The sequence below is a fragment of the Dipteris shenzhenensis genome, chromosome 11, assembly GCF_047967505.1.
Source record: "Dipteris shenzhenensis isolate YYH24624 ecotype China chromosome 11, Dip_SZ_1.0, whole genome shotgun sequence".
Lineage (NCBI taxonomy): Eukaryota > Viridiplantae > Streptophyta > Polypodiopsida > Gleicheniales > Dipteridaceae > Dipteris > Dipteris shenzhenensis.
The window spans coordinates 1509235-1581323 of record NC_141606.1 but is presented as its reverse complement, the minus strand read 5'-3'; the positions used below and the strand labels follow the sequence as shown (position 1 = coordinate 1581323).

Below are 72089 nucleotides of genomic sequence, written 5' to 3'. Positions count from 1 at the left end.
TATACATAATTGTATGAACATGCTGAAATGTGTACATATCATATTGATACACATAATTTTATAAACATGTTGAAATTCTTGAAAAAATGTGTCTTCTTATGCATGCTTTGAAGTGAATCGATCTTTAAAAAAGTACATAGTGTACATAAGGTCATAGAAATGGTAAATAAAAATATACATGAAATTACTATGGCAATGTCATAATGCAGTATCTCATTTACATTTGAATTGTGCATTTCCAAGAAAGAAGATACATGATATTACTAATATTCAAAAGTTTTCATTGTTTCTTTTGTTTGATAAATACATGTCAAGTAAATACATTGACATGTGGGAGATCACAAAAGTACCAAAAACTTATATGAGATCTGTGATATTTTCAATTTTAAATGTCTCTTATCTCATTTATATTTTATTTCCATCTCCATGTATATGCACATGGCTTATATTTCCATATGTTCATCATAGAACATTTTATGTTATGTTTAACGTGGGCATAATATCATTTGTTCCCTCAACCTTAGTCAAAGCTTTATGAAGTTACCATGTACCATGAGTTGTGTAGTGAGACAATGATCCTCTTTGTGTCTCTCTCTCTCTCTCTCTCTCTCTCTCTCTCTCTCTCTATATATATATATATATATATCCATCCATCCATCTATCTTATACTCTCTCTCTCTCTCTCTCTCTCTCTCTCTCTCTCTCTCTCTCCATATATATATATATAAAATCTTATATATAACCCTAAACCCCTTGCAATGGAAACAATTTTTATAGTCTTGGGCTTTTTAGAGCACATCATACCCATACTATGATCAAGGAAAAAAAATAGTGCATAATTGAGTAAAGGAGCCATTGCTCGCCTAAACTACAAGAAGTACTTAAAAACTACAACTTCTTGCCTAAAACTACAACCACTTGCCTAGCTTTGCTTGCCAAAATTGTAGCACCTCGCCTAAATTTTTCACTCATTGAGTATTAAGAGAAATTTTTTTAATCCCCATTAAGATTATGTACATTAATTCATGATATTTGCTAGTGCATGTGTAGTCCAATGAATTTCTTATTGTAATTGCACATGGAGTAGTTCTGAATTTCTTGGTCTGACTAGATCATAGGTTTCCATGGTTGTTTTAGGTTCTTCTTCTTCTTTACATAATTTGCCTTCATCGATATCTTTTAACTTTTCTCTTGATTTGTTAATATTTAAAATAAATAATAATTATACATAATATTTTTTAATTTGCATATTGCATTTTTATAAATCAAATTTTGCTGAAGTTGCATGAACAATCCACATGGTTGGAAATACATTGAATAGTCTATCAAGCAAATAGTACATTCTATATACATTTTGGAAACTCAAAGTAACTACGTCAAAATTGTATGTACCAAATCTAAAATTATGAATATGACCAATGCTGGCAACTTAAGTTACATTTAGTATAAATTTTAACATTTGCAACACAACCCTACTTTCTACATTGTCATGTCACCTCTTAATGCCAAGCTTTCTTGTGCACTTTCTACTAATGAATTTGGGATTAATTTTAATGACCTTTAACAAATTCAGATGTTGTCTTGGCCTCGAACTTCGGACTATTATTGATCTTGGATTCCAACATTTTGGATCACAAGGGTTGCTTCTTTATTGTTTTGTCCAATAATCCTTGTATCTTTGTATAATGGAAACATTATCTTTGACTATTGGAGCCCAATATTTGACTGTACCTTCATATACTTTAATGAAGCATTGTCTTGATAACATTAAAAAGTGAGAAACATAACCAAATTGGATATATCTTCTCATGTGGGTGCACTAGCACAAATTGGTATTTATGTACATCCATGTGAGGCTTTAAAGAAACTTTTGGTTTTCCTTTGGCTGGTCCACAATATTGTTCATCATCATCATCTTCCACCTTTGCACCATGCAAAACTTCCCCATCATCATTGATCCGAATTTGTTTTTGGCCAAAAACCATCCATTAATTGTGTGTTGTTGCTAAATACCATTTGCAATTTACTCCCAATATGCAATAACAGGAGAAATGAAGTCTTTGAAGAATGGTTTGACATTTTCCTTTCTATATATGTTTTTTAAAAGCCAACATACCATTTTAAACAAAAAATGATCATATTTTGATCCTTGAGAGTCTCAAATGTGGCACTACAAGTGGATCTCCTTTTGGTAGCATAGGCTAACCATCAAGATCTTGCTTCCATAGTCATATTCCTTCTTGTGGTTTTTGTGTCTTGATTGTGGGATCCATCATTTTTTTCATGATAGAAATGCCTTCTCTAATAAAAAACCAAAATTGTAGAGGCTCTTTATGACCAACCAATGCATCTATCCCATCACATATGTACCCTTCCATAAAACTTTTGAAGATCTATTTCTCTTACATAAAGCATGGAACTAGACAAAAGCATGAGCTCTCAGTGAAGGCATCCATTAGTTGTCAAAAGGAGAATGCACAATTTAATCGAAGCCTTTCAAAAATACTATTAAAAGTTGCATCAACATCCTCATTTATGTGGCAAACCATTAGGAATCCTAGGTGCACAATCTCAAATATGCACCTTGCTATGAGAAGGAAGAGAAATGAAAAAATATATGAGTTTTTATTTTCAAACCCACAATTTTCAAGTTGCAAGAACAAAACTCTTAGTTAGGCACTAAATCTACCATTTTGTAGTTGACTAGGGTATTGCACACTCATAGTTAGATTATCAGTTCGTAGTAGTGAAGAGAGTTATCAAACCTTCATAGAAATATTTACAACATAAACCATTACAGAAGAACCCCTCTATATGTGTTTGTTGTTATATTATTGCTTTAAGTTTAAGAGAGTTCTTTAACATTCATGTGTATACTAGTGTTTCAACCATCTTTTTTTTTGTTCTTTTGTAACATTTGATGAATACAATATGCATCCCTTGATAGAAAGCTACCAAGAATGGCTTGTTGTGGCACCCCTCTAAAATTGAAATCTCCTTGGACATCCTCACCTAAAAGCTCAAAATGCCTCAAGCATATTGCAAGTGACACTCCTATGTAATTTGAATTAGAAGGTCGATACTCCTTTGAAAAATGACCATATCCACTCTTTTTATGTCCATGGATTAGCATCACTATCAAGGTAAAAGCATGCAATGGTGTATGTAATATTGGCAAAAGTAATACAACACTTTAGTACTCATTCATTTCTAGTGTTACGGAATTGTATTTTTGATATTCTCTTGCTATGGAAATTATTTATATTAGTCAAGTGTGACTATGGCAAAGTATTCCATAGGAGCATGCCATACGTAGCGGAGGTCGTACTGGATGCTTTGTGGGGTTTAGTTGGGGATGCCTAACTATTTACGTTTAGATGGTTAGTATTATGGGTGATTCCATGTTAATGTTAATGTCATTAGTGTTACTGGTGTCATTGCAATTGGTTGCAAGGTGTGTATTTTGATGTCTATATATCAAGCGTACAATTGTGTTGGGATTAATTGGTGTGATGATTCATCAATTGATTGTAACAACTAATACAATTGGTGGCTTGAGTACAGATGATGAGTTGAATAAAAAGGAACAAAGTTGAAGGTGATTTAGATTGATCGAAGTATCGAATGGTTGCCAAAGGCCATAAGCCATATTGTAAAGAGATGACTATTAAGCAGTGGGCTAATTTATTTTATCAATTATGGACGAGGACATATCAAGACTTGTGATATTTTGAGCTTGTGGAGCTATGTTGAGCAATCCCTCTAATTTTGGATAAGGGATTCTTTTAGATGTACTATTATTGGCTCTTTTCTTTTAGATGTACTATTATTGGCTCTTTGCTTTTTGGAATTACAATTATAAATACTCTAGATGGGAAGTAAAAGTTGGGATAGATTGGACCCCATGCAGTGTCATTCTCTCTTTCTCTTCTCTCTCCCACTTGTTTCCTTATTCTTGGTTTCTATGGTTTTGGTAAATCATGAATTTGTGAGCATGTTTGATTTTTAATTTTTGTAACAGTGGTATCAGAGCCTGGCTATACTCTAGCATGACTGCGGGAGACAAGCGACATGATTTTCTCCAATCTGATGAGATGTTCATTCTTAGAATATTCTTTCTAATCGTTTTGACGTTTTAATTTTGTATGCAAAAGTTATCAAAGATGATTTGGAAATCGACTCTACAATTATGATTAACAAAAATGGCCCACGTAGGCTTGCTAAAAGGGTGTACGATGGTTCTTTTGAGTGGTTGGATCACTATATTCTTACTTGAGGTAAGAAATTTATGGTTGTTTCTTTTCACTGCCTACTGTCAACAAATTGGTAGAAGCAGTCATTGGATAAGAAGACGAACAACCACCACGATTAGAGATGACTTAATCTTAGGGCATGAGGACAGAAAAGCTTCATATTCTTATAGAGTGAATGATATTTCAAGTAATAGTAGCATCATGTGATTTCAAGAATGGAAGTAGTATGAAAATCACAACGGGGATGTTGCTCTGCTAAGTGAAAAACCATGGCAATTTAATTTGGATGAAAGCAATAGGACTAAATCAAGAATTTAAAGCTACAGATGAAATAAGGACAAATAGATGCACTATATGCATGTTATTGCTTTGACAACAATCGACAATTTCTCTTATCAGCTCGAGCATACAAGTGTTTTGACGAGATGACCAAGGCATCTCTAGATATTTCTTTTATCCTTCTTTCTTTTTACTTGATTGTTTTTCTTAAGTTGCATATGATGATGTCACTATGAAAGAGAGGCTCTACAAGTTCTCTCTTTTGAACCACAAAGTTATATGACCGTTGGGGCTCAACCAAGCAAACAAAGATTTGGAAGGACAAAGGATATACGTATCTATTCCAATACTTTTATTCTCTCATATTTTCATTTTTCTTACTCTCATAGAAGTACTCATATAGAGAATAGAAAGAATGGTAGTGCGACGAAAGGGAATAATTGAATCTGAAGAAGAGTGGTAGATCATATTAAAATATCATGAAAAAGAGAATAAAATATGATAGCCTATGTAGGATCTAGGATAATCTAGGTGAGCTAAGAGTATTTTATGATTAAATAAGCATGATTATGTACATTGACAAGGATGAGAAGACGCATATCATGTGGTACATATGAAATAAGCAATACAATTACTTAGAGATCTTGTATCCTCATACCTTGCATGAGTAGATATGTCCCAATCCCAAATTAATTATTAATAACAAAATTATTATTGTGTGATACATATGGTATGCTTTGATAAAGTGTTTTGCTAATGTGAACTGAATTGGAGAAAGTTAAAGCAAAGAAAAAGCATATGACATTTTTGCTAAGCAAGAGGGAAGGCATGATTGTTTGCTGGTGGCAAGCTTTTTAGTTTCTTTACGAAATGCTTTTATAGATAATGAAAAACAGTTGGTATGTTAGATAATATCTTCTATGTATTTTCTAGCAACAGTAGCTGAAGAAAATACATATTGGATCATTACTAGCTACTAACCTAAATTAGAAACTTTGATGTGTGATTAGACAATGATGTACATATACCCTTCTGTTGATCATAGAATGGTATATGTCACTTATTGCTACTTACATCATAAGAAAAAGAATTATGCTTTGTATTTGTTATTATTTTTCAATATCATATCGATATGGTACGGTATAGATATTGAGGACTACGACAAATATAATGCTTGAATCTATAACAAAATAAAATAAGAAATGAATGGATGTGGTATAGAGTGTAAGAATAAAAATAATCTTTCACAAGTTTTGAATTGGCTAAATTCAGTATCTCTTAGTTAATGAGAGCTGAGAGCTTAAGATCTCTTGAAGAATTTTTTTGACCATGATGATACTTGATGAATATCCAAGAGAGTACTTTTCACCTCTACTCATTGACTCAGAAATTCAAATACACAATTGAGGTTAATTTTGCAATCCAAGCAAGAGGGATGTTATAGAATTGTATTTCCAATATTCTCTTACTATGGAGATTATTTTATTTTAGTAAAGTGTGACTATGGTAGACATAAATATAGGCATAAATAGGAATAGAATCATGCAATACATAGGCATAAATATGCATGACATAAACATAAGCATAAATAGAGACATAAATAGGCACGATAATGAACATCGAACATAATTATATGCATAAATAGCCATAGAATTGAATGTAATACATAGGCATAAATAGGCATGACATAAACATAGTTCATAAACATAGATTACTACTATATGGATCCTTACAATACCGGAATGTTCAAATATAAAATATATGTGCTCACCGTATGGAACCTTACAATATTTGAATGTTCAAGATATACAAAAATCAAGAAAGCTAAATACATAGGAAGGGATTAACCCAAAATAGAATGAACTACTTTTATATGGAACTTGAATGAAAAAAATACCTCTATTCAAAATTATCTAAGAGCAAGGAAAAGGGAATTCAATCATTCCAAATGTACCCGCAATCTTGTTGGGAAAATGTTTCCATTATCTCACACATGGCTAGGCAACAAAGGAAATAGAGATAGGTAGATGGGTAGTCTATGGGAATTAGGGATGGAATGATGCGGGAGGCAAAAACACAAAAGGGAGAATCCTTGTTTCATTAAGGGCAGCCACTTTGCAAAATACAACATACTACGAATCACATACTTCCTAAAGTAGACTCTAGCTCTCAAAAGAACTCTATGGTTGTGTTTACGGTCTCTGTAAAACAGCAGAGCGGGATGCACCGATGATAATATTGAACCAAATATGGTTTCCACAAGTTATTTGATGGGAATGAGATGCAATTATACTGAGCATGCTATAGGAACGAGATGCAACTTATAGTAGATACTGTTGCGTACGGGATTGAAATGATAGGCTAGAACTTGGAGATGATGGGCTGGAGCCGAGCTGGAACCTGGAGATGATGGGCTAGAGCCTAGAGATGTAGAAGGCCAAACAAGGCAAGTACAAGGTTGAAGGCAGGGTGACAAGGCTCCGTGGAGACTCGTGAGCTATAACAAGGCTGTGTGGTGAAAAGGCTACATGGTGATAAGGCTGCATGGAGACTCGGTAAGGCAAGTACAAGGTAGGATGATTCGTGGGCGAGCATGAGTTACGAGCTGGATAAGGCTTGTGATATGTGCCATTTGAGAAGCAGGGGGGATTTTTTTTCCCCAAATACATTTTTGTGGCCCCCCTCCCCTTAACCTCCCTTTAACTTTCACCCTCTTAACTCACACTAAACTAATAGATTGTCGTTGCATACTTTATAGTTAAAATAGATTTTGACACTGAATAGAAGTCTTTGCATATGTTAGAGTTAAAATAGGTTTTGACCTTGAATTGGCTCTGATATTACTACATTGACATTGGTTACATAATCATAATCTCTTACACATGCAAAACACTGACAATAAGCTTCATTCATGACCTCAGGGGTGAAGGTTCTACTCTCCTCATTGGCCAAGGGTGCACTTGGATGTACTTCAGACCTATGATATGATTTTGAAAGGCATCTATTATTTTGAGAGGCTAGAACCAAGTCTCTTCGTTTTGACTCATGTGCTCATCCAGCTCGGATCTACAACAGTAGCTTTTGGGGGTCCCTCTTTCTACCACATGCCCAATGATAGGGTAGAATGACGCATCTTGTTGTGATGTGTAACAAGCTCCTTCTTCATCAAAGATTACATCCTAATAGTGATGATATTGCATGCTACAAGATTTCAAATCATAGCAACTAGGAGACTAATGTGATGAGTGCCAAGAGATTAATGTGATGAATTGCAACTAAATGCTTGATTTTATAGTGGCATGGCATTCATTTAATCTTATATTGTATTTCATTCTTCAAGAATTAATTCAATATAGGATATTTCTTATATGTAAGGTAGTGGGATAGCTTATGCATGTTGCTTCAAAAGGAACTAAGAAATTTTAGTCGTATAGCTCATGTTTTTTAGTTTACATATATCAAAGATTAAATTACGTAAGTGGTATTGATAATCCCATATGTAATGGTTTACTATCAAATTATTCAATTTGATTTACAATTATTGAGCAATTATTGAGACCTTTGCATGAGTTGCAATGCCTCTCCAATGCCCACATGATCAAAACTTTTGCAATGTAAATATTTTCTTTTAATAATATTTTTCCTTTTTCACCAAAAAAAAAACTATGATGGGGTAGATTTTAATGAGACCTTTGCATGAGTTGCAATGTCTACATGATCAAACCATGGATGACAAGATATAGTTGCATTTTTGTGAAATCATATGATATGGTCCATATAAGGATGATGGATTGTTGCAAGATGACCATATTACATAATAATAATTGCTTATCTAAACTCTATAGGTCGCAGATGTGAAGGATATGCATTCACATAGGCACATAGAAGGATAGGAATTCATTAAATAGGCAAAAAGCATATGCTAGCATTCACATATAGCATAAACATACATCATAATGCATATAGAAACGTAGAAGCATAGACATAGGCATACATATGTAGAGGCATATAGAAACATAGAAGCATAGATATAGGAATTCACACATGCATACATAAACATAGGCATATAGATTAAAGGATTTACATGAGATTTACATAAAGCAACCTCTTGCTTGCTAGGTTAACCATAGAAATAGCCTACTAGGTCTCTCTATCTAAATCAACTTTCCATGTAATTTTAATAATAACATCCAATTGGCTATCTATCCAAGAGTATTCTGATATAAGTAGAAATAGCTTATTCGCGATGCATGTAGGAATTCTCATCCAGACTGTGATTCAATTCCTAAAGCCGCAGAGCTTGAGGTCTCTGATTCTTCACTATAATGATAAATTTAACCTTTGTGTTTTCCTATGCAAACCCTTGCTCCTCTCTTCACCCCGATTAGTGAGCAAAGACTTTATAGGCATCTCTAAAAAAATTAAATCTTTTCTCCATCCTTGACCCAATGGACCTGATAGCTTCTTTGATTCTCTTCATGAAGTTTTTAGCCGATGGGGTGGCATGGAGGGCCCCACCTTCCAAACTACCAATGACTTCATGATGATCTTCTTGTGGGTCTGGTTGATATTTTTGGTCAACGAGGAATTTCTTATAGTTGGTGTCAATAAGATCTTGATCACCATGCAAGACAATCTGTAGAGTGTCTGGAACTTGAGAGACGACAGCTGTGCTGAAGCCAACACCAATATCTACTTATCATGATGGAGAGGGGTTCAACATCTCATTCACAATTAATTGAATCTACTTTATATATATGTTGGCAAAGTATATTTATCTGATGCTCGAGAGAATTTATTTTGAGTAATGATTTTATCATTCGGATTAATGAGGGATTAACATGAGATAGCTGATTTTTACTCTAAAACATTTCATTTGACATTACACTTTGTGCATTTCATGATGGAAAAGGAATTATTTATACTGTATTGGCAAAAAATTTTCGTTGAAAACCTTAGACAATTGAGACTTTCATCTGAACATCAGTTCCACATTGTGCATTTACTTTTAATTGACGCTTTTATTTGAAACATTAATTTGAAGTTGCATATCATATTTTTTTAATTTACATATTTGACAATTCACATTAAAATTATTGTATGTTGCACTTACAAATAGATATATTATTATATGTTGCAATTAGAAATAGATAAAACTTCATTGCACAATCATTACAAATTTTTGGATATATAGAAGAAATATGAGAGCTTTAAAATTAGAAAAATTATAATTAGCCTACAATGTATCTTACTAAAATTACAATTATACAAGCTTGTTATATATGTAAGAAAATAGTACGCAGCAGAAGATAACAACAAAATGCAAGTACACGATGGAAAGCTGGAGAGAATACAAAAAATTCTGATATACCAAACTGCTGATACAACTGATGGTTGGCTGTCCACCCGTGCGCTCTACAGACAGAGCTTCGATGGTGATCTAGACAGATGCTGGACGGAGGACTATGAGCGTGAAGAACTGGTGATTTGATGATAGGGGGTGGCCACTTATATAGTGTGAGTGGTTGACGGTCGGCCTTGTAATAGGCAGTCGGCCTAATAGACAGTTGGCCTGAAAGACCAACCGACCCTTCAGAAAACATGCCGTCGGGCAGATGAAGGATCGCGCATAGGTCATACCGTCGGGCCTCGGGCTACCAGCAGCCCCCGGACCCTGCCGTTGGGGGCTTTGCCCCCAGACCCCCACCGGGGGCCTGCGCCCCTCGGACCCCCTGCTATCGGGGGGGCTATCGCCCCCCTGAACCCCCCCTTTGTGCAGAAGGGTATCTACTCTTGGCTCCTAAGCCGTCTCATAACCATCTGGTCTACTCTAAGACCCCTTCCAGTGTCTAAACTGGGGATCCCTCCCAATATCCGATACCCATCATGGCTTCTCCTCATATGGGGGCCTTACAACATTGGGTACACAGAATATTGGTGGGTTACATGAGAGGTGGACATTTGAGCTAACTCTAACACCCCCCCTCAATGTTCACCCGAAGATGAACTACGTGTTCGGACCAATGCCGAGTCGATGTAGATGCCGCAACAATAAATCACTCCCAAGAGCCTTTGTGAAGATGTCTGCGCAATTGTCCTCTGTGGGACAATACTCCAGCTCTATGACTCCATCCTCGATGAGCTCTCGTACGTAGTGATACTGGATCTCTATGTGCTTTGTACGAGCATGGAACACAGGATTCTTTGCGATGGCCATGCAACTCTGATTGTCGCATTTTAGAACCGTCGCATCTTCGATTGGAACTCCTATGTCTTGCAGGATCCTCCTTAGCCAAACTGCTTCACAAGCAGCAATGCATGCTGCCTTGTACTCAGCTTCCGTCGAAGATAGTGCCACTGTTGGTTGCTTCTTGCTAATCCAAGAGAACACTCCTGAACCAAGTGAGAAACAATATCCAGAAACTGACTTTCTAGAATCACAATCTCCCGCCCAATCTGAGTCACAGTAACCCGCCAAGGTCATCCCTGCTCTGTAGGTAATGCCATACTCCAGTGTACCTTTCACGTACTTTAGCACACGCATCCCTGCTTTCCAATGGTTCTCTCGAGGGTGATTTGAGAACCTACTAAGTACACCAACTGCAAAGCTGATATCAGGTCTAGTGTTGCACAGAAAAATGAGACTCCCCACAAGTTTCCTATACTCCTTGATGTCGACAAGTGGTGATGCATCCTCCACTGAGAGCTTACCATTCACCTCCATGGGAGAGACCACGTCCTTACACTCGGTCATACCGAATGCCTTCAAGATCTCGCGAGCATATCTCTGCTGAGAGATGAAAATCCTGCCAGGTTTTTGCCAAACCTCAATGCCGAGGCAAAAGTGCATGAGCCCCAAATCTGTCATCTCAAACTCGGAACTCAACGACTCCCTCAACTGTTGCAGCATCTTCTCATGATCTCCTGTGATGATCAAGTCATCCACGTAAAGGACTATTACCACATACTTGCCATCCTGCTTACAAACATACAGGTTAGCATCAGAAGCACTTTTTGAGAAACCAAAAGATATGAGAAAGCTATCAATCCGTTGGTACCATGCCCTTGGGGCCTGTTTCAGCCCGTACAATGCCTTCTTTAGTCTGCAAACCTTGTTCTCTGAATTGGGCACCTCAAATCCTGGTGGCTAGAACACATATACCTCCTCCTTGAGATGTCCATTCAAGAACGCAGATTTCACGTCCATTTGAAACACCGGCCACTACTTATGAGCAGCCAAGGCAAGTACCACCAAATAGTTGTCATCCTTGCTGTAGGAGCAAAGGAATCCTCAAAATCAAAGCCTTCAACTTGAGAGTATCCTTGTGCAACAAGCCTAGCCTTGTACTTTTCCAAAGATCCATCAGATTTGTACTTGGCCTTCCATACCCATTTGGTACCAATGATCTTCCTTTTTTCTGGACGATCAACCAAGTCCCAAGTCTAATTCTTCATGATGCTGTCATACTCCTCTTGCATGGCAGCTTTCCAATTTGGATCCGCCATTGCCTCATCCAAATTCATAGGCTCTTGAACTTTCATAATCTCAGCCATCAAGGCCATATTGACTATGTGTTCAAAAGCCCTTTTCTGCTCCTCTATCCTCTTTGATCGTCGAAGTCCATCTGCAAATGACTCTGCCAAGTCTGGAACCGGATTCTTCTCATCAAAGAGCTGCCTTGCCCACTTTGGAAGTGGCTTACCTTGTGGAGCCAAGGCATGTTGTGGTGTTGGTGGAGTCTGTTCCTCGAAGTACTCCTCCTCATTCTGCAACTCTGCTTTAGATACGGGCACAAGGTGAGTTACTTTTACGGCTGATGATAAAGTGGAAGGGCATACCTCCTCCTCCACTGTATGTGGCTGTTCCCAAAACACCACATCACGACTGACCACGATCTTCTTTGCCTCTGGATCATATAGCCGGTACGCCTTTGACTCCTGGCTATAGCCCATGAAGATACACTTTCTGCTCTTTGGATCTAATTTCTTTCTGGTGCTATCTGGAACATGAACAAAGCACTCACATCCAAATGTTCTGAAATGAGAAGCGGAAGGCTTTTTACCTGAGTAAGCCTCCAAAGGTGTTTTGCCCGTCAAGGCCTTTGTGAAGCTTCGATTGAGGATGTAGACTGCTGTATTGACTGCCTCAGCCCAAAAAGACTTAGGCAATCCTTTACCTAGTGCCATGCATCGTGCCATCTCCATGGCAGTACGATTGCGACGCTCTACAACACCATTTTGTTGCGGAGTATGTGCAGTCGTGAGTTGGCGCTTAATGCCATTCTCGTGCAAGTATGTGTCGAACTCTTTTGACAGGAACTCTCCTCCTCGATCCGTGCGAAGCTTCTTTACCTTCAGCCCGCTTTCGTTTTCCACCATCTTTTGCCACTGTTTGAATTTTCCAAGAGCTTCAGCCTTATCTCGTAAAAAATACACCCACATGTATCTACTGTAGTCGTCGACGATAAGCATATAGTAGTTACATCCCCCCAAAGCTTGAGTCGGAGCTTTCCCACTGAGATCAGCATGAACCAATTCTAGAGGAGCCTTTGCCCGATAGCCGCTCTCATGTGGAAAAGCCTTCCTTTGTTGCTTGCCCATCATACAAGCTTCACAAGGTTCCTGCACCTTTGAGAGTGCAGGCAAGTGTGCAACCATCCCTGTTTTCTGCATTTCCAAAAGAATAGGATAACTAAGATGACCAAATCTTTCATGCCATACCTTACTGATGCCCACTCCTGAAGAGACTGTTAGTGCCGTCAGCTCGTAGAGATTGTTCTTCCTTACTGCCTTGCCGACCACCTTGCCCGCTGCATTAAGGATTTCTGCTCCGGTCCTCTTGAAACGCACCTCCAAGTTGCGATCAGTTATCGCAGCAACCGAAAGCAAGTTCTTCTTTAGCTGAGGAACTAGAAATACATCAGAAAGCTCTTTAGTTTCACCCTCTTGAATGGAAAGAGAGATAGTACCTGTACCTTCCACAGGGCATTTTGCATTATTACCGACCGTCACGTTCATGGGCTCTTGTAGAGGCTTGAAAGAGCTATACCAATCCTTCTTTCTGGTCATGTGACGGGACGCTCCACTATCAAGGAGCCACGAATCATTCGTTGTTGAAACTTCTGTTGAGGAGCATATTTCTTCAATTGCAACCCATAGCTCCAACTCAGTTTCAACTGTGTTGGCAGATTCCTTGCCTTTCGAAGAAGACTGTGTAGTGCCATTCTTTTCGTCCTGCTGCTTCTTTCTGCAATCCTTGATCATGTGACCGCTTTTGCTGCAGTAGTGGCACTTACCTGAAAACTTCTTCTTCTTACCATTCTTCTTCTCTCCACCCTTCCCTTTGGATGTGGTTGAGAATGCTGCATCACTTCCGCCATCGCGGGTCTTCATTCGCATCTCCTCCTCTAGAAGCATCGCACTGAACTCTTCAAAAGTGAGGGGTGGATTTCTTACCTGCGTGTTGAGTGTCGTAACCAACGCATCGTACTTTTGTGGAAGGATCTGAATGCACCTTCTGGCCAACTCTTCGCTGGTCTTTGTAATCCCAACCGCCGCCATCTAATCACGTAGATTCTTGATCCGTGTGATGAATGTCTCAGCTGATTCTCCATCAGAGCACCTCTCTGCAGCAAGCATATTCTCCAGATTTTGAATTCTGGTCTGATTCCACATTTCATACTGACCTTTCAGTATGTTCCAAGCCTCACTTGCCTTGTCTGTATGCTGAATCAGAGTCAAAATAGAATCACTTGAACTGGTAACAAGAGCGCAGAGTGCATCTGCGTTCCTTCGTTTCCATGCCCGAAGAAGATCTGCATTCGGTGGCGTTATGACGTTGGGGTTGTTTGGATTCAGTGATCCAACCGGTTCTGGATCCAATCCTAGAATAGTATCCAGAAGCTCATATGAATCCAAGATCGCGCTGATCTTGAATTTCCACAAAGTATAATTCGTCCCATCGAGCTCTGATACCATGTTAGAATCCAAGAGCATGTGCCTAGCGTGCCCCCCGCCAAGACTGCTAGCACCTCACGGAAGTGCACAACCTTCATGGCCACTACGGAGGCTCTGGCATGTGTGTATGGCAGGTCCCCACCCCTGCCATAAGGCACCCTTGCCTAGCCAGGCCTCCAACCTCCACAAAAGGCAAGCTTGGGGGAATTGAAGATAGGAGGGGCAACTTGGACTATTTATGTCCCTTCATCTTCCACACACCTTTGTATGTGGGATAATTCAACCCTTTCTCCTTCTTCTTATCCCCTTTGTCCATGAGAGATTTGCACCTCCAACACCCCCCTCCAATCAATCATGGAGAGAGGTGGCCGGGGATCAGACCCGGGCTCTGATACCATGTAAGAAAATAGTACGCAGCAGAAGATAACAACAAAACGCAAGTACACGATGGAAAGCTGGAGAGAATACAAAAAATTCTGATATACCAAACTGCTGATACAACTGATGGTTGGCTGTCCACCCGTGCGCTCTACAGACAGAGCTTCGATGGTGATCTAGACAGATGCTGGACGGAGGACTATGAGCGTGAAGAACTGGTGATTTGATGATAGGGGGTGGCCACTTATATAGTGTGAGTGGTTGACGGTCGGCCTTGTAATAGGCAGATAGACAGTCGGCCTGAAAGACCAACCGACCCTTCAGAAAACATGCCGTCGGGCAGATGAAGGATCGCGCATAGGTCATACCGTCGGGCCTGGGGCTACCGGCAGCCCCCGGACCCTACTACTGGGGGCTTTGCCCCCAGACCCCCACCGGGGGCCTGCGCCCCTCGGACCCCCTGCTATCGGGGGGGCTATCGCCCCCCCGAACCCCCCCTTTGTGCAGACGGGTATCTACTCTTGGCTCCTAAGCCGTCTCATAACCATCTGGTCTACTCTAAGACCCCTTCCAATGTCTAAACTGGGGATCCCTCCCAATATCCGATACCCATCATGGCTTCTCCTCATATGGGGGCCTTACAACATTGGGTACACAGAATATTGGTGGGTTACATGAGAGGTGGACATTTGAGCTAACTCTAACAATATATATGCCCATTTTAAATATAAAAACTTTTTCCTACATGGATAATACAATAGTTTTGCTTGCATAAACAGCTCATTTTTATGTACTAGGTAATTCAAATCACAACATGAAAAAGATACACATTCTTGCTAATTACCTATATAGGAAACTTTGATTCTCCATATAAAAACTCACATTTCTTAGAAAAGACCTCATTTCCAATATTCTATGGTTTCCTCTAACTCATTACGTTAATTGGTTTCCTCTATCTCATTTGTATCTTTCCCTAGACCTACTTATTCTTGTGATATCATGGTAGATTTTCATCCTTGTATTGTAGAGTTTCCTAATATCTTTATTTTGTTTGCAATGTCTAAATTCTCTCTCTCTCTCTCTCTCTCTACATATATATATATATATATATAATATATATATAAATATAGATATATTATCTATCTATCTACACACACTCACACACACATATATATATAGAAGTAGAAATAAAACATGTTACAAAGTAGAAATAAAATAGGAGACCCATGATTGGCTCTCACCTATCAAGCTTTTACTCTCCTTTAACTCTGAAAGCACTCGACAATAAGCTCCTAATTAGCATGTGAATGCTCCAATCTTAAACAATTGATCAAGGCACTACCAGCGCAATTGTGTACTAATCCATAAGCTAGAGCCTTCAAGACCTATGAAAAAAACAAAAAAAACAAATGCAACATGTACACATTCACACACACACACACACAAATATACGCTCTTTACAACGTCATAATGTTTGACTACCCTTCTAAGAATGGACCATTAAAATAGTTTGGGTGTTAAATATCTAATCAAACCTTCAAATGCTCCAAACCAAATAATTATGGCTCATGATAACATTGTAATGTTGGACCAGCATTCAAGAATGGACCATTACATTAAATTAAATTAATTTGGGGGTTAAGTATCAAATCAATCCTTCAAATGCTTTAATGCAAAGAATTATGGTCCTTGTTACATGTTAAAAACCCAAACTTCACTCATCTACAAAGTCATGGAAGAAGGGTTGAAACCTCTTCATTATGGTAACGGATTACATATACTATATAGTCTAATATTCCTCTATATGCTTTGAAATCAAAAGGCATTATTTGTGGCCTTATGCATCAACCCAAGCATCACAACTAGTGATACATACGGTTTTCATCAGGGTGATATATAGGATGGGTACCTTTGAAATGATGGTAGTTTGAGGGTAGTATTTAGTATGGTCACTACGGACTAATAGTGACTTTGATGGTAGTCACTAGTATGGTCATGATTTTATTATTAATGTTTATGAGACTTAATAAGAAAATTTTTATGGGGTTAACCATATGCATAATACGCAACTTTTCATGAAATTTTGCATGTATAAATGAAAAGACATGATGACCAAACAGACTGGTCGGTCTATAGCACGAAATAACTATATAAGCCACCCTTGTAAGCCATAGATGCTCACTATGTAGCTTCTTCTTGAGCTAGTGCATGAGATATACAACTCGCTTCTCTACCCTAAGCCACATCCAGTTGTAGAAATATTGCTTCCCTCCCATGCATAGAAATAGTCATTGGAATGAGTTTGTAGAAGAATTGGCACCAACACGTGTGCACATTACTAACGTGCTTCACGAAGTAGCAAATACATTGTCAAACTCTTGTTTCTTATAAGATTGACAGAGTGTCAATCTCTCGTGGAAAATTTCATATAGCTACTCATCATAGCTCTTTGGAGATGCTGCTCACAATCTGAGGTCACAACCGAGTATTACCGAGGCATGCTTATATGACCACCATAGCTCATGTGGCTTAGGCAAGAGATGACGGCAAAACCTGTGACCAAACTTCTGAGCCATAGTACATCTCAGATTGATCGCTTATCACTAGGATTGAGTGCATTTGTTCTGTTGATAAGATCACTGGCCATACATAGGTAAGACAACTATTGTTTCATAATAAAGCTTTTTTTCTCCTACACATTGCCTATACTCTCCACCTTTTACCTTCGATCACCTCCATGGTAATAGTCATTAGCAGTTGCATTTCTTAGAGATCCCATGATATGACTATGGATACATAAGTAGCAGCCACTCTGCAAGCTTGGAGGGACATATCTACGTATGATTAGCGTGAATTGCCCATTGAATTTCAATACAAATCCTCGAGAACTTCTTTCCAGTTTTATCCACAAGTAGTGGCCACTTTGCAAGCTTGGAGGTAAGGTAACTACAACACATCACGTGTATGTTATATAAACTAACAGCTCAATTTAGTGTGTTCCTATGAGAATTTGGATAGCCTCTATAGATGTCTACACTCGTAAATTGGTGTAGGTCAGTTGATGCTCTCTAATCAGATACCTTAACCATATTTTGTCCATTACGTGGGCATAGCTAATATTCTTTACGTATCCCTTGGTAGAGATCTAATCGCAGATTCAACATAGCATGACTGCCAATCGTGGGTAGAAACAATTGGAGACTATATGTGAGGATCACTCTATATAGGCAGGTCTTTAAGAGCTAAGCAAAGGCCAATCGGCTCTCGGACTATATTCAAGTATATTGGGCCATGGATCTATGTGTGTGATAAGAAATGGGAATGACTGGCAACAAATACATTAGTAAAAAGAAGCATTTTATGGCTTCTACATAAGGATATAACCCTATATTATGATGATCATAGTCTTTATATATTGACTAATTTACCATTTTTTCTTTGATAAGGGTACCTTAGTAATTATGATGGAATTTTCTCATGACCCCTTGCTGGGGAATTTGTATAATGCTAGTTCTCAAAAGAGTAATAACATGGAGCATTTGGATATCTATGACTCAAGCATTGGGGTGCCACATGATGCATCGCCATCCAAGGTCAATAAGATTTGCTAGTGTAAATATCTTATGATGTTGTGACATCGATAACAAGTGGAGTTGTGCTTTGAAGCCTGCAGCTCCACAATCTAAGGTTCTTATTCTAACTCGTCCTTATTGTGGATGGATGTAGGTGAGTGGAGCTCCTTCAATATCATTCGGTATTTATAATTTATCAAATTATCAATCCCTCTATATAAAGATTATCTTGTCATGTACTGTCTTGATTGATAAGTCTAAGATGGATAACGTTTGTCTTGAAAATGCACACACATATGCACACACACACACACTCACTTTTGCCTCCCAAGAAGGGACTAGATCCCAACTAAGATCCCATGGGTGAAACAACTCACCCACGTGTGTAGGATCGAATGCAAAATGGCATACCCACAAGTAATGAAGTGGTTTGGTGAGAGAGTTAGGGGCTTTTGCAAACCCTGTGTTTAACCCCTTTGAATAGAAAAAATTACACCAACTAACCCTTGGGACTCGAAAAGCATATCAGGCTTATATATGTATAAGAAATGAGCACACTATGTCTCCGGTGGTTAAGGAGAAGAAATAATGGGAAGGAGGAAATGGGAATTATTGTAGGGGAAGAGCCATTCACACCAAACTTTCCACTACCTTGATCACACCTCCCCATGAACATTATAAATACTAGAGGCCCCCAAGACAGGTGGTATGAAGGGTACATTCGAGAGTGTAGTATATGCTGCGGGTAAGGGCAAAGCCCTTAGTGAGGTTATTTTTCTGATTCGAGGTCATTTCGGGGCCCGTTTTGGAGAAGGAAGTTCTCCACAGGCACTCAGAAAAAGGCCCTGTTTTTGCTGTGCGATCACTGTTCTGCGGGTCGGTGAAAAGTTGCCGTAGAAATTGCATCATGTGCCTTTGTGCAGAGATATTGGGAGTTGTAGATTCATGCTTGTTGCCTGTTGATGCAAAATCGTCACTAGGAAGTGACTATGTGGTGAAATACCACTTTCGTCAGTTTTGCAGTTCTGCCCGTGTGAGGCAAAAGCTGTGTTTTTTGCAGTGACAGAATATTTTGCAGTGTTCTGCAATGGCATCTGATTCCCTTTCATAGATTGTCACTAAAAAGCTTGACAAGAACAACTTCCAGGCATGGAAGTTTAGAATGACGAATTTCTTAATGGGAAAAGGCTATTGGGAGTTCATTACAGGAAATGAAGAAGAACCTGTTCTTCCTAATGTTCCCAGTCAACAGGAAATGCAGGCATTCAAAGGATGGCATGAGAGAGCTAGGAAAGTTATGTACTGGCTGTCTATCAGTATTTCGGACTCCATGATTGTGCATATTCAGGATGCAAATACGCCAAAGGAGGCATGGGATACTTTGGCAAAAATGTATAGCACAAATACGCAAGCCAGGAAAATGCAACTCAAACAGGAGTTGCACAATGTGCAGAGAGAAAATTTGAGCATAAATGACTACCACATGAAAGTGAAGAAAATTGCAGATGCACTTGCTTCCATTGGGTCGCCAGTGGATGATGACGATTTGGTCTCTGTGACCTTGAATGGTCTAGGAAAGGATTATGCACAGTTCCGGACATCCATTGCTGTCCGTGAAAAATTTCCTGATTTTGAGGAGTTGATTGCTCTTCTAATTTTCGAAGAGCAGAGAAATGGTGGTGCATCTTCTTCAGCAGGAACTTCAAAAGAAACTGTCTTCTACTCAAATGCTGGCAGAGGTAGAGGCAGAGGTAGAGGAGGCCGATCTGCAGGCCGTGGTAGAAATCAGAATATGTAGCAAATGCAAGAAAACCAGTCCTATGCAGGAGGACGTGGTAACTCTAGAGGCGTGGTAACTCTAGAGGCAGGGGGAGCCAAAGAGGCCGTGGTGGATGGCAGAGAAGCCAAAATGCAAACAGCAATGTTGAATGCTACTATTGTGGCAAAATGGGTCATCGGCTAAGGACTGCTACAAAAAGCAGAATGACATTATGAATGGAAAATTGCAGCAAGGCAATTATGCATCTTCTAGCAGGCAGGGTGATGATAGAAATGAGCATCTATTTATGGTGCAGCATATGACCAATTCTGTGATAAGTGCAGAAGAAAGAAATGATGTGTGGTATGTTGACTCAGGTGCGTCAAACCACATGACAGGTCATGCAGAATGGATGCAAGATGCAAGAAAAATGGAAAAACCAGGATTTGTGGAGACTGGTGATGATACTGCACATCCTATTGTGCAGATTGGAAAAATTCCTTTGTCTATGCAGGATGGGAAAAAGAAATACTTGTCTGATGTATTTCATGTCCCGAACATCACCAAGAACCTGGTTTCTGTTGGTCATATGGTTGAGCAGGGCTTGCAGGTCAGATTTAATCCTCATGGATGCTTTGTTGAGGATATGAAAAATAATGGTCGCTTGATAGCAAAAGGAAAGAAGAAGGGCAGGATGTTTACGTTGGATGCAGACATGCCTGAATTGAGTGCAGCAATGTTTGCACATGGGACCGGTGTAGTTGCAGATATTGATATCTGGCACAAACACATTGGTCATGTTAATATATAGCGACTTAAATCAATGCAAGCCCAAAATATTGTTGCAGGATTGCCTAAATTCAAGGTTGCAGAAATGCACAAGGTTTGTGAAGCCTGTCAATTTGGGAAACAGGCAAGGAAACCTTTTCCTAGGCATGTTCCAGAGAGTAAAAAACCATTGGAATTAATCCACTCTGATGTGTGGACTACAAAAGCTGCATCTATTGGAGGCTGTCACTATTTTGTCACATTTATTGATGACTTCAGCAAAAAACTATGGGTGTATTTTATGAAAAAGAAAAGTGAAGTGTTTGGGCACTTCAAAGCTTTCAAAGCTATGGTTGAAAAAGAAACAGACCTGCAAATAAAATGCCTAAGGTCAGATGGAGGGGGAGAGTACCTCTCAAATGAGTTTGCAAGGTTCTTGCAGGAGCATGGTATAAAGCAGCAATATTCATGCAGTCATACCCCACAACAAAATGGAATTGCAGAAAGAGAAAACAGGCATATTGGAGAGGTATCTCGGGCTATGCTAAATGAAAAAGATCTACCAGATTATTATTGGGCTGAAGCAGTTGCTACAGCAGTCTATATAATGAACAGGACTCCCACTGCAGCAATACATGGCATGACGCCAAAGGAGATGTATACTGGTAGGAAACCAGATATTTCTCATTTGAAGATTTTTGGTTGCATTGCCTATGTCCATGTGCCAGATGAGTTGAGGTCCAAGTTGGATCCAAAAGCTGAGAAGTGCGTCTTTATTGGTTATTCTCTGCAGCAGAAAGGGTATAGATGCTATAACCCTTCTACACGTAAGTTCACAGTGAGCAGAGATGTTGTTTTTGATGAGATGAGTAGCTGGTATAAACCAGTAAATGTGATGATTGATGTAGATGCACAAAATGGTAATGCTGCACAGAATGCACAGCAGCAATCACAAAATATCAGTGGACCTGGAGTGTCCTCTACCAGTGGTTCACATACTTCGCCATGGGCAGGCAGATTGAGATCAGGAGAATCCCCTCAAAGCAATGCAGAGAGTGGTACGTAGGTATCATGAAAAGGAAAAGAGAAGGTAGATCAGCCCATGTTTGATGTGAATGCAGGTCACTCTTGTGTGGATAGTGAATCCAGTGGCTCTAAACAGAGCATTGATGATGAGTTGGGTATTCCTTCTGTTGTTACACCTCGATTAAGGAAGACCAGGGATGTTTTGAGAGCACCTGGAAGTGAGCCTATTTTGCGCAGGTCTACCAGGGTCAGGTATCCTCTGTGGATAGGCTGAAATATGATGGATTTACAGCCATTCACTATGCCTATATGGTCAAAGTGATACAAGAACCAGAACCCACTTCTTTTGAGCAAGCCATGGGAAATGAAAAATGGGAGAAAGCCATGGATGAAGAAATGGATGCCTTGGATGCTGATGCTACATGGGAATTGGTGCCTTTGCCTAAAGGCAAGAATGCAATTAGCTGTAAATGGGTTTATAAGATCAAGCACAATGCAGATGGTTCTGTGAATAGATACAAGGCAAGATTAGTTGTCAAGGGGTATGCACAGACATATGGCATTGATTATGAAGAAACTTTCAACCCGGTTGCAAGGATGGCAACCGTAAGAGTAGCCATTGCTATCGCTGCATCAAAGGGATGGTCTTTACATCAGATGGATGTAAAGAATGCCTTCTTGCATGGTGATTTGCAAGAAGAGGTCTTTATGGAGCAGCCATGTTCATGCATGCTATTCATCCTGAGTTTGTTTGCAGGTTGAAGAAAGCCTTGTATGGCTTGAAGCAAGAACCTAGAGCATGGTCTGACAAGATAGGACAGTATCTTGTCACTATTGGCTTTCAGATTTCCAAGGCAGATTTCTCACTCTATATGAGAAAAACAGAGAAAGGGATTATGCTGCTGGTCATTTATGTTGATGATTTGATCATCACAGGTGATAGTGATGAAGATATCCTTCATGTGAAAATGCTATTGAGGCAGAAGTTTGAGATGAAGGATTTGGGAGAGCTGCGTTATTTCTTGGGCATTGAGGTGATTAGATCACCAAGTGGGATACAACTCTTGCAGAGGCAGTATGGATTGGACATGCTGTCCAAATATGGGATGACAGGCTGTAAGCCTATTTCAGTTCCTTTGGAGCAGAATGTGAAGCTGAGCGCAGATGCAGATGAGCTTCTGAAAGACCCTACTATGTACAGACGCATAGTAGGAAGTTTGATTTACATGACTATTACCAGGCCAGATTTGAGCTATGCTGTTGGGTTGGTAAGTCAGTTTATGCAGGCTCCAAGGAAACCGCATTTGGATGCGGCTAGACGCATACTCAGGTATGTGAAGTCCACATTGCAGTATGGACTATTTTATGAGGCTGGGGTTCAGATACAGTTGCATGGATACACTGATGCTGATTGGGCTAGTAGTATTTCTGATAGACGATCTACCAGTGGGTATGTGTTCTCTTTTGGGAGTGCTGCAGTCACTTGGAGCAGCAAGAAACAGCCTACAGTTGCCTTGTCGAGCACAGAGGCTGAGTACATGGGTGCAGCAATGGCTGCATGTGAGGTAGCTTGGTTGCATAAGCTACTCTATGATATGCATCAGTCTACAGATGGGCCACTTGTCATTTATTGTGACAACATGAGTAGCATACACTTGGCAAAGAACCCAGTCTTTCATGCTAGAACAAAGCACATTGAGGTGCATTATCACTATGTGCGGGAGAAGGTTTTACTAGGTCTTATTGATCTAGTTTATGTCAGCACAGAGGATCAGGTAGCTGACATATTCACGAAAGCATTGGGTGCAGAGAAGCTGCGCAAGTTCAGAGACCTGCTTGGTGTGCAAGAATTGGGATTGAGCTCGAGGGGGAGTGTTGAGATATCGAGCTCCACTCACGATATGCCAGGGTGACCATTGTGTATTTATGTCACCGACTTGTTAGCTGGAGATGCGGTTGGTACACCGCCCACGAATAATAGCTGGATGACAGCTATCCTTATCTACTCTAGTTTGTGGCTCAGTTAGTATGCCACCTTAGTTAGTTGAGTTTGATTTGAGACCCACATATAGGGTTCTTCTATTTCTTTGTACTAGAGTTCTTTTGGCTTTCACAACTAAGAAGAGGAAAACTGTTTTCAGCCTCCACCTTTGTGTGTATTCCCCCATTTGTGCATGTGAGAAAGCCGCAAGTGAGACTTCTTCCCTCTCTCCCACTATCTTCACATAACTTGCCCGCGCTCATACATAATTACCTATTTCCACTAACAGGGATGTAGAAACTGTGTTCACATGACTCCCCTCACCCACTACGTGTGAAAGCTCTCGTGCTAAAGTCAGAACATGTAGAGATGGATGAGCCTCAACTATACCCATGCATATGGGAAATAGCGAATGGCCAGTATGTTAATAATGGCTATTAGTGCGTGAGAAGACCTGAGCTAATGAATGTAAGTGGATACTTTAGGACATACAACGCTTTCTCCACCAGGAGTAGAGAAGATGGTCTGGCCGATGTTAGGATAGCTCAATGAATGCAAGAGCAGACTGTAATAGTACACGATCGATGGTTTGAAAGTTGTAGGACTAAGAAAAACCACTGGTGCAGTCATAGAGAATGAACACTACAAATAATGTGTCCTTTTGTAGCTGAACTTCCTTTTTCTAATACTGCGAATGCATGGAGAGCGGAATCACTTGCGGGGAGGGAGCACTCGAGGGCTAGGTCCTATCCATATAGAGGGATCTAGAGCCCTGAGGTGGAAGAGATGCGATGTCGGTTGCACACCATAGCCCGAGCTACATACAACCCCTCCACACACATGAGATGGCCTAGGAGCTCACAGAAAACTCTCATAGGGCCGCCTCGATATCACTTATTAAAATGAAAGCCATTGAAAGTGAGCACTGACAAGGAAACTATGTGCTGATGGCTCTATAACTACATTCCCTCGTAGTCTCTTTAAATCTCCCTTATATATGTGCCCACACACTGGGCAATGAAAGCTCCTCACCCTTCAGAGGATATCTGCATGATGTAATACTTTGCTAAAATCTAACCCATAAATCGTGGATATGCTTATATATGGATTTATCATATATGGCTTTATATATGATTTGACAAAGGACCTTGCCATATATGGCTTTATCATACACATAATGGTTTTGGTAGAACTCAAGAAATTTTTTAGAGTTCAGATGTATATCCTAGGTCACATGGTTTCCCCACAACACACTTGTAGTCTTCTATGATGGAAGCGACATAAATTGGAATACAAGAGATTTTGGAGTGTTTCATGAAAGATGGATAGGATTATTGAATTTTGAAGGGTTGATTTGGAGTGAATAAATAGCTTTGATTCTTTTATTTGAGGCCCCTTGAAGTAATAAAGCAAACGATTCTGAATTTTTCAGTGTTATTTGATTGAGGAAGATAGATAAGTAGTTGAATTATAGGATGAACACACACTAGCCTAACCATTATTGGATTAAAAAAATCCCATGACTAATGGTTATGCTTGGCTTTGATTAGCAGGCCTCTTTATGGCACAAGGATCTGATGGCTTTCGGGTATGTGGATCTGCTGCCTGCTCCTTCACTTGGATGCCAGACCATAATGAATGATGAGTAAAAGAGTCCATGACAGAATCATTGCCTTAGATATACAGGAAATCAAAGAACACCCTGAGTCAAATAAATTACTGGTTATGCAACTGTCCATCAATGATTGGTGCATAATCCTTGTAATCAGAAAGGGGAATACAGACAAAATTTTGGAAGTCATTAATCAATTATCTCTATCTTTGGATCAATTGATGGAGGAAGACAATGATGCTCTATTGGAATTTGCTGAGAAATCTCTTGATAATATGAGGAACCTTTTTATATATTCAAATCTCCCTCCCTCGGTTGGGCCCTTGTCCTCAGAGAATTTGGGTCTGAAATGCTTTTCTTTACCAGAAGGGTCCTCCTCCAGCATGACACATCGTAGTTTTTGTGATCTTGAAGGGCTTTCAGAAGATGTCCAAGAAATAATATTCTCATATCAGCTTATGTCTACATCAGTCACTCCAAAGAAGAGTTCTACACATACTTATACTAATCCTTTTTTCCCTTCGCGGGATTTGGAAGCTGAATTGTTGGCATATGATAACAAAGTTTGGAAAATCCACGACATGAATATGTTAGCACCATTTGCACCAGACAAGTGGTTATATTTGGCTGACATTGTTGAATAATAAAAAACATTAAAAATGGAGGCAAAGAAACAGGCACAAAGCTTCAATATTAGCATAATACATAATTATCATCCTCTTTCCAACGTCAGCGTTTGCTATAAGCAGATGCCCCTCCTCTGTGGGAGTTTTTGGGAGGTGTAAGAGCTGGATATTAGAAACGGAAAGAAGGACACCCAAGTATTTGAATGATATCTTCAATGTTGGTCGACCTTATATAAAATGTACATGTTTGGAAGAAAAGATTAATTGTAGAGCTTAGCCATTATGGTTCGATCATGGAATTTGGTACATGCCGCATAATTGACTAGGGTTTTTTCCAAACAAACCATTGAAAGCTGCTTTCAATTCTTTCCTTTTATTTATGAAGGCAAGTCTTATATGTTTTTATACATTGATGCATTTGGTGTAATATCAGCCTTAAATATGACAGTACTAATGTGTGTGACCTTTTGATTTATGAAGGCTAGTGACATGGTTATATTCTGCAAGGCTTCTCTCACATTCCACTACATGAGGGAGCTAGTTTTATCAGCCGTGAAGAATTTGGAGAAGAACACTCTTGCCCAATTACTACCCCAACCATCATTGGGAGTGATGTCATATGGGGAACTCATGCATGATCCCCGGAGACGTTACCTTCCAGAGCATATGGATCTAGAGCAAGGGGCAGATCAACAAGACGCATTGGATATATGAGGGGGGCTAGGGATGCACATCCTATTATTCACCAAGAGACCATTATTCCAGTAAAATGATTGAGTGGCAACCCTCTTCAAAAAGTTCGGTGCATTTGGATAGTCCAAAATCCCAGGTACGACCATCAAATATCCTGAGAGGTGGTAAGACCATGTCATATATTGATATAAAGAGCAAGAACCTTCATGTTTGACATCTACTATATGATGACAAGGATTGATTAATGGTAGGTATGTGTAGCCTGCTTGAGAAGTATCGCGATGTTGCCACATAATAGGAAATCTTTGATGATGAAAGAGAAGAACACTAACCTCTTCATTCATGCACTATTTGATAACCCATTAGTTGAAATGTTTTCAATTAAAAAAGTATTTACAGAATTTCTAGTCCAATACAGAATGTATGACCTGATTGATATCATGAAAGATGTGAGCATTGCTTGGAAGTTTTTTGGTAACCTAGCATCTATACTTTGTAAACCCGGAGTGGTATTTAGGGATGGAGCAAAGATTACATGCCAATGTGAAACTAATACCTTTAAAAAGCTCATTAAAAAAGAATGGGGGTATGTATGCACTATTGATAATGAAATTGTGGAGGAAAATACACTAAAGGAATATATGAAGAAAGGTTTGGGACATATACCTAGAAAACACTTGAGTATTGAAGGGACATTGGACACATTATCTATGATTTGGAACCAAGTAATGATATTAAATCCTTTGTTCTTAGAAATGCTTAACTTGATAGAGAGAAATTTTAAATCATTTTGTAAGGACCACTTGTTGACATTAGTCAAGAGAAAGAAACTATACATTGAAGAAAAAATGGATCCCATGAGAACCCCTCTTGTATCGAGAGAAGTGAGGAGATTAATCACAACCCTTCTTATTACTTCCATAGACAAGTTAGCTTGGATCTCTCTAGATAGATAGATAGATATACATATACATATATCGATATAGATAGATATATATATAAATATAAATAGATATATAGATATATATGTGCATGTAAAAATATGTATATACATATCTACACACACACACACACACACAAAAGAGGGGAGTGGCATGAGAGAGTTAAAATCCACATGTTTGAGTACATATGTGTATGTTTCATTGACACATGTGTGTACACGTCTATGTAAATGTATATATATACACACAAACAATGATGCGTGCCCCGAACTAGTTTGCGTGACATAAAACCCATAATCAAAGAAGGTTTGAGAATGCAAGCCTATAAACACACTATTCAAAATTTTTGGACTTTCTCTCCTGGTTTGGACTTTTTTTTGGAGCATATCTTCTCCACTCAACTTCACTTAGTGAGCTTAAAAATTGGGTTTTTTAGAGCACTAAATGTGTCACTTGTATACAAATATGGCCTTACTAAGCTAAAAAGTCAAGTGGTGACCTCTAATTTTTAAAAAAATGCTCAGTGAAGCTATAATTCCCAAACTTGTGCATGGTGCCCCCATCCAATAGCTATAATAATAATAATAGTAGTCTCCTAACTCTAGTTCAATTTTAACACTAGGAAGTGAAAATATGACACCATATGAAAAGAGTTTGTTGAATTCAACATATAAGTGGTGTATAGATACACCTTTTTTTTTTTTAAAGAGTTTGTTGAATTCAATATATAAGTGGTGTATAGATACACCCTTTTTTTGAAAAACAAACCATACAATAAATTATCTTATTGATGGTGTATAGATACACCATTTGTATGGAAAAAAGCATACAAAACATTATCTTATGCATCTGAATCTCGTTCAAAGTCATCTGATTCATGTAATGTATTTGTGCTTGATGGGTCAAGTCTTGCCAAATGATGTTTAATATGGACACGACTTGGATCAGGGATTGTGATACATTTTTCAACATTGTATCCATGCTTCTTTTTAAAATTTTGTGTCCTCGATTTCTAGCAATGAATAATGCTACTGACTTCCACCTCTGTTAATCCCTCATTATTTGGAACCCGTTCACATTTCTTTTGCAAGCATCCCTCATAGAGTTGTTTTATTGTATATCTTCTTGGGAGATTTTTCAATGGCTTTGGTTCATACCATAAAGCTGTAAATGTTATAGGAGTTCCCTTGTCATCCCTTTCTATCTTAGCAACCTTTGCAACCCAAATTGGGCCACCTTGGTCATCCAACTCTGATCCTGGATCAGATGCCCAAATTGCAACAAATAGACCCTCTTCAATCTCATTACATGGTATAAACTCTGGTAAGGATTTTTCTCCCTTCCTACCACAATATTTTCGAGGTAAAAGGCATTCCTCTGCTTCCTCCATATCTACTAACATATTTATATCTAAAGGAAAACTTGGTGACTTAGCTTGTTCCGGCCAAAAAGATTCACAGTATTCAATGCTCATTAAGTTTTCTTGTCTTTCTAAAGATTGGATAAGTGCTTCAGTTGATTTAATTGTCTCCAAATTCTTAGTTGATTTCTTAGGATATTTCTACATCATACTTTGAAGATATTTAATGAAGGCTTTCAAGCCTTTCATTTCATCTATGTCAAGTGATTTGTTTTTTGCAAGAACAAATCTAGTTTCCTCCAATGGAATTATTCGTTGTGATAAAGCATATGACTCACTCCATAAATGATCTCCATCTATTGAGTAGTGCTTCCATTGCATCACTGGAATATTGTTATGCATGTGAAACCGAAAGTAGTGTGGATTTGTGTGTCCTATTAGGGCATCATCTCTTGTTTGTAAATGTGGCTCTATGAATGCTCTCCAATCTACCATCCTCTCTAAGATAGCCACTTCTTATTCTTCCTTGCAAGAACCTCCAATTTTTTTCCCAATACGAAATAGCATATCCTCCATTGTCAAAACATCCATTGCCTTCAACTCACTAGAGATAACACTGAAGATTTGATCTATGTCTTCATGTGTATGGCCAACAAGAAGAAAGCCAACTTCCACTTCTTCAAATATTTTCAAACCAACCAGCATAGAGCATAAAGCAAATATATATTTATTCTTGTTCTCTCTCCAACAATTATCAGCTTGTATTCGCAATGTGTTAGGTAAACATCCGTGAGCATCTCTGACCTTTCTTATTGCTTTCATGATTGATGTAACAACCTGGTTACTATCATGGTCATGCAAACTATCAATCCATACATCACAAAAGATTCGGTATCCATGTACTAATACTCCACATAAGTGTGTTTTTAGTCCATGTTTGCCCTCCAATGCCGATAGGGTACGTCTATATCGTGGCAAAGTGGTTGTATTCTAGTCCATGCCATCAATGGCGATGCACATGGACTTATCGACATGTGAAATAGCTTCCTCTCTCCAAGAAGCATACAACTTTCGAGCATCCTGCACATGATGTAAATGGATTGATTGCCATTTAATATATCTTCCTCGCTGCTACTCATATTTACTATGTTCAATGGCATTTTTTAATTCATCACATGTCTTACATTTTGACATCCTTTGCCTTGATGGTGTCTTGACATGGCAAAAATCTCTACGCCAAATTTTGTACAAGGTTGATCGTGAAATCATGCTCTCATCTCTGTCTTGTAAAGTTTTATTGACAGTTTCTAGGACGACCTTCTTTGTCATTCCCAAAGGAAGATGTTGTTGGCATTCGACACATAAATCTAGCATTGTTTGTTGAAGATGAGGCTGCGGTAATGCATGCTTCCATGGCATTTAAGCTTGTAGGTATTTCCATGAATTCTTTCACCTCTACCCAGATGGTCCAGTATGTGCCATGTGATAGTCTAGTTAACCATTGATATCCTCGATTGCAAATGGGTCTCCTATTAACCATGGGTTTCATTCTAGGTTTATAGTGCCTTGTGCTCAAATCTTGATTAGTGCCTTGATGAAGAAAGCATGAAAACTCTTGAAGAAGATAGTTATGTCTATTAGGCATTGTCTTACTCCAAATACCAAGGTGTATGGCTGCACAATCATCTTTCCCAACTTTTCTAATGCAAAGTCTCTTGCAACAAACTCGCATAAGCATCCTTTCCATATTCTCCTCGGATAGCATTACTTGTCTCTTTGGTTCTGGAATTGATGCCATGATTCTTTGCCTCTTCACACTCACATACTTTCTTTTTGTAAATAGTGTCTTGCGTTTTCTAGTTGTAAGACCTTAGACCATCAAACCTCGAATCCATTTCCCTTGAATCTTCATCTTTATAATCAAATGTGGGCTTGAGAATTATTTTGATACCTTATAATATCTTGGAAATGGCAATTTGGTAGACATGTTCATTGATGTCAATTTGTTGCCAATGCCTCTTGAATTTTGTGGTTGAACTCTTTCTCCTTTGTAACTCAAGATTCTCCCATCTATATTCTCTGGCATGCTAGCAACAATATTACGAACAACATGACAAGTCTCAGATTCTCTGCCCCTTTTGCCTTGTGTTCGAGTGGTAACATCATGATCACTGTCACTAATATCATCAATTCATGTTATTGCATCACTTATCCCATCGATTTTTGCGTGTGTTTTTCTTTGTGGTCCCATCTTATCATTCTCAACACAAGACAAGTCTTCTATATCAGTAAGCATGTTTGAGTCACTTGCAACACAAGACAAGTCTTCTATACCAGTGAGCCTGTTTGAGTCACTTGCAACATAGGACAAGTCTTCTATACCAGTGAGCCTGTTCCAGTCACTTGCAACACATGACAAGTCTTCTATACCAGTGAGCCTGTTCAAGTAACTTGCAACACAAGACAAGTCTTCTATACCAATGAGTATATTTGAGTCACTTGCAACACAAGAAACCTTTTCTACATCAACATCTATTACTATAATGTCCTCAATACCTGTGAGCATGCCACTATGATACTCTTGATTACTACTATAGCTTCTTATCGATTTGGATCCCATTTGTGTTATAGTCCTTTTCTTTTGATAATATTCTATTGTCTTCCATGACATTGAAGGAAACTGTCTTGGGCAAACTTGATTTCAAGAAAGCTAACCCCCATTTACAAGTACCTATACAGAGAAAACTCTGAGCATAGCCCTTAAAGTTGCCAATTGCTAAAACTTCTCCGGAGCAAGATAACATCTCTACTTTTTCCCCCTCAAAATAAGTTTTCTTGATATCTTGAAAGTATGTCTTTGGAACAATTTCGTCTTGGTCCCAGAGTGTTCTGTGTGCTTGCATATCAAATATGTCACATTGTAAGATATCTCCCAATGTTTCAAAGTCTCCATGTGGATATTTTAAATGTACTTCAAGATTTACAATGTTGGTGATTATCACTACACATCTTCTCTCACCACAATGTTGGAAATGACACACTCACCACAATGTTGGAAATGACACACATTCATAGGATCAAGACTATGAATTCGTCCTAAAGCCACCACTTCATTCTTCTTATATAACACCACATCCATACCCTCTGTTAAGGTGAATACCTGTTTTATGTACAAAAATAGATAAGCAACTCAAAATGAACATAATAAATAATCATTGAGCTTATTATTACTTAATAACTTCTATATCAAAACTAGCAAAGAACGCATTAAACCTAAACCCTACATCCTAAACTTTAAACAATTAATACCAAAGCATCTTAACCACCGTAAATCCTAAACTTTAAACATTTCATTCCTAAACCCTAAACCCTAAACCCTAAATCCTAAACTCCTAAACAATAAATCCTAAACTTTAAACCCTAAATTCTAAATCCTAAACCCTAAATCCTAAATCTTAAATCCTAAACCCCAAACCCTAAACCCTAATCCTAAAATACAACCAAAATTTGATGAATTTTTTTAATTTGTGCAACAAGTTGGATATAATTTTTCTTATTTGTGCAACAATTTGATATACAGTTGGGGAATATATCCAACCTGTTGCACAACTCAAGAATTTTCTTAATTTGTGCAAGGTTGGATATACCCCCCAACCTATTGCTCAAGCAATAAGTTGGGGGGTATATCCAACCTGTTGCACAAGTCAAGAAAATTCTTGACTTGTGCAACAGGTTGGATATACCCCCCAACCTGTTGCTTGAGCAATAGGTTGGGGTCACCCCAACCGAGGCCTGTTGTTGGATATATCCCCCAACCTGTTGCTCAACACCTATTGCTTGAGCAACAGGTTGGGGGGTATATCCAATCTATTGCACAAATCAAGAAAATTCTCGATTTGTGCAACAGGTTGGATATTACCCCCAACCTGGGAGGTATATCCAACTTGTTGCACAAATCAAGAAAATTCCTTGATTTTTGCAATAGGTTGAGTGCACCATTAACCTATTCCACTTGCAACAAGTTGGGGTATATATCAAACCTATTGCACAAATTGAAAAAAATCATTAAATTTTGATTGTATTTTAGGGTTAGGGTTTAGGGTTTAGTATTTAGGGTTAAGGATTTAGGGCTTAGGATTTAAGATTTAGTGTTTAGGGTTTCGAGTTTATGATTATGTTTTTAGGGTTTAGGGTTTAGGATTTAGGGTTTAGGGTTTAGGATTTAGGGTTTAGAATCTAGGGTTTAGGGTTTAGGATTTAGCATTTAGGGTTTATGATTATTGTTTTAGGGTTAAGGATTTAGGATTTAGGTTTTAGGTTTTAGGGTTTAGGGTTTAGTATATAAGATCATGAGCTTAGAGTCTAAAATCTAGGGTTTATGATTGAAAATTAGGTTTTAGAATTTAAGTTATAGGGGTTAGGGTTTAAGGTTTAGGGTTTATGGATTATAACTGTTATATAAGTTTAAGAGCTTAGATTGTATAACCTAAGATTTAGGGAACTTTAGGATTTAAGATTTAAGTATAAGATTTAAGGTATATAGACTATATAAAATATGCATTCCAAAGTATTTAGTTTAGATATATATAGACTATATGTTATATGCTTTCCAAAGTGTTTTGTTTATAGGTACGATCCTTTGCAAAGGCTTTACTTTAAGTAAGTATAAGTCTATCCAGTCAAAGTATCCTACTGATTAGGGATAAGCACGTAGGCTAAAAGCACACCGATTCATATTTTCTTACATTCATGTTGCATGGTGTATTAGAAGGTACGATCCTTTGTAAAGGCTTTACTTTAAGTAATTATAAGTCTACCTAGTCAAAGTATCCCACTGATAAGGGACAAGTACATAGTCTAAAAGCACACCGTCAAAGTATCCCACTAATTACGGACAAGTACATAGTCTAAAAGCACACCGATTCATATTTTCTTACATTCATGCTGCATGGTGTATCAGAAGAAATATTCAGAAGAAATATGTATTCGATATCATGGATACCATGGATATCCAGTGGTTGCTAAAGTAAAAAAATAATATGGATGCAATAATACTGTAGTTTTGTGCAAAGCCTTAAACAAAGTTTAAGGCTTTTGCAAAGTATTACACATAGTAACAAAGATAAGTAAGTATGCTAAACCTCTTCTAGATTCTATGGTTTTAAATGCCTACCTTACAAATACATTATCTAATTTTTCATTCTTCGACTAACTAACAAGTATTATACACATGGAAGAAAAGCATACATGCTAAAAGTACGTGTGTAAAAATTAATATTTAGATTAATTCAATTCTTTGATAGACTACTTTTTAAAATTGAAAGGTTATTAGTATATAATCTACATAATTTTAAATGTTATTAATGTATAATATTAATATTTTATATATTTATTTAAATTTATATAATAATTATATTATATTTATATTAGTTTTTAAGTTAATAATATATAGAATAGCAATATATTCACTAATTCTTCATTGTTTTAAGAATAAGTATTATATAAAGAACATATGCTAGAAGACCTCCCTTTCAAGTTATATTTTTTTAATTAATGTATTTATATATTTATTTATATAATAATTATATAATTTTTATATTAATTTATAGATTAAAATATGTATTTTTAGCAAAATTGTATTTTAACATTCGTTAATAAAAATTTATTATATTATGGAGTAAAAATATTATAAATGGATTTCTTATATTAATAAAGTGTCGTGAGAAGAGTTTTTTAGAAAGATTTATGATTAAATTTTGTTTTGAAGTTGTTACGTACGCAATAGGTAGGGAGGTTTGAGTGGTTTTGAGGTTGAGAGAAATTTGTAATAAAGTGTCATGAGAAGAGTTTTTTGGAGAGATTTATGATTAAATTGTTTTGAAGTTATTGCGTACACAATAGGTAGGGAGCTTTGAGTGGTTTTGAGGTTGAGAGAGAAATTTGTAATAGATTGTTTTTTTTTATTGAGGAGTTTTTTGGAGAGATTTATGATTAAATTTTGTTTTAAAGTTGTTACGTACGTAATAGGTAGGTAGGTTTGAGTGGTTTTGAGGTTGAGAGAGAAATTTGTAATAGATTGTTTTTTTTTTGTTGAGGAGTTTTTTGGAGAGATTTATGATTAAATTTTAATTTAAAGTTGTTGCGTACGCAATAGGTAGGGAGGTTTGAGTGGTTTTGAGGTTGAGAGAGAAATTTATAATAGATTTTTTTTTTTTGAAAAAATTGTTGTATGCCCAATAGGCTAAGAGAAATTTTTAAAATTAGGTTGTGAGAGTTTGAGGTAAAGAGAAAAATTTGTGGGAAAAAAGATTTAATGCAAAAATGGTTATTTGAAGTTGTTGCGTACACACAAGTTTTTGAGAAAAGAATCAAATTTGAAAAAAAATTCAAATTTACAAAAACTTGATTCTTAGAAGTTCTTGTATACACAATAGGATAGAAATGAACTCACCTCTTGCAACATTTTGAAAATTTTTTAGAATCCTGCAACAGGTTGATGAGAGGGGAGAAGCGTGGAGTGTAAAAGAATGATCTTTGAATGAAAGAGAGAATGAAGAATGTTCTACTTATAGTGAACCTAAAAGAACTAAAAAAACCCTTAAAAACTAAAAAAAGCTGACTTGACCTAAAAGCTACCCATTTCCTATAAAACTCTACTTCTCACTCTCTCTCACAACTTTCCTAGAGCTCCTCCACCACCTCTCCACCCAGGTACTCCCTCTCTCTCCTCCCTTCCTCCTGCTTCCCATCCCCTCTCCTCCCGCTTCCTCTCTCCCCTCCCTTTCCCTCTCCTCCCGCTTCGTCCCTCCCCTCCCTTGCCCTCCCCTCCCCCTCCTTTCCCCTCTCCTCCCCCTTCTTCTCCCACTTCCTCTCTCCTCTCCCTTCCCCTCTCCTCCCGCTTCCCCCCTCCCTCCTCCTGCTTCCTCTCCTCCCCTTCCCCTCCCTTTCCCTCTTCTCCCCGTCCTCCCCCTTCCCCTTCCCCTCGCTTCCCTTCTTTCCTCCCCTCTCCTCCCGCTTCCCCCTCCTCACCAGCCCCTCCCTTCCCTGCTGGCCCTCCCTTCCCCTCCCCCTTCCTGTCGGCCCCTCCCTTCCCCGCCGGCTCTCCCTTCCCCGCCTCCCCTTGCCCCTTCCTCGCCTCCCCCTCCCCGTCGACCGCTCCCTTCCCCTCCCCCTTCCCCACCTTCCGACGGCCCTCCCTTCCCCTCCCCCTCCCCAGTGGCCCCTCCCTTCCCCGCCTCCCCCTCCCCGTCGCAAGCGGGAGGGAGGGAGGGGAGGGGGCCGATGGAAGGGGGAGGCAGGGAAGGAGGAGGGGAGGCGGGGAAGGGGTGACGGGAGGGCGAGAGGGTGGGAGGAGAGGAGGGAGGGGGCGAAGGGGGAGGGGAGGCGGGGAGGGGGCCGACAAGAGGGGGAGGCAAGGAAGGGGGAGGGGAGGCAGGGAAGGGGCAATGGGAGGGCGGGAGGAGAGAAGGGAGGGAGGGAGGAGAGGAGGGAGGGGGGGTTAATACCCCCAACCTGTTGTGTGCGCAACAGCTTTAATACCCCCAACCTGTTGCGTGCGCAACAGGTTGGGGGGGTTAACCCCCCCCACCCTCCTCTCCTCCCCCCCCTCCTCGCCCTCCCTTCCCCGCCTCCCCTCCCCCTTCCCCGCCTCCCCCTCCCGCCGACTGTTAACCCCCCCTCCCTCCTCTCCTCCCGCCCTCCCATCGCCCCCTCCCCGCTCCCCCTTCCCCGCCGCCCCTCCCGTCGGCCCCCTCCCTTCCTCCCTTCGCTCCCTTCCCCTCTCTACTCCCTTCCCCTCTCCTCCCACTTCCCCCCCTCTTCTCCCTCTTTTTTAAGGCGGGGAGTGGTGAGGAGGATGGGAGGGGAGGGAGGAGGGAGAGGAGAGGGCAGACGGAAGGGAGGAGGCAGGCGGGGAGGCAGGAGGGAGGAGGGAGAGGAGGTAGGCAGGGAGGTGGGAGGGAGGAGGGACAGGAGGCAGGCAAGGAGGCGAGAGGGCGGGGAGGGTGTAGACGGGAGGGGGAGGCGGGAGGGAGGGGAGGGGGCCAGCGGGAGGGCACAGACGGGAGGGGGAGGCAGGAAAGAGGAAGGGAGAGGCGGGATGGCGGGGAGGCGGGAGGAGAGGAGGGGGTTGACCCCCAACCTGTTGCTAACCCCCCCTCCCCTACCCTAAGCCCCCAAAGGGGCTTTAAATTTTTATTTTATTTTTAAAAGACCAAAAAATTTAATTTAGTTTAACTTAAAAAAGAAAAAAAAGATGAAAAAATTTAATTAACTTAATTTATTTTAAAAATATAAATAAAACTTAAAAATTTTTAAAAAAATTAAATTAAATTTTAAATATAAAAATAAATTAATTAATTAAAATAAAATAATTAAAAAAAGATGAAAAAAATAAATTAATTTAATTTAATTTTAAAATGTTTAAAAATCAAAAATAAATAAAACTTAAAACAATATTTAATTAGAAATTTATTTAATATTTTGAGTTTGAAAATCATTGTAATTCTCATTTTTTATTTTTGATTGTTTTTCAGAAAACTATGGCTTCCAGTTTTGGTTTGAAGGTGTCTTTCAAATACCTTGAACATGCATGGTATTTTATGGAGCGCAAATCAAGGTATTTTTTGGTGATCACTGCAGAAGTTGTGTACAAAGGGAAGAATGACGAGGTGGTTTACAAGTTATGAGTTACACACAAGCACTTCTTGAAGCCCCTTTCAGATTCAATTGAGGGATCCCAAGAATTACTTGGTGCCTTAGAAGCATTGAAGAAAATGTGGGATGCATTTCCAAGTGGTGGTATTGTACCTCCAGCAGCAGTAAGTGCAACAGTAAGTACGCCATCTATAATATGTAACCCTCAAGTTGTACCATTAATATCTGTGGCGATAACTACGGTAACTCCGACAAGAGTAACTACAATATCTGTAGCAGTAACTACAGTATCTCCAACTGTACCTACACCATCGACTGCTGCAACTACAGAAACAAGGAGTGATCGTGGAGGAGATTCAAGTTCTACCACTATTCCCAGAAAGAGAGCAAAAATAACTCCTACTTCACGTGCAGATGATTCAAGTGTAGGTTATTTAAAACCACGCGAAAAATTGGATAGCGATGAATAGGAGGATCCACAAGAAGAAGATACAAGTCTCAAAGACTTTTCTATAAGTGTGGCAGACTTACATCCTCCAAAGGATGAGGGGTACATTTGGGGATTTTCACAATTCAGCGTGGCCACAATGCTTATTGATCGAGCATCATTGTTCACAAATCAAAGAAAGCTAGATAAGACATTTGCACGCAAATTTTATGAAGATACGAGGAAAACAAGAACTCCAGTTGCCACTAATATCACTCTTCGTCCTATGGCATTTAAGAGACTTCAAGAAGATGATCCTATATTGCCTGATGTCACATTTCAAAAGCGCGTGGACTTTCTTGATGCTTTTGAGAACTTTAGAAGGAGTGACTTTGTTCATGGAGAGGCTTTGTACCAAAGCCGATATGGGACTGACATCAAGAAGAGATACATGATGGCAAAGAATAGATTCTTGGAAAGATGCAGGTTTGAGCCCATTGATGGGCAACACTTTTGTGAAGCTTACAAGATCGCCCTTGATGAGGGAAGAAAAGGAAACTTGCCACAGATTGAGAGGATGGAAAAGTTTCAACGAGTCATTTGTCATGTATGCATATTTAACGATGACTCAAAGTACATTCTAGAATCAAAAAGGCTGAATTCTACTCCATTTAGGTTGAAAAAAGGCTCTTCTCTTTTTGAGATCTTGATAAAGGCAAGGGAGTTATGGGTGGGTTGTGGAAAGCCACAAACAGTGAAGGGCAGGAGACCTACATCGAGTAGATGGCAAAGAGGACTCGGTTCTATAGATGCTTGAAAGGTGTGGTAAGCAATACGCAAGGCATACCAAGTAATAAGGTTGAGGCAAAGGATTTGAACACTGCCGTTGCAAGATACAGGGATATTACTTGCATTGTCTTCCACGAGAACTCAGTGTTTCAGAGCATGGTGGATGTTTGCCAAGCATATGAAACAGGGAAGATATCCTTTGAGGCACCATAGCACACTGCAACTCAAAGGAAAGAAATGCTTCTTTGGAAAGAAGAGCCAGCATAGCAACTTGGATGAAGTGGTCACCCGAATAATTCAAAGTGAGGCTGCTCTCTCGGCACTATTGTTTTTATTGAAATCTGATGATGAGTTAGCTGGCAAGTCAATTGATGTGGATAAGAAGAAAGCACTTAGCCTAGGTCAACTCCTTGATAAGACATGGGCTAGAAAGTGGTTGGCTTCAATGGATGCAGATGCCACACCAACAAATGATCTAAGAGCTTAAATGCCAAAGGGTGTTGAGACAGAATATATGGACATCAAGAAAAAGGCCTTGCAATCCACTGCCTAAGGTAGAGCAATTGGTGGTTTAGATGATGGTTCTCCATTCAGCTTCTCCTATGATATCCTGCTATCAGAGAATGATACAAAATTTACACACATCAATGGCATTGATACAGAGCATTTCATAACAATGAGCGGTCATGCTTGGGAGAAGCCATGCATATTTTTCATAGATGAATTGCAAGACCTTGCAGTGTCATGGATAGTTGAACTTGTGCGGTTTATCGTAGAAGGTCCTATGACAGATAAGAAAAGATTAACGTTGGTCCTATTCATGACAGAATCACAAAAAGGGATGCCTTGTATGCGAATTTGACATCTGCATTTGGATATGATTGTCTTGGAAGGTACTGCCATTCAGGAAAGGCCTACGTAATCATATGACTGTCTTGGAAGGTACTGCCATTCAAGTCTTGCAGCCTTTCCTGATGTGCTTCTTATCCAGGGGTGGTGGCAATCTAATCAAAATTCCTTTAAGGACTCTCGAGCTTCATTACTTTAAGGACAATAAGGTTAAGCTTGATGTAGCAATGGTGGATTACAGAAAGCCGATGGATCCTCATGTGATACTAGAGATGACAAAGAATTTACTGAATGATGGGTGGGAAGTAGCATTGTATCGAATGGGTTTTGCTTATGAGAAATTGCTATGCCAAGGTAGAAATGTAAATGTCATTGATACCCCCCATCAAATTGAGTTCTTTGACACATATTACAGTTGCACTACCTTCTTTGAAGAGGAAAATGTCAAAGAAGAGGGTAGTGAGAAAAATGTCGAAGATGAGGGTAGTGAGTCTGAGGGTGATGATTCTAGCTCAGGTGATGATGAGGATGAAGGCTCTGCATCCGATGACTTATGCCAAGAAGAAATCCACACAAAGAATAAGGGTGATCAATTATCAACTAGAGTCAAGGAGGTTCCACTCATTGTACGAGAAGGTTCCACTCATTGTACGAGAAGGCTCGCAGTAGCAAGAAGTAGTAGTACAGCATGTCACAGGAAAAGGTAAGGCTAAAGAGGTGGAAGCATTTCCTTGAAATTAAAAGTGAGGAAGGCACCCTTGATCTTGGGTGAAGGACATGCAAGTGAATCAAGCAAGGAAGCCTTACTCAAAGAAGGTATGGACGAGGCAAAGCATGACTAGGAGGAGTTACCAGGAGGCATAGATGGTTCTTCAACCATGACCTTACAGACTCCAGAGTAGCCTACTAGTCAGGAACCTAGTAGCCAGGTCCCTACTCACCAAGAACTTGGTCATGAGACTCTAGAGCAGCCTACTAGTCAAGTGCTTGGAACTGAAGAGCAAACTACTGAGGACCTTGCTACTGAGACTCCAGTCTTAGAGCAGCCTATTAGTCAGGACCCTGGTAGTCAAGGGCCTGGCATTGAGGACATTGGTACTGAGTAACATGATGGCTGATGGCTTTGTAATCACAAGTTTTGAACTTCTATGTAAAGCGAATATCTAATAAAAAGTTTACTACTTTTTTTATTTCTTTACTCTCATTATTGTGTGTAAAGATTGTTTATGAGGTCCATTTTATACTTAATGGTGTATTCTAAACTTTATGTCAAATGTATTTTTATAGTTAAGGGTGTTTTTTAATACCAAGTAAGGTGTATATGTACACCACTTACACATAAAAGGATTTATCTACACTACCTTTCTAAGGGGTTTATGTACACCACCTTTCTAAAAGAAATGGTCATAAAGGTGTGTGCACACCACTTATATATAAAGGTGTTTATTTGCACCACCTTTCTAAGAGAATTGGTCATCTATTATTGGTCATCTATTGATGTTCTTAGGTTATAGTAGCTCAATTCACAAGAAGTTATGAAGATGTTTATGTAGACCACCTTTGTAAGAGATTTGGTTATGCATTGATGTTTTTAGTACTTAATCATCAAATCTTTTGTTTTGAGTTGTCAAATCTAGTTCAAAAAACAACATTACTAGTATATTCAAAATTTTTGGACTGTTTTTTAGTCCATTTCTCAAATTGGACTTTACACAAGTCCAAAAATTTTGAATAGTGTGTTTATAGTAGATGAACAAACTGCAACAAATAGCCATGGCAAAGAGGAGACTACCAACATGTGGCACTACAAGGACCAAGTTAATACAACAATCGATAAGGTAGTGAATAAACACACACACACACACACAGCATTGAGCATTCTGTGCATTGATCAATGGGAGCCTCCAACCACTGCTTCAGAATGGGCTACAAGAGTGAGGGCTAATCTAAAAAATTTGGTGCTTAGGAGGACAAGCACATGAGATAGTCGGGAAACAAGCTTACAATATTGCTTGTTTGGCGGATCTCTGCTTGATCCTTAAATTTAATCCTTGGATTTTATACACACAACATTCAAGTAGTAATGCTGTAAAGTTTACATAGAACAAATAAGTTGAGCATATCCATATTTTGTTGTGACTATATGCCCATCATTTCCCACCAAAAAAGATGTCCTTTACCTATACATCATCTTGGGAATCTTGCAAGGATCTTAACCAAAGCAAATTTGCAACAATAGCAAAGGCATAGGCGGCTATAGCTAGAGGTGGGAGGGGTGGATCCCAAAGTGAAAGCAAGGGAGAAAAGGTAAGGGACATGGAGAGAAAGGACGAATAACGCAAAGAAGGTTCTGATATAAGGAATAAAGTATCTAAAGGGGAGAACGAGAGAGAGAGAGAGAGAGAGAGAGAGAGAGAGAGAGAGAGAGAGAGCATGTGGTATGTGATCCATGTTGTTGACTCTTTTGCTCCATAGCATGTTGATGCAAGTAGAAAGTGTGTCCTCTCTTTAGCACAGCAATCCATACCTTGATGTTCAAAAGGCTAGACAACAACACCTGCCACTATAAATTCATATCTTCTCTATATATCTCTACCTCTATGCTCCTAAATTTATAAGGTTGCACTCAAAGGTGCCACCCTCAAAAAGGAAACAAGAAATAAAGAAGAAAGGAAGAAGGTTTCCTTGGATTCCATTTGGGTAAGCTTGAATTACTAAAAAATGAGTTTCTCAAAATTATACTTCTGCAAGCTTAATCCTTAGAATTGTGCAAATGTTATTTCACAATTTCGCTAGATTCCTTACTTGAGTTAAAGTCCATTATGATAGGGGGCATTTGATTTCATTGTACCCTATAGTCCCTTGGTGCACAAAGCTGACAAGAAAGAGAGCGACCTAATGGAGGAGGCCGATAATCTTTAGAGGCAGTTTGCATGATGTCTTCCGAGAAAAAGCCATAGCCAGATCGAGGGTGAGCTACAGAGTGTCTGGCTGTGCCAAAAAGAAAGCTGATGAAGAAGAAGCGAGTCCCAGTCTTGTGTGATTCCGATGCAGCCAAGACAGAGCTTGCATTGTAGCTCTTGGATCTGAAGCTGTGACGGACGTTGGAAGATGACGAAGAAACGGGCATTGAGCTCAGAGCCAATACCAGTTCCCTCATGCTCGGCCTTGCTGACGGATCCTCCGACATGCATCGCAACGCCAGGTCCGCCACTGCCTTGGCATTTTTCGTCGGATAACGCCCTTTCAACTCCGGATCCATCACCAGATACAACTTCTTGACGTCCATCAACGAAGCCTTGGCCCATTGCAACACGTTCCTCTCCTCCTCTGGAAATAGCTCGTCCATGTTTTGCCTGCCTGTCAGTAGCTCCAGTAGCACCACTCCGAAGCTCCAAACATTGCTCTTTGGCGACAACTGATCAAACGCGCGAGTCTCCGGAGCCGAATATGCTTCATCCTGCAAAGCCATGGAGGGAGGGCAATTGATGTCCATCCCGATTCCCAGCCAGAAGCAAGAGGCAAGGAAAACAATAAATTTCCAAGGCAGTTTACCTCGGCCGACGCTGGAACTGAGCCAGGGAGCTCCCCTGCGAAACCGTAATCAGAAAGCTTCGCATTGAAATTTTCATCTACTTGAATGTTGGAAGTCCTGAAGCTCCTGTACAGAATCTGCGACACAACAAACAATTTCTTCAAGACTAATCCATCTTTCCAAAGCAGCAACAGTGTGCACTAATTTATCTTAACAAGGCGCCTAACCTGTCTGGGTGCCCTCTCGTGCAAGAACGCCAACCCTTGAGCAGCTCCTCTGGCGATTTTCAATCTTGTAGCCCAGTCCAAAGGCCCCTTCTCCACTCTTCCATACAACAGACCGTCGAGGCTTCCGTTCGCAGTATGCTCATAAACCAAGAGTCGCTCCTGCGAGAGATTGGCGTTCTTATCTTGCGGTGTGGACGAATGATCCTCCGCAGAGAAGCCGACAACTTTGCACAGGTTAGAGTGTGAAAATCGCGCGAGCGATCTCACTTCACCCTTCCATTTTCTGAGACTCTGCTTGGAATTCAACAGCATTGCAATGAGCAAAAGGAAGGTCTTCCACAATCGAGGGCAACCGGCCCCCTACCACCACAATGCTTCACACAAACACATCGCAGAGAGCCTTACGAGAGAGCGAGCTCGTGTAAGCCGCGTCACTGCTACCTCCAGCGTCTGCTCGTTTTCAACTATATTCGTCATGACTATGGCGCGGAATACAGACCCAGGGCCTCCGTCTCTGATCCAGAACTCGGGCGCGAAATTCTGGCACGCCCCTGCAAGCTCCTCCAGCGAGAATTCCCTGAGAACAGCGCCGCTGTCGCCCGGCGGAGGAAGAGGCAGAGGTTGACAAGGAGCAGCACTGGAACATGCGCAGGCCGCAAACGTAGAGGCAGCACCTTCAGGCATAGCAGAAGAGCTGGTGCACTGATTGCTCTTGGCGGAAGACGAGGTAGAACCTGCAGGAGAGAAATTGGAACAAGAAGAGGCTGTGGATGAACCCGATTGCGAAGACACATCATCTGGTGGCAAAGGCAGTGGGAAACGATGGTCTGAGCTCCGCATTGCGAGGTCGGAGCCACAAGAACGGGCACAGCGTAGCTGCTGATGGTGATCGTGGCAAGCGTTCCCTTTAGGAGGAGCAGACCGAGGGCGAGGATGACTCCTGGTCAGTGTGGAGGCGTTGTGGAGTGCTCGAGCTCTAAAACTCGTCATGGCATTTGCAGCCGTGGTTGATGATGGAGCTCCGCCTGGTTCGCCATGCAGCAAACTCTTCAAGGACGTAGGATGCATGTGCGGTGAAGCTGTGCGGCCCTTGTGGTGAGCAGAGAAGCACCCCATCCATCTAAGGAAGCTAAGCAAGCATGGCACGAGAGAGGGGAAAATTGAAGGCACGGTGAGCAAAAACAGCAACAATTCAAGGAGAATGAGAAGGAGAAGGGGGGAAGAAGGGGGGATTCAAAAGCTTGGAGAAGTGGGCAAGTAACCATAATTACTGCAAGCATTACTCGACTTTTCTTTTTTTAATAGCAGCCCAGCAACACGGCCACGGTCTGCGGTCCTGGTCGTCGCTTATAAGTGTTTCCATCTCTCAGCACGTATTACATGCCCGCCAACACGTGCCTGTTAAGGCTTCTTGGCATTGTTGCTACCAAGTAAAAACCTCCTCTCTCTCTCTCTCGTGTATAAGCCATCCTTCCCCACCAAGTTTTGTAAAACCCGTGTGGGTCTTGGTGGTTGAGGCTCTGGTTCATGTCGTGGTGTGTGTGTGTTCGATCCCTGCGGATCGCTTTGAATAAGCTTGTTAAGGCTTTTTGGCATTGTTGCTACAAAGTAAAAAACTCCTCTCTCTCTCTCTCTCTCTCTCTCACCATATTGAAATGCAAACTTTTACACATTTGCTCGCCTTGCCTTGGAATTTGGACCATCTTCTCCTCGACTCCTGCGTCCTCGGTCTGCCTCGTCAAGGTCGCTGCTCGCAGTCTTTACCGAGGCAATTTTATCGGCAAAATGTTCACCCGAGGCTTTTTTGACCTACAGAGTGTCCACCTGCTCACAGCTGACCTTGACGGAATGGAAGGTGCATTGGTTGGCATAGCAAGCTCCCGACTACCGCCGGTCGCCTGTATGCCTCCCAATGCACCTTCCCTACCCCATCTCGTCCCTGTCCACCCAAGGCCAAGGAAGTACTAGTGGCATTAGCACAACAAAACCAACATGAGAATTGCTATATTGGAGCTAGCCTCCCAAGTCTAAAGTGAATACAATCGGCGCTCCATAAATGTGCTCAGTTCGAGTCATAAAGTGGAGACTCCAACTTAACAATGCGACCAATACAAAATAATGAAGGCAGATGGAGAATTTGCCTCACCAATACATTCCAACAAGCGCCTTGGGATGGGTAGAAGGAGGCCCTGCTCACTCGAGCATTTCTTTTGTAAAATCAACATCCTATCAATTCATTGTCAATCTCTTTACTAATTTTCCCATGTCACTAATGTGTCAATGCTACTAGATGCATCCTTCCTCAAACCTCCCCCCCCCCACACACACGCACACACTCACACCCATGGCCACCTACAAAGGGATATCCTAGGCTAATATGTAGAAAAGGAGCATCCCGAGGAATTCATATGTTCTCAACCAACTCGAGTGTGCAAACACCCAAACTGCCTGAGCTTTTGCTACTCCACATCCTTCCTCATATAGTCCCTCAAATCTTAACATTAGTGAAAATCCCAAAGTTGACCAATCCTTTCACATATGTGAACATTGCTCACCAATGCCACCAACTACCACTAAGCATTTTTACTTATGTGAAAGGCCTCCCTAAGCCTTTCACTCTTCCACAAGGTCCATACCACTATCCTTGTAACTAATGGAATCACCTTTTCCATACTTAAGCACATAGCCCACCATCGTCACACATCACATATGAGATGGTAATGTTTGTTATAAATTGTCCATCCCTCTTAATACTCTTGTCACTCCTCTATTTGACACAACAAACCCAGCTCTACATTAGATTGAAAAACTCATGTGGTCTACTAACATGTTGTAATGACTTTATTGGACTATCCATTTAAGGAAAAGGCATATGCTCACACAAAATAGCATAAAAAGAATACCCATAGCGCAGATGACAAGAACCCCACCATCTCATGTCATGCAAACACAATGAGACCACAAAGGTACTCTTTATTTCCATCCTCCACCCTAGCGATGCAGACTTTTTTTACATCTATGGGTAGGGCCTATTAAAAAGAATACTCTCAAGCATTCATGGAACGCATTAACTTTTAGTTTATTGGCATGGAGAAGCACTTACAAGGGTGTCATCAAACAATAACTAAAATAATTGAAAGTACTAAAGGTGCACAAAAAACTTTGTACATCCAAATTAAGTATTGAAAGAATAACTTGAAGGACGGACCCTCGGGGGAGTCACTCATGATATGTAACCCTATCACTTGAGTTCAGATGGGTTTTTATTAATTCCATTACTTACAAATTTATATATACATAAGGCAATAAATTAAGACTTAAAAGTTAATATACAAAAGGGGTTTTTATATTCAAAAAGTTCCATAAGCTCCCAACATGCAACATGGACATTTTAGGTAGAGTGCTTTATGTCATGGGACATTTGGAATAATATTGTTGGCATTTTCATTTTGCAATGAATAGGCACTCTTCATGTATTTTCTTGAATTGTAGATGTTGTTCTCTCTATTTCTCTCCTTGGCCTTTGCACCTAGATGGTACACTTCTTTGCTTACATTGATCTCTAATCTTGATGAACATCATTGGGCTTGCATTACGATGTTCTTCACTCCATTTATACTATTGGACTTGGTGCCTTCTTTTTTATCTTGGAAGTGCAATTAGCTACAGCTGCATCTATATTCTCAAACTTGTATACTTTCTCATTACATCATAGCTTGCCTATGAGTGCCTCAAGAGTTAAATAGGATTTTTAAGAAAGCAAATTTGAAATGTTTCCTCCTTTAAAATAAATCTTGTTGCTTAAACCAAGAGTGCATCATGACTTTTCAAGGCTATCCTAATTTTAATATCTATTGATGTTAGAAGTTTTGGAGACTATACTATTCATATCTAAGCCCCACATGTATAGGTTACAAAAATTTGGAATCCAACTAGAAGAAGTGATCCTATTCCACATGCACACACACACACACACACATTGTTTGTGGACACATACGAGCTTACACACATATGTATAATTTGATAAACTTGAGTTTATGTTTTAGAAACAATTTATTAGCAAGAAATTATAATTATGTCAAAAAAGTGGTGCTAATTAATACTATCTAGGAGTTATGACCTACAGGTAAATGTGGTAGGATATGGTTAGTGATACATTTGGTGGATATAAACGAGAAATTTGGTGACGAGGTCTAAATAATGACAAGGCCTCACACTTTTTTGAACACACAATTGGCTTGGGATGACATTCTTTTATATATGAGTTTCCTTAAGCCCAACAATTTTAGTTACCATGGCTTATGTGATATTTAATTGTTATTGCTAACTAGGGTCTATTCCTTTTCTAAACAATATTGCTTTACGTCAGAATAAGTTGGGTAGTACATTATATGCTTTTTCCCTTAATCCCATGGTAGTAATTGAAATGGTGAAAAGCTATTGGATTGGCTAAAAAGATTGATCAAATAATCATCTCTTTACATGACTAGGCTAGACCATTAAAAGAAAAGATGGCCTCTCATTCAAACATGTGTCCATGTTGGAACCCTTAGATTTCTTGCAAACCAAGGGTTGTAGAGCCTTTTCTTTTAAGAATTCTCCACCCTTTTTCCTCTCTTTTGGAGGCTTCATGCATAGCTATTGAATGAGCATTTTCTATGTCTACCTTCAGAGTCTAGAGTCTACGAGTTTCTCCTTGGATTCCTCCAAGCTTGTGCTACTCCCTACTACTTAAACTACATCGAGGATGCTCAAATCCACTCCTTTTTGGACTTGCCAAAATGTAACCAGCTATCGAGAACATTCCCACTAGGCTACCTCCCAATAGCCTCAATAAGATGGCTAGTGTATGGAGACTATATGCAAAGTTCTAAAACAAGCATGGTTTGGTATTTACTATAAAAATCAAACACTTTAGTTCTCAAACAAGCATGGTGGGGATTTACTCTTTGGGTTATATATAAATAAGTGCAGTGGTTGTAAAACAAGCATAGTTGGTTTGGGATTTACTAAATACAAGCCGATTGTAAATGCATTTTCCATTTTTTCAGGATAAGTGAAATACATTTTCCTTAGAATGCATTTTACCGTAATGTCTTAGCCATCCACTACTCCAAGACATCCCATGATGTTCTCATGCATGTCTAAATCCATTTTGAAGACACTCTTTCCCTTCTTTTATCTAGGCATAGCTTGCAACTGGAACTTAATAACTCTTACTATATGAGAGTACACAAACGTTTACATACTCTTATGTAATAGTTCATAATTGTGGCCTCTCTTAGATGTTTTTTGTACTAAATAGCTCCAACACTACATCCCAATTCTCATAGCTTGCTCCCCAATGAGCTATAAACTCTTCCTCAACATCGTGCTTGGACTTGGTACACTACAACACAAAGTATGGGTCATCTTCCTCATTCTCACCAGAGCCAGCAACAACAATTGCAAAGTTATCCCCCTCTTCCAAACAATCAAGATTCAGAGAGGTCATCAAAAGACTCCCCAAACTATGGTGAGTCATCATTTGTCTCTCCATTGTCTATCATTCCATCTTCATCTAGAGGGAAGGCATGAATTATCTCCCATGTCTTCACATTTGCAATGTGTTGGAGTAGCATGGAGATAAGATGGAGAAAGCAAGATGATGAAAAGGGAGAGAGTCTATTCATGAGAGACATGCCCAATATATAGGCACAAGTTACATCTAGTAGTGACATCATATGTGAGCTCAGTAGAGCATCTAGATCCACAAATCTCTCAATTAGGTCCATGATTCCTCAATCACACACCACACACCTAGATTCACTCAATCACACCTACTGACACCTAACCAGGCACACCATGTGTTCACACACTCACAACCATAGACCTTAGGACCCTAGGTATGATCCCATTACATAAATTTGTTCTTCATTCCACCCCACAAATTGATGAACTCATCCCTCAGCAATAATACATGGGATGCTCCATGGCTTGCCCACCATCATGTGGCAACACACATGGCCCCAACCTGTGACTCACTCCTAGGACTCTTGGTTTACAATTGGGAGATAGACAATGACTATGCATGAGAATACCCTTAGATCCAACAAGGTAAAACATAAGACTAACAATCATTTGAGGGGGACATCCCAAGATAGAGAACCCTTATTGACCATACGCACAAACAAAATCTACTTTGAAGATGTGGGGAAATACCCCCCTTTGATGCTATATCTTGTCCTTTTCCTCCTTCTCTTCCAAGCTACCATAGTGTGAGGTACATTATCATTGGAGAGGTTCTTGGTGTAGCCCTTCTTGTAACTCCTTTGCCTTTTGATCTTTCTTGCATCCTTCTTCTCCATACCTTCACTCTTAATGAGGTGTGCTACCAAATGAGTAGCTTCAAGCAAGTTGACTTCAAGTACATGATCACATGCATCCCATATGCCTTCACATAAATCAAATATGAAGATGGTCTTACCACTTATTAGTAAAACAAGGGCAGTGTCTACTCTTGTACATAGAAGCTTATGAATGTATGGCATAATGCAATCAACCAAATGCAAGTGCATTTCATACATCATAAAAGATGTTGAAACCATAATTATGACATCTTCAAAATAAGAAGCATAATGGTTGTAGTTGAAACCTTTGTTCCAAGCATATCCTTTTGAAGCTATTATTATTACAATGATAAGCAAATGAAGTATCAAACCATCTAAGCATTTTATCTCCATAATCTCTTAGGTGGAACCCTCCTCACCTTGAACTTTTCAATGAAGGATGCCCTAGAACTTGGGTGGGACCTTGGATATTCACAACAATTACTTACTTGGCTATATAATTTCTCCTTTACTTAGAAACATTTAAAATTATCAAGGATGCAAACCTCTTAACCAATCCACCTCCCTTCAAATTATTTGCTGACTACTACTACCAATGACCAAATGAAAGACCCCAAGCTATTGAAGTGACCCCATACATGAATGAGAGGTCACACCTGCTCGACATGCACCTTTTTATAGTAAAACCACACCACTAGAACCTTTGTCTAGACTGCATCTCAGCTGGCTCCTACCTGAAGCCAAACGTGTGCTCATATGCTGCCAGCCCTCTCATATGACTGTTCGGTGTACACGCATGCAGATTAGCGCATCTCCCACAACCTCTAAAGCTGATGGCGCTGGTAGGAGCTTCACGACCTTTTCAATATATCCATGCAAACTACCTTCGATGTGCTCTACTAAGCTAATAATCAAGGGGAAGAGAGCTGCCGACAATCACCAATAGGACCGTTGAACAACCATGTAGCCATGCTGTGGTCATCCGTGAGCTAATACAAGTCTTCATGCCTCGTCTTTGCTATTAAACGCTTGGAAAACTTATTCCATAGAAATCCTTCCTCATGACTAACTACTTCTTTTGAACTCACGATCCCTTGCTTCTACTTCACTATTTCCTTTTCCAGCTTCTCGTCGTGGCTGATCAACGTGTGCTTGGCACCTTCAATCCACAACTTGAATGGCATATTGGAATAACCAGGTGTAGTGGGTCTCAACGGTGACTCACGTGTTGTGGGGTAGTTGACGATATGCCGACGGAGCTTCCACTCCCAGCTACTCCTTGTGGGATCAATGCATAGCACGAGTCGCCCGCAAGTGTCACTCAAGTAGCCTCCGGATTGTTGCAATGTGGTTTTGCGTGACAAAGAGGGAAGGGGAAGAGGGGAGGGAGAGGGAGAAGGAGGAGGAAGGGAAGAAGGAGAAGGGAGTGAAGAGGGAAAGAGTGACAACCACAAAGGCACTACGATGGAAACAAGAGAACACCCAAAACACTCTCTTGGAAGAGAAGAGGGAGCTTGTATTCAAACTTATGCAAACAACAATGAAGACCTCTTTTGGCCTTTTATACAAGTCACCTTTTGAAGGGAGGGCCAACCCTTTTCCTTTTTAGCACTCTCCCTCACTTTACAACCATGGGCTCTTGGGCTCGTAGGGCGCCAAGGCATATTGTATTCTTATTGATTCTCCCTCCTAGCAGAAATAGTGCTTGTGTTAACCATATTAAAGTGCTTGGGACAAACCTAGTATTAGAAGGTGGTCCTAACCGGTTCCCAAATAGCACTTGTGTTAGACTAGCCACTCCTAGGCTTGAGTGATTTGGGGCTCAAACTAACTGCGCGCCCTCACATCTTCACCTGTTTGGTGTTTGAACCTCATGAACACGGCTCAAAACCTGGAGTGACAAGGCTAGGTTTTCGTGAGACACTTAAAGGTAATCTTGAATGTTGCTGGGAAGCCTTTTCTTCAAAATATTTGGGGAACAAACTCCTTGAGTTTGAGCTATATTTCTTCCGGGGATATTTTCGTTGGTGTCGCTATTTCCTGTGGATGTGGAGCTGAACAGTGCAAGGCACATGCACTCTTCATGGCTCATAAGTGTGAATTTCCTTGTTCCAACACCTCCTTATTCCAGGCAGGGGCAACTAGAACATACAACCTATGCACGTTGCCTAGAATCTTTGGACTTTTGGGCGGGCTTAGGGTATTCGAGGATAAACTCCCTGAGTTTGAGCTATACTCCTTCCGTGTGCACATTACTTATAATCATTGACCTTGGTGTATTTGGGTATCAAACTCCCTTGAGCTTGTCCTATTGAAGTAGATCATTCAGCTTGGTCACCTTTACTCATTGATTACCTTGCATTCGGGGGTTGTACTCTGTGGATGTTAACATGCCCCCTTTCCTGTTGCTGATTTGTAGCCGCACTAGAGGAGGGTGGTGGAGAGGACTGACTGTAGGATAGCGTAGCCGTCCAACTGTTTGGACATGAGGCGAACGAGGTACGAGCGGTACTTCCAAAAATGGGTGGCATGCATATCCTCATAAGTGCAAAGGTGATGCTCGTGGAGGTGCGGACGCGTATGTAGAGGCGGAGGTCCTAGAACTGAGTTGGACCAATGTCGGGGTTGAAGACAATCTGGTTGGTTAGATTGTGAATGCGATCATCGATGGGGTGACTGTGGGCGGGAAGATCACAGAGGAGTAAGAGGATGAGGCAATTGAAGTGGATGGTGATGATGACGACAGTTGACTGGAGCTATAGGTGTCATTGAATGACTAGAGGTGAAACCAAAAACCTTCCTACATCATTTCTTTTGGAAAGTTGTACTTAGGAAATTTATACAGCACATTGGGGTCTTGTTGCTAGAGAGCTCGAAAGGCGCCCAAGTCCAATGTCATTCCATGGGCATGTAGAGTGGGTGGACTCGATGGGCATGCTATGGTAGTAGCACCAAAATTTCTCTAGCTTAAAAAATGGGAGCCACCAGTTGGGCTATAGACCGGCATCTACATCCGTCACGGGCATCGGGGGCGAGGTTGTATCCTCCTCTTGTGCACTTGGGATGCACTTGTCGCCAGTCATCGAATGAGTGCATTATGAACTGTGTGAGAGGGAGCACCTCTAGAATCTCATAGAGATGGAGGTTGGATCCCTCGAGCTGGCGCTTCCAATGGTGCATGAGCGCACATTTTGGCAACTCTTGGAAGGACTACAAGTCAGGACGCCAATGAACATCTTCAGGAGGAGACCTTGGTGGGGATGGCAGAGCTTTATTCATCAGCAAGCGGCATTGGCTCTATCTCTGGGGGACCTGTAGGAGTCATGGCGTCAATGCTTTGTACAAAATGTGTTGCTTTGAGCAGCATGTTGAATGCCTCATCAAGGAGGTCAACCGGAGCATTGGAGGTGATGGACAGGGAGGGTCCGTCCTGTGCAGTGGTGGTGTTGGAGGCATTAGACAAATACTCGGGCAGTGTTGTCCAAGGGAGAGGAGGTTGGGTAGCTTGTTGGGTGGGCTGGGCGGGATCTAGTAGAGGTGGTAATGGAATATCTACAGGGGGGTGGTGGTATGAAAGAGGGTGATTGCATTTTGTTGTTCGTCCTCGGATATTTCCTCAGGGGATGCTACGTGAATTGTTTCAAAATTGCTCACCAAGGACTCAAGTGAGTCTTGGAGAGATTGTAGCACCCAATTAAAGAGTATTATTACTCCAAGGGGTTGGTAGGTGGTGGTCTGGTAGGCTGCAAGGTGTCCTTGAGCTTGGACTGCTAAGACTCAGCCATAGGTTTGCATCCAAGTTATGTCTACATGCAGACTTTTGGGAGTGCAGATCCATGGCATGAGCTCTTCGGGCTTTGCGAGTTGCATCACCTCATCATCTGCAGGATAATTAAAGGACTCAGTGAGATGACATGGCACCAGCCTTAGAAGTTGAGAAGAATGGGATGGGCGGATAGGTTTTGGAGATCAAAGGGGCGAAGAAGAGATAGGGAGGTGGGCTGAAGGTCAAGAGAAAAATAAGACATGGCTAAGATGGGGCGGCAGTGGTCGGGATTACGACGGAGAATAGTTTGAAGGGCATTGGGCAGTAGTGGAGTAGTGAGGTCTAGGTGGAAGGTGAGGTTTTGTGCACGGAGTGCATCAAAGTGCATTTGGAGGGTTTGGGTGATGGTGCGTGGTGCAAGTGCATACGTGGCTTTCTGTTGGTCGTGGGTCTCCTGGGTGTGGGTGTACCGCTACTCTGCCTATGTTTGTTGCTCCAACATCGAGCGTAGGGCTGATTCTGCCTTTTTTGCCTGTTCCATAAACATCTGGACCAGGGATTTGCTAGTGGCGAGGTCATCTTTGACTTTTGTCAGAGTGAGCTTGAGCCCTTCCACCTTAGTCTGGTATTCTTCGGCTTGATGTAATGTGACATGGCCCGTTGCTTGCGCTGTGAGACCATTGTCAACTCGCTTTCCTGTGTTGAGAGCTGGGCTTGGATGAGGTTGGAGGAGAGTTGTGAGGCTTGCTCCTGCCTCCTTTGTAAGATCATGCAGGCGACTTGTGGCAGTTGTGCCATGGCTTCAAAGAGGTTCATCTCCATGATGTTGGCACGTGACAACTATTCTACCATCATATGGCTATAGCCTCCCGTTGCCCTGTACTGGGGCACGCTGCAAAATTGTATGGCCTCTACTAGGCCTGCCCATGGCATGGAAGAGGTGCCTATGGTGGCGAAGGATGCTGTCTCCTGAGGGGTGGTGGAGACTAAGACGAAGGGTGCAGTAGGGATTGTCGATGTAGTTTCAGCTCCTGTATGGAGGCCGATTTCGATGGTGTCATCACCCTGGGGGTCTTCAATGAGAATAGGCCCTCCTTGCACCTGTTTCCCTTATCCTGAGGACCTAGCCACTGCATGCGTAGTTGTTGTTGCACGAACTCATGCAACTGGCTTTCCTCATATTGGTTGAGTGGCTAATTGTTTTCGATTGCACTTGGGTGACCGGAGTGGCACTTGGCATTGTCCTCGCTCTCTTGGGCCTGGTTTCTGTCTCTTCCTACTCGGTCTATATGGGATGGATGGCAGATTTCTCAGTGAGTCCAAAGCCGATGGGCAGATGCTGACTTTTGAGGTAATAGAGGACTTGCATGTACAACATTGGATTGCCGATGACGTCCCCGTGGGTGCTGAGGTCATCTCTCATCTGGCTGCAGTAGTAGTCAACCTAGTTCATCTATTGCATTCATCATTCGCAGCAAGATATTGGGCACCATGGATTGATGATGATCCATGTGCTTCACTTGAGTGAGCCATTGCAAAAGCTCTTGCTGGGAGCTCTACCTCGAGCTTGTAGATGGTGTAGAACTAGATGCGGCCTTTGCACTTGTGGCAGTCATAGGGACAAACTGTCTTTAGGGAGTCGAGGCTCTTCTTTTGCTTGGAATATTTTTATGCCACCACTGGTAGGTTGAATATTGCTCATACCATGTTTTGATTGATCTGGTAGTGGTGGGGGTTGCTTGTTGCATCTCTCAAGACACCGATGTTGGTGTTGTCGTATCTCTTGGGAATTTCACCAGTAGCTTCAAGTCCAAGTGGCATGGCAAGCGGGCTGCTACTCTCTGTAAGCCTGAAAAGTTAAGGGCTTCCACGACTGTCGGGTCCTAGAGAGCGGCATATGCTACTGTGGTGTGGTAGTGGAGGGTGTAGTCCCGACCCTCGAAGGTGAATCATGAGTGGATCATGCAAGCATTTAGCTCTTGGATCCATGCTTCTCCCAATGGCAAGTGCACTTGTGAATGCATGATCTTGTATTTGCCAATGGTGGGCACTAGGGTGCGCTTCCGTGTCTTTGTGGGGGTTGTGCCTAGCTCTTCCTGAGTTGCCTCTCTGGTGGACCTCTGAGGGCATTTCATCCTGCATTCGATTTGTGGCTGAAGGAGTGCACTGAGAATCTGAGGGGTTCGTGGCCTTTGGAATAGAGCGAGGGAGATCTAGGTGCATCTCGAATTCAAAAAAGTCATGTTCGGACTCTATGGCAAACAGAAGTGGAAGTTGTGTAATGAGGGAATCGGTGGATAAGGAGGAACAAGAGGACATCAATTTGTTGGTGGGGGTGGAGAAGAGGCGGGTAGGAAACTATCAGATTTTTGGATAAATATCGACAGAGTTTGGCTGTAATAGCTATGGCGATGACCCGATGGGGTAGGCCTGATTTTATCAATTTTTATCCCCTCGACCGATGGGATACTGCTATGGCGACAGTCGGTGCTAAATTTGATGGCGATGGTAGGTGCTGAATTTGATGGTGACGGTCTGTGTGAAGTGCGGCTGATGCGGTACCCAAATGGCAACAAGGCAATGTGAACTATGTTAGGCTACGGCCAGCCCGGTACCCAAATGGCGACGAGGCAGTGCAATGTTGGATAGCAACGACCAAGTGGGGATCGTGATCCCGATGGTCGGCGGTGAATGATTCGACGATGGTTGGTGGTGTAGTGATTGTGTAAAAATAGGAAAAAAGGGAAGGAAGGGGGAGTGGGGTGGGGGGAAATGTGGGCAGAGCGGAGTGCACTTGTGTTGTGCGATGTGACAATGAGGTCAGCACATGAGAACATGAGCACTCATAAAAAATGCAAGAGCAGACTCTAGTCACCTAGTGCTGACCATGTGTGCACACGTGGTGTGTTAAGTAGAGACTAGTGTGTTGCTTGTGTGTCAGGTGAGATGCCTACCATACTGACTCACCTAGACCTACATGTGATGCTTATGATGAATGCAGTGGAGGTGGATGTTGTATAGTAGCATAGCGAGTAAGGAGCCATGTAGAGTACGTGTTCAACTTGTTCTTTACCTTGGAGGCCAGAGGCACCTTTGTGTCGGACTTTGTTGCTGTGGCAGGCTCTAACGTCAAGTGTCTAGCCCCAAGGTGAGATTCTTGTATAACTCCTTATGGGGCAGAATTCGGTTCCTATGGGATCTCTCAACTGGTGGTGGCGATGCTTGTGTTGAGTCGGACCGCCCATGGCACCATTGCATATTCGGTACCTTGAGGCTAGCCTATTGTGTCCAGATTGTTGGCAAGTTCTTGTGGTGTTGTATCATGTGAGGACACAGGTTCTTGTGGTGCTGCCTTCGAGGTTTGCAATGCCTTCTTCTAGATCCAGGTGACCTTGTTGCCTTGGCTGCCCGAGCCGTTGGTGATGCATGGCGATGGATGAGGCATGAGCATTGGACGTGGCTTCCTCCAAGTAGTGCCTATGCGTGGGGGAAGCAATCTCAAGGTGGCTGGAGCTGCTACTACTGCGTTACCATTCTGCGTTACCATTCTCTGGTCATCGGTTGCGATCGAAGTGGTGTTGGGCGGTGAGGACAGCATCTTGTACTTTTGCAGCTCTCGAATTTCTTGAACAGAGGATGGTGGCATGGGTTCAGCATGCAATGGCATTGGTTTACCACTATGGCAAGCTTTGTGCTCCTTTTGAGCTGGGGCCCTAGGGCGGTGCTAGTGGAAGTTGGGTTGTCCGATCGTCTTTGTTACATTACTTCATTGTCATGAATCGGTTAGGTCGGGGCCGAAGAGGGGGGGCTCGGTCTACATAGTGGGACTACCACAGTTTGACCACCATTGGTAAGCGAAGTAGTTCGGGTGCGCCAGTCGACTTGGCAGTTGATAGCATAGCACTAGGTTCTTCCTAGAATAATCTGTTCTTTGGTGGCTTCTGTAGGGAGAACATAAAAGCGTATATCCATAGCTTGGCAAACAACCATTAGACTTAGATTTACATAACCTAAGGTTTGCAAAAGTTGGCCGATTATAGCTCTTATTAAGGCAATAGTGAGGGTTAGGGGTACCTATAGCTTTTCCCATACCTCTCGGGAGATAAAATTGTGGCTCGCTCCTAGGTCCACGAGTGCTTCGATGTGCATGCGTGGTACCTGTAGCTGAATAAGCAACCTCAATGGCTCTATTGTTAGCTCATTTGTTGAATCTATTCAGTCGTTGCCTTAAAAAGGGTCATTTTTCTACACTGTCTAATCTTAGCATTATGGATTCTAGCTTCCTCGATGGCCTGGCGCTTCATCCTAGCCACCTCTATGCACGGCTTGTAGGGTAGGGATAGTGAGTGGTCCATAGTATCTTTTCAATTTGCTTCCGTTTAGGTAGCCATCCATTTCCATCCCATCAAGGGTGGCTATTCGGCATGCCCCTTGGGGGGTGATCTCAACTACACAGTAAGGACCCATACCTTGGTACTTAAGCTTACGTTTGGTGTTGCAAACACTATACAGGAGTGCCAAGTCTCCTTCTCCTAGGTTCTTGTTTTTGAGGTTGTGGTCAAACCATTTTTTACGTCAGGCCTTTTCTACTCGGAGAGTGTAGGCTACTCGCAACCTTGTCTCCTCTAGCTTTTCGAGGTCAACTAGCCTTTCGGTGACTAGCGCATTTTTTGTGTCTTTCCCTTACGGTGGCAAGACGAAGACTAGGCACTACATACTCCATTGGCATTACTGCCTCTACCCCAAAGGCTAACTTGAAGGGAATACAATGTGTTGCCACCTTGTAGGAGGTCCTGTAGGCCCATAACGCTACTATGAGCTTATGTGCCCCTAGTCGGTATGACTGGCTTCTACCATACATGTGATAATTTTACAGCAAGTTTTGTTGGAGCTTTCGGCCAAGCCATTTGCTTTGGGATAGTATGGCGTTGACTTCCTATGAATGATCATAAACTCACTTGTCAGGATTGCTATGGTTTCATTGAGGAAGTGGGTTCCTCGGTCACTGACTAACTCCAACAGGCATCCAAACTGCGTGATGACTTATTCATATAAGAACTTGGTGGTGGATCTTGCATCAGCCTTTGCCATGGCCCTTCCTTCTACCCACTTGGTGAAGTAGTCGATGGCTAGGATGATGTAGCGAGCCCCGGTCCCCTTAGCAGCTAGGCTTATGGGACCAATGAAATCGATGCCCCACTTCTCGAAGGGTTGGTCAGCCAGGATTCCAGTTAGGGGCATCATGTCTGCCCTCTGTGGGATTTGGATGCGCTGGTAGGGGTCACATCGTTTGACAAATTCGGTCGCATCTCCAGAAAGCGTTGGCCTCCAAAGACCAGCTTGCAGCACTTTACGTGTTGTAACCTCAGTGGGGCAAAATGGCCTCCTGCAATTCCTGAGTGGGCTTCTTCAAGCACCTCGATGTATTCATGTTCGCATACGCACTTTCACAATATACCATCCTTACTCATGCAGTAGAGTTGGCCTACTATCAACTGATATGGCGCTGCATCCTTAATGGGTTTACGAGCTCTATCCTTCTTAAGGTCTTGGCTTAGGGGTAGTCCATTGGCCAAGTAGTGGTCAATTTTGGCGGCCCATTCTAGAATGACATTAAGGAAGAAGAGGGAAGCATTGGGGAGATCATCTTCTACTCCTATTGGAGCTTCACCATTAGGGATCCTCGATAGGTGGTCGGCTAGAATGTGGGTTTTGCCCTTGCGCACTGCGACTGTAAAGTCAAATTCTAGCAAGATCAACATCCACCTAGCGATGTGTCCCATCATGCAAGGTTTGTTGACCAAGTACAGTAGTGCTTGATGGTCCACAAAGAAGACAAACTTGTTAGCTAACAAGTAGTGCCTAAATTTCTTGACTGCATAGACTATGGTGAGACCCTCTCTCTCGGTGGTGGTGTAGTTAACTTTGGCCTCATTTAGTTGATGGCTTGCAAAGTATACCGAGTAATCCAAATTATGCTCCCCGAGCTAAGCTAACACACATCCAATGGCAAAGTTAGAGGCATCAATGTGGATGTGGATGGGGCGGTGGCTAGAGCTAGCTTAAGGGTTTTAAAGGATGTTTGGCATTATTCAGTCCACTCAAAGGATACTAGCAGTTTGTATAATGGGTGTGTAAGAAAATAATACAACATTTGTGCTCAACAGATAACAAGATCTCGTACACAAGAGAGAAAACAAGATAGTATGGAGAATCAAAAAATTGATTACTGTAGAACTGATACAATAGATGGCGCTACCTCCCAACTGTGCGCTCCTATGAAAGAAGCTTCGATGGCATGCTGGAAACAGTAGAAGACGGAGGCTGAATGCTAAGGAATCAGGGTTGTTGTAGCCAGTGATGAAATGGGCTTCATGGGCTTGCTCTTATATAGCCACCAGTCATAGTCGGTTAGGCTCAATTGGGTGACCGAACCAGTCTGCCCAAAACGATCGACTGGGGGTCGGTCCTGAAATTGGCCGCCGACCACACGATAGAACCAGTGCGCAAAACAGAGCAACTGACCTATGGCTTCCGTTTGACCCAGAGCCATCTAGGATCATCTGAGGCTCCAAACGGGGCCCGCAACCCGAGACTGGGCTGTCCCAAGAAATGCTCCGTCTACCCTCAGTGTGGTCAGTCAAGGAATGCCTTCCCACACTTGCATGTAGCCTAGTTGGCAGTGTGCCAACTCTATCTGAAGTCGTCCAGCCATCAAGCCACACATGGCCCCCATCTGGTGTCCAAACCAGGACCCATCGGATAACCGAGCTACTCAAATGCCTTCTCCTCATATGGGGGGCTTACAAGTAGAGTTAGCTGGTTCCCACGTAGTTACACGAGAGTGGAGCATTGATATCTAACACCCCACCTCAATGTCCACTTGCAAGTGAACTTACTTTTTCAGCCCAATGCCAAGTCGATGAAGATGCCTCTCTAGCAAGTCTTTTCCAAGAGCCTTCGTGAAGATATCCGTAGCATTCTCTGTAGTCGGACAGTACACCAAGTCGACCTCTCCATCCATGATGAGCTCACGTACAAATTGATATTGAATCTCAATGTGTTTTGTCCAAGCGTGGAAAATCGGGTTCTTTGCAATCGCCATGCAACTCTGATTGTCACATGATAACTGCGTAGGCTTGTTCTGCACTGCACCCATGTCCCCCAAAATCCTCCTCAACCACACTGCCTTGCAAGAAGCAAAGCATGCAGATTTGTACTCGGCCTTGGTAGAAGAAAGATTGCTTCTTGCTGACCCATGACACAACTCTAGATCCAAGTGAGAAACAGTACCCTATCACTGATCTCCTGCTGTCCACATCTCCTACCCAATCCGAGTCACAGAATCTGGTCAAGATGTTGCCCTTGGTATAGGTGATGCCATAATCAAGTGTGCCTTTGATGTATTTCAGCACCTGCATCCCTGCCCTCCAATGGTTCTCCCGGGGCTTATTGGAAAACCTGCTTAATACACCAGTCGCGAAACTGATGTCCGACCGTGTGTTGCATAGGTAAATCAAGCTGCCCACAAGCCTTCTGTACTTCGCTTCATCCACTAGTGGTGATGAATCCTCGTTTGAGAGCTTCATGTCAACCTCCATAGGGGTACCAACTGTCTTGCACTCAGCCATGCCAAATGCCTTTGGTATCTCTCTAGCATACTTCAACTACTGTGAAATGTAGATCTGTTTCGGCTCCTGCCAAACTTCAATCCCCAAATAGTAATGCATCAGTCCAAGGTCTGTCATTTCAAACTCTCTTCCTAGCAAATGCTTCGTCTGCAAGATCTTCTCTTCATGGTTCCCTGTTATGACAAGGTTGTCCACATAAAGGACCACGATCATACACCTACCTTCTTCTCTGAAGATATACAAATTTACATCAGATGGGCTCCTTCTGAACCCGTTTTGTAGAAAGTAGGCATCAATTCACTGGTACCACGCTCGTGGGGCCTCTTTTAGCCCGTAAAGTGCCTTCTTCAGTTTGCAGACTTTACCTTCTGAACTGGGGATCTCAAAACCTGATAGTTGTTCCACATACCTCCTCCTTGAGATCTCCATTTAGAAAGGCAGATTTCACATCCATCTGAAACATGGGCCAACTTCCCCAGGTAGCTAAAGACAAAACACTACGAATTGTGGTTAGTCGAGCTATGGGAGCAAAAGTATCTTGATAATCAAAACCATGTACATGTGAAATCCTTTTGCCATGAACCGAGCCTTGTACTTATCCAACGTTCCGTCGGACTTGTACTTGGTCTTGCACACCCACTTGGTTCCAATTACTTTGTGTTTTGGTGGTCGATCCTCAAGGTCCCAAGTGTTGTTCTTCATTATGGAGCCATACTCTGACTGCATAGCCTTCATCCACCTATCATCGCCCTATGCCTCTTCAAGACACTTGGGTTCATCAGCACGGATCACTTCTGTCATCAAAGCATAGTTGACCAAGTGTTCATGTGCCCTTCTTTGCTCCTCTAATCTCTTGGATCGGCGGTGTTTGGATGGTTCCTCCTCAATGGCTGGAGGTTCTCTACCATCCAAAAGCTACTTTACCCACTTCAGGAATGGCCGTTACCGTTGTGGTTTTGCAGGCTCTTCTTCATCTTCTTTGTCTTGAATCCTCCCAAGCACCGTTGGGGAGTTCGCTCTACTATTGGTGGTGGTACTGGATGGATATCCTGGTCCTGGTTGTCCGGGAGGGAAGCATCCTCCTCCAATTGATGTAGGTGTTCTGAGAAGACCACATCACGACTTACAATTACCTTCTTGGTAACAGGGTTATAGAGATGGTAACCCTTCGCCTCTTCACTGTAGCCCAAGAAAATACACTTTCGGCTCTTTGGTTCCCATTTGGTCCTGGTAGCATCAGGGACATGCACAAAACAGTCACATCCAAATACTCTAAAATGTGCAGCTGAAGGTTTCTTACCAGAAAAGGCTTGCAGTGGAGTGATCCCGTTCACAGCCTTTGTGTAGCTACAATTGAGGATGTAAACTGTAGTGTTACATGCTTCAGCCCAGAAAGTCTTTGGCAAATCTTTCCCTTTCATCATACTCCGGCCCATTTTGCACATGACGCGCATCTTGCATTCTGCTACTCCAATTTGTGGTGATGTATATGGCGGGGGTTTCTGCCTCTTGATTCCATGACTTTTGCAGTAACTTTTGAATTCAGTCGATGTGAACTCTCCACCTCTGTCTGATCTCAACTTCTTCACCTTCCTCCTCGATTCTTTCTCAACCATTACATGCCATTCCTTGAACCTACTGAAAGCCTCGTCTTTCGTTTTTAAGAAGTATATCCATATCCTTCTATTGTAGTCGTCGATCAGCATCATGAAGTAGTAGGAACCACCCAAAGCTTTCGTCTCCATCTTTCCATAGAGGTCCATGTGTACGAGCTCTAGAGGAGCCTTTGCCCTACTGGCCTCTTTAGGAAAGGGCTGCCGATGTTGCTTGCCCATCATTTTGGCAGATCTAAAATTTCTAGTAGATCTGTAATCATTCCACTTTTATGCATCTCCTTCAAAGAACTAAGGTTTAGATGACCAAAGCTCTCATGCCACAGCTTAGTGTTCACATCTGCTCGAGCACTAAAAGCTAAGAGTTCATAAATGTTGTTGTGCCATGTACCTTTACCAACAACCTCTCCTTGAAGATCCAGGATCTATGCACCATTCTTATCGAATTGAACTTTGAGGTCTCGATCCATGATCGCAGAAACGAACAACAAGTTCCTCTTGATATTTGGCACATAAAGAACATCGGACAACTGTTTTACAACTCCATCTGACTTGAGAGCAATCGTACCTTTTCCTTTGCTGGACATTTTGCATCATTGCCGACTACTACCAGGATGTCATTCCCTACTGGCTGTAGAGAGGTATACCAATCCTTCTGATTGGTCATGTGGCACGATGCACCACTGTCAATGATCCAAGGTTTGATCCAAGGTTCATTCGCAGGTAGATGAACTACCTCCATGCAAATCTCCTTAATTGCTATGAACAGCTCTATTAGTGCTACTTGCACGCTATTGCTGGACTCTTTCTTTACTCCGTTCTTCTCATCTATAATCTTCTTTTGGCACTCATTCTACTTGTGCCCAACCTTGTTGCAATAGAAGCACTTGATCTTCTTCTTTCTCCTTTTATCATCAAAAGAAGATGGGTTACCAGAGTCCTTACCCTTACCTTTCTTTGATCCGATCCAGAAAGCCGAATCTTCTCCAGTCCTCATCTTTTGACGCATCTCCTCCTCCAGAAGCATCGCACTGAAATCCTTAAAGTTGAGGGGCGAATTTATATTCTGCATATTTAGTGCCGTAACAAGACCGTCATACTTTGGTGGGAGAATCCGTATGCACCTTCGTGCTAGATTCTCGCTAGTGATGGTGATGCCAATCGCAATCATCTGATCGTGCAGATTCTTCACCCTGGTGATGAACTTCTCTACCGCTTCAGACTCAGACTACTTCTCGTTTGCGAGTTGAGTCTCTAGATTTTGAATCCACGTCTAATTTGTGGTCTCACTGATTTTTCAAGACTGTCCATGCCTCCTCCACTATGGTGACATGTTAAATTAACACCATGACGGAATCACTTACATTGCAGACAATAGAACACAGTGCATCTGCATTTCTTCTTGTCCATGCGAGAATCTCATCCACAGTTGGCACTATCTGTTGTCCTATATTGGCTGGATCCGCCGGTCTCGCAATCGGCCTCATGTCCACCTCAGTAGCAGTGTCCCAAAGCTCGTATGTGCTTAGGATGGTCTTCATCTTGAACTTCCAGAGTGGATAGTTAGAGCCGTCCAACTTTCCGCTTTCGCCGAACGGTGGGATTTGCAGTCTTGCAGGCTGGGCCATCTCTCACAATCTGCTCGCAAACAGAAACACACTACCAAATCTTCTTGCTAGAGTCTAGGCTCTGATACCATGTAAGAAAATAATACGTCTGTGCTCAGCAGATAATAGGATCTCACACGCAAGAGAGAAAACAAGATAGTATGGCAAATCAAAAAATTGATTACTGTAGAACTGATACAATAGATGGCGATGCCTCCCAACCGTGTGCTCCTGTGAAAGAAGCTTCGATGGTGTGCTGGAAACAGTAGAAGACGGAGGCTGAATGCTAAGGAATTAGGGTTGTTGTAGTCAGTGATGAAATGGGCTTCACGAGCTTGCTCTTATATAGCCACCAGTCGTAGTCAGTTAGGCTCAATTAGGTGATTGACCTAGTCCGCCCAAAATGATCGACTGGGGGTCGATCCTGAAATAGGCCACCGACCACACGATAGAACCGGTGCACAAAATAGAGCAACTGACCTACGATTTTCGTTCAGCCCAAAGCCATCTTGGATCATCTGAGGCTCCAAACGGACCCCGTAACCCAAGAGTGGGTTGGTTCCGGGAAATGCTCCGTCTACCCTGAGTGTGGTCAGTCAAGGGATGCCTTCCCACACTTGCATGTAGCCTAGTTGGCGGTGTGCCAACTCTATCTGAAGCTGTCCAGCCATCAGGCCACACATGGCCCCCATCTAGTGTCCAAACCAGGACCTACCGGATAACCGAGCTACTCAAATGTCTTCTCCTCATATGGGGGGCTTACAAGTAGAGTTAGCTGGTTCCTGCGTAGTCACATGAGAGTGGAGCATTGATATCTAACAGGGTGGGCTATGTTAGTGTAGAACAAAATAAATCTCTGGTAATAGCCCATATGGCCGTAAATCATTGGACTCCCTTAGCATTGGTGGGGGATGGTAACTCCACGATGAGTTTGATTTTACTGTGGTCCATAGAGATTCCATTTTGGGACACTATGTGGCCTAGGGTGACACCATGTTTGACCCAAAACTGGCACTTAAGGGGGTTGAGGGATATGCAGTATGCTCAGACCCTCGAGCTCTGGGGTGGTGATCTGAAACCCTGCTCTTTCTAGAACATCTATGTTGGCTAAGATGTGCATCTATTTCTACACGAATTCTGGCTCAGAGAGGGGTGCATACCAGAAGTCATTAGACTCCTTCTCATCCTCTCCCTTGTCACAGGGTTGGAATAGCTTCATGGAGGTGGTTTAGGTGGTTTAGGTGGTGGTGTCAGACTCCATAGCAAAGAGGTGTCCTGACAATGGGTGGGCCTTGTAAGAATGCAGGTCCACTCTCATGGTTTGCTCCTTGTGCCGTAAGTAGATATTATCATTATGCCAGTCATGCACAAGCCCGGACATTCATAGGAATGGTCTGCCTAGGATCACTTCATATCCGAGCTGTTGTGTGAAGTCCATGACCACGAACCTGACAGGGTACGTGAATCCAAACACCTTAATGTAGATGCTAGTCAATACTCCCAGAGGTTCAACGGTTCCTCCATCGGCGAGCTTTACTACCAGATGGATCTGCTCGAGTGCGGGCTTTCCCCACTTTTCCCAGCATTCCTTGGTGCAGACACTCACTCCTACTCCCCCATCCAAGATAGCTTCTACCTCCTGGTTCTGGTAGGCTATGGGGATTGAGGCATTTATGTCGTCACCCTCGAAATACTAGCCTAGCTTATTGATAGGAATCTTGGGTAGATTTGGCTCCTTATGTAGCATTGATTGGTTGGGCTTAGGGCTGGCAGGTGCTGGAGGTAGGAACGAACTGTTCATCCAATTGGATAGATCATGCCATAGGATGGGATTTCCTCTTGGTAGACATGCGATCGGCATTTTCACTTCTATAGATAGGAAGGCAACCAACCCGGCACTATCGCAGGATTTCGGTGAAGCTTCTTCCTCCTTGAATAACATGTCATCAAAACCGTACAGGTCTCCTTCATCTTGGAGGTTCCACAGCACTAGGTCCTCTTAAAACATCTTCTGGATCAGATCCAGAGCTTTTGACTGCTCCAAGCTGAGGTGTTCTTCTTCCTCCACTTTTTTTGGGACCTTGAGAGATTTCACTCCTCAATGCCCCATCAGGTGGGCTGGATGGATAGTATCTGATCCCCATCTGGCCTTTAGTCAATGCTGGAACTTATCCTAGCACTCATGCACCAAGTCGTCCTGGGCATCCTTTATGTATTACTTTTCTAAGACCGGGTCAGGGTAGGTCTCCACCCCATACAATTGGTTGATCGGGCTCCATTTATGGCCACTAGGAGCTAATCCCACAATAAAAGCCTTTCTCAATGTCTCCCAATTGATCTTTTCCTCTAGAGCAAGAGCTCTATACCATTGACCTGCCTTGTCATCTAGGCTAAGGCCGAATGCATTGGCCATTTCAAGGTCGCCTGGTGCACCAAAGGCGTCACAAATCTGCTCGAACCTTTCCACGTGAGAGACTGGGTCTCCTTCTCCGAGGAACTTGGTCATCAGCTTGGAAATGGTGATTGGACAGCTCCTCAAGGGATTTGCCATCTTGCAGGGAACACTATGGCAGGTGGCAGTGGTGCTGGCCCCCCTTCCTAGGGCATTCACCAAAATATGCATAGCCTCATTAGTCACCACCATTTGAGCAGGTAGCAGAGGTGTTGTGACTATGGGCTTGATGGGTTGCAAGGTTGGCCTTAGGCCTTACCCAAGTGGTGGTGTCAATGTAGTCATCGGTGTCGACATCGGGACCGAAGTGCCCATGCCTGTGTTCACTGGTGCAACCAGTATAGACAGGAAGGGACTAACTCATGAAGGTGGGGGTCCTGGGGCATGGTAGCATTGGTCCCATGCTACAGGTGGTAAGCTGGAAACTGCAGTGCCCCAAAGTTAACAAAGGCTGGTGGGGTCGAGGTGGTTAGAGGGTCATAAGTCATCCCACCTTGGAAGTTTCCCCTCGACCTGGGTCTTGTCTATGGAGTTCCCTCATCCATGGATCCTCATCATCCATGTTCTCCCACTGGGGGGTCTAGTGAAGGCGGAGGAACTTGGATTGGCAAAAGTAGTTTCTATCCCAGTCTGTGGCTCGAGCACTGTATATTGCTAGCCTTCCCTTCCTACAGACATGCCGGCAAAGGGGTTCTCCATGTCTGCTGACTCTATTCTTCCCAAGCAACCGAACATATTAGAGAACGTACCTCTAAGCCTAGATGCAATTGAAGGTGTAGGAGAGTTGGGAGAGACTACACTCATGAAGGGGGCTTCTGATGCCCTTGGACCCGTGGGGTCTTGCATCACTCCTTCAAGACTTTCCATTTCGTCTGAACTAGATGGAGTTTCTTGAAGTAGATCATTCGGCTTGGTCACATGTACTCATTGATTACCCTGCATTCGGTGGTTGTACTCTGTGGATGCTAATAGCAAGCATGCTTTCAACCTCCACTAACTCGGTTCCACTATTGAGAAGAAGCAAATCTCATGGATGAAGCCCTCCAAGGTCAGCCAAGAAGAGGAGAAAAAGATGAAGGAGAAGATGAAGAAGATGAAGGAGGTGATGACATGTGGCACAAAATCAAGGCTCAAGGAGGACGTGGTGGCTCTGATACCAAATGTAGGAGCAGCATGGAGATGGAGAAAGCAAGATGATGAAAAGGGAGAGAGTTTATTCATGAGAGACATGTCCAATATAGGCACAAGTTACATCTAGTAGTGACATCATATGTGAGCTCAATAGAGCATCTAGATCCACAAATCTCTCAATCAAGTCCATGATTCTCTCAATCACACACCACACATAGATTCACTCAATCACACCTACTGACACCTAACTAGGCACACCATGTGTTCACACACTCACAACCATAGACCTTAGAACCCTAGGTATGATCCCATTACGTCAATTTGTCCTTCACAATGTCCTCACAATTGTCATGATCCCCTGTGATGCATGCATTGCAAAAATAAGAAAGTTTTCTTGCTTTGAGAATGTGGCTATTTGAAAAGCCCCATATGTTATGCAAACTATGAGTTCCTTTAATGGCCTCACAATCGTGTCTATTTCTCCTTTTCACTTCATTCTCCTTTTCACTTTCACTTCATTCTCCTTTTCACTTCATTCACTTTAACTTCATGGAATACACTACACATGACGCTATTCTTAAGGCTTTGTTTATTGTTTCTGATTGTGCCCCTATGGAGAAGTTGGTTGTGAGCCATGTCATAGCATCATGGGCATCATTGAGCTTTTCTTGAGGGCATGTTAGTTAGTGTTTGAACAAATCTCACTTAATAACAACACCACATCTATCATGTTCCCCCTCACCATGGTCAGCCCCAAAGAAACTCCACGTCATATTTAGACTGGTAGAATTCATGGGTTGATTTAAATTGAGAGGATGCACCATCTAACCACATCCAATGTTGTTTTATATTTTCTTGTATATGGGAATCATCATTTTTTAGCCATTCATAATGCAATAGAAAAGCATCCTACACAAAATAAGGTGTTGTGTTTCCTATTATCCGAAATGTAGAAATGGTACATGCATTGCACTGACCTAGACTCTAAGTCAGCACATTAGCAGATTGGCATCAGTCATATAAGAAATAAGCAAATGACTATACATGATATGCACTAGAATTGATATCTCCTTATTGTACCAGTGAGCATTTTATATCTCATATTATTCTTAAAATGAGTAATTTTTTGCAAAATCTATGACAGATTCAATAGTGTCATGGGAAATATTGGCAAGGCACTTTGCGCATTGCTTATCTTGTCAATTGGTTGTGAAATTTTGAAGCACACATTTTTGCATGGATTGAACCAAGTGCTCTATAAGCTCCCTTATCTAAGTGCTCTTATACAATAGTAGCCATCTCTTTTTCTCCGATCCTTCAACATTAACATGTTTGAATCTCAACCATTTTCGAGTAGTAGGGTTGTCATCTCTCATCTCATTTAGACAGATATCATATTGCCTCCTCTTTAGACTACAATGTGTGCATGTGCCATAAATGCATTCAATGAGGTGCCACTTAGAGTCTCCCTTTGGATAGACTAATGGCTCCCACAGAGACCTTAGGCTACCAAACCTGGTGTCCCTCGCAACACATGATGAGGATCCAAGTGGCCTATAGACTACATTTGTAAGACATGGGCATCTATATCCATGGAGCAATGCTCCAACGTGACCATATCTCAAGTCATTCAAAGCTTGCTAGACTAGATCAAAGTCTATGTGTGTTTTATTACAACACGCATTCATGTCTTTGAGTTTCCTGATGTACCAGGGCTTACAATGGTCAAAGCTCCTTTGCCCAATCAAAAGGTCAAGAATTTAAGCCATAAACTTCTAATACAACTCTGTCTACTCACCCAACATGCGAGAAATAACATTTCATTGAAATAAACACTACGTTTACTGCACTAATATGAGGACAACAAAATATAGCTACATGCAAAAAATAGTCCAATTGAGCTACTAGAAAGCAAAACAATTTTGCTACTATAAAACAAAACAATTTCAGCCCTTGGGCTAGTTTAGGAAAGCTGTATAACTAGCATCTAACCTATACCATCTCGGTGTTTTGACCACCAAGTTAGTTTAGGGCAGACACACTACTAATTAAAATAATCAAGCTACTAGAAGCCAAAACCATTAAACAATTAAATGACAACAATCACATTAACCAAACTAATTTATATATTATTGTTCTAACCATTGGGCTGGTCTTGGATGATCATAGTCACACATGGCCCAAACTAGCCTAGAAGTTAAACTAAACTAATTTTACTACTAGTAAAATAAAGTAATTTGGGAAACATAGCAATTTCAACCACTGGGCTAGTCAATCAATTATTTTGGTTGCGAAATATATTTTTATGTCTATTTTCTACTCAACCATGCTAGTTTAGAACAATCACATAACTCCTGATTAAACTAGATCGATGATATATTGTATGGTGTTCCAACCACCGAGTTGGTTTAGGACAACCACATAAGTCCAAGCCAACCCTATTTGAAAATTTACTAGTATATGAATGAACTAGCCCAGAAATTAAACCGATAATTTAACTACTAGGAAACATAGAAATTTCAACCAACCACTGGGCTGGTCATCAATTATTTTTGTTTGTGTAACATATTTTTGTTTCAACGCTACTGGTCTAGGACAATCACATAACTTTTGTTTGACCTGAGCCAACTTGGTGATGTTTGCATGATTTTTCAACCATCGGGCTATACTATCAGACAATCACATTAAGTCCAAGCCAACCTGGTTTAGAAACTAATTGGTATATGACCTGAACCAACTAGGAAATGAAACTTAACTAATATTTAACTGCTAGGAAATGCAACAATTTCAACCACCACGATGGTCATCAGTCAGACAATAATAATATATTGTTTTTTCTTTCAATTGCAAAATATATTACTAGTCCAACCACTGGGTTCGTTTAGTACAATTGCATTAGGCCTAAGCCAGCCCAATTTAGAAATTGAACACTTAAACTATTCCAAAGCTCAATCACAGACAACCACAAGCTAGTGACATATGGTGGGAAGTGGTGGGAGAGAAGAGATGCATTATGACAAGAGTTGAGAACACGAGAAGAATCCAAAAGTGTGTTCTATTGATTGTGAGAGAGAAGCCTCTCATTTATAGAGTGGGAGAGAGGGTGGCCTAGATCATAGGCAACTCTCCTACATTAAAGGCAATCATCCCTACATCATAGGGACTTTCTAAATCATTATCACCTCCTGAAGTGAGTGCCTTCTACTACATCATCACTTGTGTCATGGTCCTAGATAGCACCAAGTGTGCTTCACTACACAGACACAAACACACACACACACACACATGTGACTACTACTAGAGGCACATGTGCACCTTAGAGCAAGCCCTTGATCACAAATGTACCAACATACCCCCCCTCAAGGGTTTGCCTCATGCCATGTCAATCTAGTCATATAGTTTCACAATCCATCTCATGGTGGTCAAGGATAAATCTATGGCTAAGATCTGATGCTAGCAAGGGTGGGCAAGGGTCAAGGTTTACAAAATGGGATAAACCCCCCCAAATGGTTATCTCTCTTTCATGTAAAAGGATTAATCTTAGGCCTTTATGTGGACCTAGTTTCTCATATCAGCAAGAGGTACCATGGAGGCAAAGACATATCACATGGCCTACATCATATGGTGACTAGAGGTGATTTACAAAGACTATAAGGACTAAAACACAGAACCATAACATTCTTTTTGGAGTACTAATCTAGGCAAAGAGCCTCAAAATTGACTACATGAACAGGTGATGACAAAAGTTCAAAGATGTGTGACCTTAGAAGGTCAATCTTTATCTTTATCTACCACAACATTTGTTGCTTCATTTGCTAATGGAGTTCTTTCTTCAACCATATTTGCTTTGTATTTCTTCTTCTCATTGAAAAA

The 72089-nt window shown here is 41.6% G+C and overlaps 1 protein-coding gene across 1 annotated transcript; it reads right to left on the bottom strand.

The window, feature by feature from the left end:
• Nucleotides 1-42767: 42767 nt before the first annotated feature.
• LOC147896464 (putative serine/threonine-protein kinase PBL11) lies at nucleotides 42768-44878 on the bottom strand. The gene is made up of 4 exons (XM_087381971.1): nucleotides 44093-44878; nucleotides 43688-43978; nucleotides 43481-43597; nucleotides 42768-43385 (listed from the first exon to the last, which is right to left on the bottom strand). Exons 1-4 carry the CDS (start codon nucleotides 44801-44803, stop codon nucleotides 42768-42770), a joined length of 1737 nt encoding a protein of 578 aa, XP_087238097.1. The 5' UTR covers nucleotides 44804-44878.
• Between the last annotated feature and the right edge of the window lie 27211 nt (nucleotides 44879-72089).

Excerpts from the sequence above, each read along its gene's own strand:
- LOC147896464 (XM_087381971.1), bottom strand. The coding sequence starts at position 44,803 with ATGGGGTGCTTCTCTGCTCACCACAAGGGCCGCACAGCTTCACCGCAC. Across the intron at positions 43,598-43,687 it reads ACGAGAGGGCACCCAGACAG|ATTCTGTACAGGAGCTTCAG; the intron begins GTTAGGCGCCTT and ends GTTGTGTCGCAG. Across the intron at positions 43,386-43,480 it reads CAGTTCCAGCGTCGGCCGAG|GATGAAGCATATTCGGCTCC; the intron begins GTAAACTGCCTT and ends ATGGCTTTGCAG.